Genomic DNA, 71,305 nt, shown 5'->3' with positions numbered 1-71,305 from the left:
CCCTTTGGCCTTGGGAATTGCCCCTTCCTTCCTTCCTTCCTTCCTTCCTTCCTTCCTTCCTTCCTTTCCTTCCTTTCCTTCTTTCCTTTCCTCCTCGTCCTCGTCCTCGTCCTCCTCGTCCTCGTCCTCGTCCTCATCCTCCTCCTCCTCCTCCTCCTCCTCCTCCTCCTCCTCCTCCTCCTCCTCCTCCTCCTCTTTGCTTGCTTGTTTGCAGGACACTCTCAGCACTGCCTGGCCAAGAGCAGTCAGCATGGCTTCCCCAGAGCTCACACTGTCCAGGTGCCTACTCAAAACTGGAGGTTGAGCTGTTCCTCCAGGATCCCCCTTTCACTCTCTGTGGCCTTAGATAACAGGGCGATACTCTCTCCTAGAAATACAATGTTACAGGACGTGTTCTTTTCCTTGTTTCTTGCTTTTTCTGCGAGAAAGACTTCAAACGGAAAGCACAAATAGGGAAGCATAGAGGTTTATTAAGAGCAGTTGGAGTGAGAAGACCACCGTAGTGAGAAAGGGGTCACATTTCAGAGAAAGAGTCAAGGTTACACTCCAGAAAAAAAGCATCTGGAATGGGTCACTTTCCAGAGTGGAAAACGGCATGGAACAGAGGGGTTATGCTCCACAAAGGGTCTGGAGCAGTCTGTTTCCAGAAGTGGGAAATGGCGCAAGTTGAATCTTCCATGTGTCAATCTTCATTCAGTCTAGAAACTTCTCCCCACCCTGCCCCCAACCCACCTGTACATTTGGGGAGGTCGCTGTTTCTTTCCCCCACTGCAGCTTAGTGCATCTGGGCTGTTTTTTTTTTTTTTTTTTTTTTTTTTTTTTTTTTTTTGCGGGTCTGGGGATGGAACCCAGTGGCATTTGACCTCTGAGCTACACCCCCAGCCCTATTTTTTATTCTTTATTTTGAAACCGGGTCTCACTGAGTTGCAGAGGGCCTCACTAAGTAGCTGAGGCTGTCCGTGAACCGCGATCCTCCGGTCTCAGCCTCCGGAATGGTGAGATTACAAATGTGTGCCATCACAACCGGCTTGGGCTGTTCTTGCAGGAGTGGGAACTTTTCATCAGTGCCTAAGTGAAGCCCTGGGAGGGGTCATGCATGCAGCAAGGTTAACCTCCTGCTGTCTCTGTGCTTCTCTAACCACAGCTGGGTAGGGGCATTTCCATCCACAAAGGCCTGCTTGACTTCCCCTCAGGTCCATCCCAATCTTGCCCTGACCTGCTTATTTCTACCTAGCTGCCTAGCAGTCAGACCCACAGCATGGTAAAATCTGGCTCCTCCGCCTTCAGAAATGCACCAGCCAGGCCCGCCCCGCCCCGCCGCAGCCCTTGAGCACAGTTCTGGCAGCTCACGTTGCTCAGCAGTGGGGCAGGGAGCCGTTGCTGCACTGAACTCACCAGTTTGGAGTGGAGGCTTGGAGTTGCTTCCGCCCATGCTGTCTTCCGCTGAGAATAAGAAAGGTGCCTCTTGGCTTGAAAAGAAGAGGCAGCTGTCTGACAATGATGGAGAGCCTGAGCCGTCGGTGGGTCTCAGGCGCTTCACTGGACACACACTTTACCCGGTGTGATTACGTCAGCTCCGCTGCCCTGTAGATCGAAAAACCTGATCTTACCAGGGCACTGCAGAATTGACTGGTTACTCTAGAACTGATAAACTGGAAGGGCATGCGGGACATGTCGATGTAAACAGCACATTCTATGAGAACACATTGAAATCAATTTTGCTTGGTAAGTATTGAAGTGAGAGCAGAGAAAAGGATGGTGTGTTTTTTTTTTTTTTTTTTTTTTTTTTTTGCGGGTCTGGGGATGGAACCCAGAGGCATTTGACCTCCGAGCTACACCCTCCACCCAATTTTTTATTCTTAATTTTGAAACAGGGTCTCACTGAGTTGCAGAGGGCATCACTAAGTAGTTGAGGCTGTCCACGAACCGCGATCCTCCGGTCTCAGCCTCCCAAATGCTGGGATTACAAGCGTGCGCCACCACGCCCGGCTGAAAAGGATGATTTTAATACTGAAGTGTCATCCAGGACTCATGTGCCCACCTCACCTTTCCCTGGCTGTGCTCGGTAAACTTAGATTAACTTGCTCTTGGAGTTCCTTCCTCTGGGAACCAACAGACCCTCCCTTCCTTCCTTCCTTCCTTTCTTCCTTCCTTCCTCTCTCCCTTCCCTCTTTCTGTCCCTCCTTCCCTCCCTCTCCTTCCTCCCTCTCTCTCTCTCTCTCTCTCTCTCTCTCTCTCTCTCTCTCTCTCTCTCCTTCCCTTCCTTCCTTTCTCCTTTTCTTTTGTACTGGGATTGAACCCAGGATCATTCTACCTCCAAGCCAGCCCTTTAAAGATTTATTTTCTTCTCTTCATTTCTCTTTTCTCTCTCTCTCTCTCTCTCTCTCTCTCTCTCTCTCTCTCTCTCTCCTCTCACTCTCTCTCTCCTTCTCTCTCTCTCTCACTCTCTCTCTCTCCTTCTCTCTCTCTCTCTCTCTCTCTCTCTCTCTCTCTCTCCCTCCCTCCCTCTCTCTCTCCTTTCCTTTTTTTTTTTTTGTGTGTGTACTGAGGATTGAGTCCAAGGGCATTCAGCCTCCAAGCTACACCCCAGCCCTTTTCATTTTTATTATGAAACAGGATTTCACTAAGTTGCTAGAGAGCTTGCCAAGTTGCTGAGGCTGGCCCCAAACCTGCAGCCCTCCTATCTTAGTGCGCTACTGCTCCTGGCTTGTTTTTTATTTCAGACCACGGTCTTGCTAAGTTGCTGAGGCTGGCATTGAGCCTGTTATCCTCCTGTCTCTGCTTCTCAAGTACTAGGATCAGAGGTTTGCACTACCATGTCGGGCACGTGTTGTCTTTTCAAGAATGTCAATATCCTTGTCTAGACTAGAGTTCCACTTATTATGTTAAAAAAAATTGTACTAGGGATTGAATCCAGAGCCATTCTACCTTCGAGCTACACCCCCATCCTGATTTTATTTCTTATTTGGAACAGGGTCTCACTAAGTTGATGCGAGTCTCACTACTTGCTGAAGCTGTCCTCGAACCTATGATTCTCCTGTCTCAGCCTCCCAAGTACAGGGATTACAGGCGTGCACCACCATGCCCAGCAAACTTTGTTTTTTTAAACCAGAAAATATAAAAATATCTAATGGTTGAAAAATAAAATAAATTGCAACTACCCATTGTTAGTATTTGGGTATCTTTCCATTTAGTCATGCTCTATACATCCTATTTTTTGTTTGGTTTGTTTTACCTCTGAGCTACATCCCCAGTCCTATTTTTTTAGTCTTTTTTTTATTTTTTTGAAACAGGGTCTCACTGAGTTGCGAAGGGGCCTTGCTAAGTAGTGGAGGCTGTCAGCGAACCGTGATCCTCCTGTCTCTGCCTCCCGAATGCTGGGATTACAAGCGTGCACCACCACGCCCGGCCTTTCACATATTCTATTAAAGCTGCTTGAGAAGCCAGGCGTGGTGGCGCAGGCTTGTAATTAATCCCAGTACTTGGGAGGCTGAGACAGGAGGACCACAGGTTCCAAGCCAGGTTCAATTTAGTGAGGCTCTCAGCAACCTAGTGAGACCCTGTTTACAAATAAGAAATAAGCTGGGCATGGTGGCGCACGCTTTTAATCCCCGCGCTTGGGAGGCGGAGACAGGAGAATCGCGCGGGTAGGAAGCCAGCCTGTGCGCTGGGTTAGGAGACCCTGTTTCCAAATAAAAATATAAAATAGGTCTGGGAGTGTAGCCCGAGGTAGAAGGGTTTCCAGGAACCCCAGTACCACAAAAAAAAAAAAAAAGAAAGAAAGAAAGAAATATCGGACTAAGGATATAGCCTGGAAGTACAATGCCTCTGGATTCAATCCCCAGTACCGAAAGAAAATAAAACAAAAATGCTGCTTGAAATACTTTTTTTTTTTTTTTTTGTACGTGGTATTGGGAATCCAGGGGCATTTTACTACTGAGCTACACTCCAAGTCCTATTTCATTAATTTTTTAGTCTGAAACAGAGTCTTGCTAAATTACCGAGGATCTTGCTAAGTTGTTGAGGCTGGGCAATTTGTGATTCTCCTGTCTCAGTCTCTCAAGTACTGGGATTACAAGTGGGCACCACCATGCCCAGCTAATTCAACATTTTAACATAAGCATTCTCCCATGCTACTAAAAACTGGGTAGCATTTTTAGTGGTGACAGGCCTTTCTGTTATGGTTGCCTTCCACCCCCATCACTATGTAGGATGCATTCCAAGATGCTCTGCAGATGCCTGAGACTAAGGATAGCAGCAAATCCTATATAGTAGATATTATATTTTTCCTTTACATGTATGCCTATGATAAAATTAAAAAGTTAAAATAGGCAAATCAAGAGATTAATAATAACTAATAATAAAACAGAATAATTATAACAATATGTTGTACCAACAGCGACTTAAAATGTATGGTTGTTTATTTTCAGAATTTTTCATGTAATGTTTTCAGACCACAGTTGGCCAGAAGTAACTGTAAATGTGACAAGCTAAACCACAGATAAGGGAGAAAGACTATATATAACTTGCTTCTGGTTCCTCATTTTTATCTAAATTCTTTTCAATTCATTTAAGTAAAAGAAACTCATTTTCATGTATAAAATTTTATGTTCCTGATTATTTTTTAGGTGGCTATAATTTTACTTTATATCTGGTTGAATCCATAATAAAAGGCTTTAGCTTTACTATTTCTGCTGAATTTTAAGGTAATTTACTTAGACAATGAGTGCCATCAGTAATTTGTGTATTACTATCAATCTTTTGTGTGTGGCCCTGGGGATTAAAGCCAGGGGCACTTTACCTCTTAGTGAGACTCTGTTTCAAAATAAAATAGAACTATTTTATTTTGTATTTTTATTATTATAATATTTTATAATATATTTGTATAATATATTGTATAATATAATTGTATAATTATATTGTATTATAAATAAAATAAAATAAAATAGAACTATTTTATTTTGAAACAGAGTCTAAGTTGTGGAGGGCCTCACTAAGCTGCTGAGGCTGGCCATGAACCTGTGATCCTCCTGTTTCAGCCTCCCAAGAACTGGGATTATAGGCATGCATCACCACTTTTGGCTTCATTTTTGTGTTTTAATTGTATCCCCCAAATTAATTTTCAAGTCCTTGGACATGGAGGAAGACTGGAAAAGAGTACCTCACTCCATGGTCAGTCAGAACAGTCAGAACAGTCAGAACAAGGACATTATCAAGTACCTCGTAATTCACCAAACATTTTTAGATCTTGTTTAAGAAAGGTAGCAGTAGGAAAATTTGATGAGACATTTGATCCATGAGATTCATGGCTTGTAAAGCACCATAAAGTAGTGACATAATATATGTAAACACATATATCTACAACATAATATCTTATTAAATATTATATGTTATACAAAATATATTTAAAGGATATTGAGATACTTTTTTGGTACAAAAGATACTATGAACTTACTCTAGACCATTAGGAATGTGGAAAAGGAGAGGAGGGTAGATTTTTATAAAGTCCTGACATTCACATCAATAATTCTGAATTGTACAACCAACACCAAAGAGATTTATCACCTAGCCTTGGGGATATGGTGGCACATGCCTATAATCCCAGTACTTGCAGGTTCAAAGCCAGCCCCAGCAATTTAGTGAGACTCTCAGCAATTTAAAGAGACCCTGTTTCAAATAAAAAGAAATGTTACTACATAAAACAGGCCAACCCACCCTGAAAGACAAAGCCATCACTCAATGCCACGGGAAAGTAGTTACTTACAATCCAGGCCAGGAAAGCAGGAAACATATTTTCTTTGAAAGCAGTAATCCAAACGTTTGACAGAGACAAAGAGTTAAAATAGAAACAGTACTGCTGTACATACTGTTTTATCCATCACTGGAGAATCTTACTCACTGAAATAAAATCCATCAACCAAATCCAGCCATTAGATATACAGCTTCCCCCACCAAATACATGGAGGGAAATGACAGAAACAGCTAACAAGAAGAGGACATTGTCTTTTGGTGAGCCATTATTTCACCTAGAATAAATTAAAGTATGTGGCAAATGCATTTGCCTTTCAAGAAAAACTCCAGTCACAGGATGTTTGTCTAAGATTGAATTTTCTACTTGCTCCCGTTACCAGCCCTATATTTCAGAAATGACAAAATAAAGGTTACCACCGTCACTGTGACCATCGAGCTGTATGTCGCAAAGACCTCAGTACCTACACTTCTGCTTTGAGGCTAGTGCTACACTTTTAAAAGTCCTACAAGCAGCAAGAGCTGCTTTTGTGTTGTTTGGCATGCAAACTGCAGGCAGGAAATAAGGGGATAAGACAAGTTCACTGCTAATTAAATGTTAACACCTGCCAGATAACTACCCTATCAAATATCCTGCAGGTCCCGACAGGATGCCATTTATCTCTCTCACCAAGGATCTTATCATTGCATCCATTTTCACCAGGGAGATGAAGCTGATAAAAAAAAGTGAACAGTTTTATGGGTCAAGTATTAGCTGTGCAGATGTCCAGCGCATCCAGAGGGCTGCATACCTTCAGAGGGATGGTACCTCGTATATTTACAAAACAATACTCTTCATACAATAATAGTAAGAAGTATAATAAGATAATAAGGCATGCATCATAGAGTGCACTTACCCAGTAATATTAATAAGCATGGGCCATTCAGTGGGCTACTTACTGCGGAGTTTTCAGACAGCAAGGCAGAAAGGTTCCGTGCCTTGTGGATCCTGCTGTCTAATTGAAAAGAAGAATGGAAAACCTCTTGGCGACAGATGAATGGCACTTGCGTTAAGAGCCAGGAAGAGTGCTAGCCAGAGAGGAAGTCATGGGACAGTGTGTTAAGTAAGGTGGCTGGAAGGGGAAGGCCTTTCTCAGGAGTGGCATTCGTACTGAGAACTGAAAATATTTACTTGAGAACAAACTAGGCAGGCAGAGAGCCTGGGGAAGAGGGTTTCCGCTAGAGGAAAGAGCCAGTCCTGAACTAGATGTGGGAAAGAGCCACAGAACTGGAGACATCGGGCAAGGCTGCATGCTGGTGGACCACGAGCTGGGGGCTGAGGCTGGAATAGGAACGGGGTTTGGATGCAGGAGAAAAAGACTGTGGTGCCAAGTGTGGTGGTGCACTCCTGTAATCCTGAGGCTGAGACAGCAGGATTGCAGGTTTGAGGCCATCCCAACCAACCTAGTGAGACCCTGTTTCAAAGCAAAAAATAAAAAATAAAAAGGGTTGGGGCATAGCTCAGAAGAAGAATGTCCCTGGGTTCAATCATCAGTACCACAAAGAAAAAAGAAAAAGAAGGAAGGAAGGTAGGAAGGTAGGTACTGTGGGAGGGATGGCCTGGCCCAGTTAAATAGATAGATTAGAGCCAGATGGTGGGGTTAAGTCCAAGAAAAATGTTTACAGTCATGCATCATCATACCCTGTTGTTAACAGGGCTACGTTCTTTGAAATACATTCTTAGGGTATTTCATTGTTGTGTGAACATCATAGAGTGCACAGGTCAATCACTAGATGTGGCCTGTTGATGAAGATAAGAGATACAATAAACACAAGATGCGTGGCATCATCATCTCTTCTGCTAAAGCGGCTTGGGGTTGGGTAGAGGTGGGAATCTCAGGGTCTTTGCACAGGCTGCTCCTTCTCTTTGGTGATTGCCCATCCTTCAGATGCTGAGTTACTTAGCTTCTCATTTTTTCATATTTTTCAGCACACAGTCAGACTGTGCTTGATGCCCCCTCGCCACCCGCCGCTTCTCCTTACCCCCTCCCCACAATGAGCGTCCAGGTTGACTATGTTACATTCATACTTTTACACATATTTGGATGTAGCTCCCCCACTAATCAAACTCAACCTCCATCAACAGATGAATGGTATCAGAATACCTGATAAAAATATCTTAAAGGAGAAAAAAATATTTTGGCTCACAGGTTCAGTCCATTTTTGGTTGCCTCCATTTCTTTGGGGCAGAAGAGTGAGGTCAAAGAAAGCTGACGGCATTTGAGAAGCAGAGAGGAAGGGGCCAGAGAAGATAAACACTTCCAGGCACAGCCCCAGTTACCAACTTCCTCCAACCAGGTCCCACCTCCCAGTAGTGCATTCAGCCAGCAGTGGGTTAATCCAATGGCAAGGCCAGAGCCTCACTGCCTAATTTCCATCATCCCTCACAAGCCCACCTCTGTTAGTCAACCTCATCCTCTTTCCTCTCCTATCCTTCCATTTTAGCTCTGCTGAGGCTTCCCCTCCATTATCCGGAGCCCTCTGGTATTCCTAATACTCCCTAGTTAGGGCATATTAGAGAAGACTGAAGTCCCTTCTCTTTCTGTCCTTGGCTGATCTCACTTAACATAATGTTCTCCAGGTCTTTCCATCTTCTTGTGAATGACATGATTTTGTTTTCTTTATAGCTGGGTAGAATTCCATTGTGTGTATTTCCCATAATTTTGCAATCCATTCATCTGTTGATGGAGGTTGAGTTTGATTAATGGAGGAGCTACAAGCACAGTCTGAATGTATGCCATTTTCATTATGTTCTACATAAAAATAAAAAAGTAAATTAAAAAAAAAGCCCACCTCTGAACCTCACTGCACTGGGGATCATGCTTTCAACCTGAGCTTCTGAGGGTCATTCCAGATTCAAGCCCTAACAGATGCCAATTTAAACATAATTTGTTCCTTTCCTGACCACCTATACTAGACTGATTTCCCATCTATGTGTCTGTCACTCCATAGTTTTCACACTAGTAACACTTCTATTGTTCAATGTTATGATTGCTGGGCTGTAAACTGTGTGGATACTATATGGCTTTACCATGGTTTCTAGCAGTGCCTCACCCATGGTGTGCTTTATATAAATGATCATTGATTGAGTTTCCTGTTCTCTCATTAAAAAAATTCTTTCAAGGTGCATCCTTATCTTCTCACTGCAATAGGAGTTCCCCTTTGTAGACCGGGCTAATTTCTCTATGTTTTATATTAGTGTAGTTTCCCCACTTAGGAACTTTCCTACCTCTATCATCTTTCTCTGTTTCTCTTCATTCTTTCTTCCTCCTTGCTTTTTTTCATTCAAGCTTCCCTTATTTTATTTTATTTTATTTTATTTTATTTTATTTTATTTTATGGTGGTACTGGGGTTCCTGGAAACCCTTCTACCTCCGGTCTACACTCCCAAACCTATTTTATACTTTTATTTGGAAACAGGGTCTCTTAAACTAGCAAGGCTGGCTTTGAACCTACGTGATCCACCTGTCTCCACCTCCCAAGCACGGGGATTACAAATGTGCGCCACCACGCCCGGCTGCTTCCCTTATTTTAAAACATTACCATAAGCCCAGATGTGGTGACACATGCCTGTAATCCTATTTCTTGGGAGGCTGAGACACGAGGATCACAGGTTTGAAGACAGCCTTAGCAGTATAGTGAGACTCTCAGCAGCCTATCAAGACCCTGTTTCAAAACCAAACATAAAGCCAGGCGTGATGGTGTGCACTTGTAATCCCAGTACTTGAGAGGCTGAGACAGGAGGGTCAAAGGTCTGCGGCCAGCCTCATCTACTTAGTGAGGCCCTCTGCAACTTAGTGAGACCCAGTTTCAAAACAAAGGATAAAAAATAAGGCTGAGATGTAGCTTGGAGCTTGAATGCTCCTGGATTCAATCCCCAGTAGTAAAAATAAATAAATAAATAAATTAATTAATTAAAAATTAAAAAAAGGACTGGGGGTGTAGCTTGGAGGTAATGTCCCTGGGGTTCAATCCCCAGCACCAAAATAAATAAACAAATAAGCAAGCAAGCAAACAAACAAAACATTCCCTTGAACCAATATTTGGCTCCCTCTAGTAACTGAGGCAAATAGTGTTCTTGAAATTGTTCCATGTAGGCCTATTTCCTTGTTGTCTTTCAATCTTTTGGCCCCACTGTTATCTATCTACTGTCTCTTCAAAACTGCTCTAAGGAGGGCCAAGACCTCCGCACTATTAAATCTAATGGGCACTTCCAGTCCTTTTTTTCTCCTTGAAACACTGAGTAATTTTGACTCTTCTTACTGAAACGCTCCGCTCTGTTTTACAACTCTCTCCTGGTTCTCCTCCAATGACGGGCTAGTTCTCTTTTGCAGAATCCTTTTTTTCTGCTGTTCCTCAAGCACGGATGTTCTTTTATGGCTTTATATTTATTCTCTCTGGAAACAGCTTTTCTCCTGTATTAAAAATCAGAATTAGTGCCTCCCCTTTCTATCTCTCAGGCGAGAGATTCAATCAACCATAATGCTTCTCTTCGTCCCTATTCTCCCCAGACGAGCCCTTCGAATGTTGCCTTTAGTATTTTTTTTTTAATCAATTCCTCCTTCCCCTCTGTGCTGTCAAGATTTTTGGTCAACATCTTCAATAATTATTTAGCTAGAATTATTCAATAGTCTTACCTCTTTCCAAACTGTCCTCTGTATTTACTAGCAATTTTTTTGAAATCAAAATCAAGTCATTATTCTTTCTTTGCTTAAAACCATTTGGTGGCTTTCCTCTGTCATCATGACAAAATGAGACTTGTAAGCACAGCATACATGGACCCTGACATAAATTCCTTTGACTTATATTTCACTTCTTTGTGTGTGTTACTGGAGATTGAACCCAGGAGCATTCTACTTCCAAGCTACACTCCAGCCCTTTATTTATCTATCTATCTATTTATTTATTTATTTATTTATTTAATATTTGAGGTACTGGGAATTGAACGCAGGGGCCTCCCACCTCCAAGTTATACACCCAGCCCTATTTTATTTTTTATTTTGAAACAGGGTCTAAGTTGCAAAGGTCTACATAGCAAGGTAGGCTTTGAACCTGGGATCCTCCTGTGGATTGCAAGTGTGTACCACCACGCCCAGCTCCTTTTTATTTTTTGAGACAAAGCCTAAGCTGCTGAGAGGCTCGCTACTTTGCTAAGACTATCCTCGAATCTGTGATCGTCCTGTCTCAGCCTCTAAATTATTGAGATTATAGGTGTGTGCTACCACACCAGCTTATATTGTATTTTGAGACAGGATCTCACTAAATTGTTGAGGTTGGTCTAGAACTTGTCTCAGCCCAAGACAGCTGGGATTACAGGTGTTACACTAGGCCTGGCCACTCTGGATTTTTTTTTTTTAGCTATTTTAATGATGCCCAATATATTTTAATAGAAATTTTTTTATTGGTGCATTGACTTCATACATCTTAATGGTATAAAAAGCTTGTGTAGATGTGCATGCACACATCACCCTGTTAAATCCTTCCCCGTTCCCATCCCATTCCCCCTCCCTCCCTCGCTCCCTCCATGCTTGGCTTAGTGATTGACATCAATGTGTGTGTGGTTTTTTATGTACATCATGTGTTTTAGAGTTTCCTTCTTCTCTCTTCCCATCCCCATAGTTAGGTTGCCTTGTTTGCTCCTCTATAGGATCTCCTTTTTCACCTGGAGTTCCTCCTATGACCCATTTCACCTTAGCTTTCACATATTAGGGAAAGCATCTATTTTCTTACTTTTTGTGCCTAACCTTGCTTAGCATAATGTCCTCCAGTTCCACCCATTTCCCTGAAAATTATATAATTTTTTTATGGCTGAGTAAAATTCTATTGTGTATATATCCCATAGTTTTGCAATCCATTCATCTGTTGATGGACATCTTGGCTGTTTCCATAGTTTGGATATGGTGATTTTTTGGACAAGAAGGTATTAGAGACAGAACCCAGGGGCATTCTATGTCTGAGCTACAACACCAGCCCTCTTTACTTCCTATTTTGAAATAGGGTCTTGTTAAATTGCTGAGGCTGAGCCGGGGCATGGTGGCGCACACTTGTAATCCCCATGCTTGGGAGGCTGAGACAGGAGGATCGCACAGGTTCAAAGCCAGCCTCAACTACTTAGTGAGGCTCTCAGCAATTTAGTGAGGCCCTGTTTCCAAATAAAGTATAAGATAGGTCTGGGAGTATAGCCTGGAGGTAGAAAAGCCCCTGGTCACCCCTAGTACCATCAAAAATAAATAAATAAATAAATAAATAAATAAATAAATAAATAAATAAATAAATTGCTGCGGCTGGCCTCAAACCTGCAATCTTTTTGTCTTGGCCTCCCAAGTGCTGGAATTACAGTTGCTACTGTGCCCAGCTTAAAATTCTTGAAAGCATTTAAATATCCCACTCTTAATCTTCTCTATAACTGAAAATGCTGCAGTATCTTCCTGCACTCTAATCCTCTAGACACTCTTGCCTATCTTCCTCTTCCAAATGTGAACTCAGATACCATTTTCTCTTTCACCCGTCAGTTTTCCGCTCTGTCCATGTTTTATTGGATATTGCCATCGTCTCCCTGTGACTAGAATTTCTAAATGTTAATTCAGATTAACATTTGATAGGATAATTGGTACTGATGATTGATAGGATATTGTGGTGTTATGTGCTAACTTGGTCAGGCAGAACTCCATTTTCCAGAATTCTCCTCCCTGAATGCCTGGGTTAAGGTGAACCAGAAGAGTTCTGAGCAAGGATGGAGGGTGGATGTGAATCTCACTGTGTTGGCTCACAAGCTGGGCAACTTACCATCCTCAACCTCGACCATTCTTGTTTCCATAACCTTTGGGTTGAGTGTTAATGAAAATGGACAATCACACCAAGATCAGAGACAACAGAAACTGAAATGGGTTCCAGTGTGTGTTGTAGGAACAACCTTCCTATCTTTGCTTGCGCCTACTGCCTTTCACTTGACATCCATCTTCCCCTAATGGCTTGGCTGGTTGACTCCAGCATTAGAAAGCCTGACAGAAGACTAACACAGCTCCCACAGTAGTTGTGAACTAAATCCCATGTATTCTAGTAGTTCTGCTTCTCCAAACCCTGACCTAATTAAAAGTCCGGAGCCTGGTAAGACAACATCAAGTGTCTGCCACACCCTAAGGATCCTGTGCTAAACTATCACATCATAGTCTTATTGTTTCCCTAGATTTTAAACTCGAGATGGGCTCTTTTATCTCTGTATGACCAGGAAAGCATGCTGCTTAGCAAAAACTGGTGTTTTATAGTTCTTTTACGTGGTGGTACTGGGGATTGAACCTCTGGGTGTTCTACCTACAAGTTACATCACTAGCCCAATTTTTGAATTTTGAAACAGGGTCTCATTTAGTTGCTGAGAGTGTAAATTGCTGAGGCTGGTCTTGTACCTGTGACTCTCCTGTCTTAGCCTCCTAATACTGGGATTACAGGTATGTACCACCATGCCTGGCTATTTTATAATTCTTTAATAAATGAATAATTTTTAAGAATATTTCTGATGACTTAAAATCACAATAAAAGATGTAAAACTGATTTCTAAATTGGAATGGTACATTAGTCATCAATATTGACACAAATGACTGATACATAATTACCCAAGTGAGTAAATGAAAATAGCAATTCCCTATATGATTGGCATTTTCAAATATTTCCCATTAAGATGGGAGAATATCTTCATAAACTCATATTGTAAAAATGAAAACTCTGACTTGGCCTGAGAGCCGGTTCTTGGAAGTTGTGTGCGGCGTGACATAGACGCAGTAGCTGCAGCCCCAGCCATCACTGGGTGATAAGCCAGGATCTATTATACCTATTGAATAACTATGGAGGACTATACTAAAAAAGAGAAAATTGGAGATGGTACTTATGGAGTTGTGTATAAGGGTAGACACAAAACTACCGGTCAAGTGGTAGCCATGAAGAAATTCAGACTAGAAAGTGAAGAGGAAGGGGTTCCTAGTACTGCAATTCAGGAAATTTCTCTATTAAAAGAACTTCATCATCCAAATATAGTCAGTCTTCAGGATGTACTTATGCAGGATTCCAGGTTATATCTCATCTTTGAATTCCTTTCCATGGATCTCAAGAAATACTTGGAATCTTTCCCTCCTGGTCAATTCATGGATTCTTCACTTGTTAAGAGTTATTTGTACTGGACTTCTGGGAAGATGGCGACGGAGAAAAGCGGGGCTTACGAGCCCCGCTAACAACCAATCTCTATTACCACAAAATGAACGCCTTTCATAGCCAGAAAACACCATCAGCAGAGAAACAAAAAAGGTAAATACAAGGGACAGAGAAAAAGAGGGCTGGAAAAACGAGACACCAGAAAGAAACCGGACCACAGTGCTACAGCCAGAGCCGCGGCGCGGAGCCGTGCGGACGCCATCTTTCCTTCCAGCACCAGGCTCCAGAGAGGAGGGGAACTCAGAATGGAGCTCAGAGCCAGAAAGGAGATACGCCGGCCTCACGGCCGAGGAAGCAGCAGCAGTGCCATACTGCCGACGGCAGCGGCGAGTTCACCAGACGGCACCAGACCAACGAACTCAACAGCCCACCAGGCTCCAGAAAGGAGCGGCGGACAGCGAGCCAAGGTGAGCCACTGTGGATCAGCTGGGCGGGATTTGGCAGATTTTTTGGCGCAGGGAGCATCTAAAGCTCCCAGGGGCTGGGTTCAACACACCCTGCAGGGACTCAGAGCAGAGCTCAAAAACAGAGAAGAAATATGCCAGCCTCATGGCCGAGGGCGTGGCAGCGGCGCCATATTGTCACTGGGGCGGCAGCAGCGAATTCACCAAGTCCACTACAGCTCCATTGGCACACTCAACAACAGTGAGTCAAATTGCGGCCCCTAGAGGAGTAATCCCAGTACTGACTCCCAGGGACTTGACCCAGTGGGGGAGTGGCAGTGGCAGAGATATCACACTATAGTTACAACTCCATGCAGGAGAATGCCCAGCCTGGCACCCACTATGGTCTAAAGCAGCCTCAATTGACTCCCTGGGTCTGAGACTTTGTGATACAACCCAGTAAAGGAGTAGTGGTGACTGAGATACCACAGACTCGAGATCCAGAGCACCTTAAGTGAAGTCGTAGTGACCCAGGGAAGAACCCAGAGAAGGCACAAACTTCCGAAATCATGGGAAAGAGAAATAACAATGGAGCAGTGAATGCCCCATACCCCACAACATCAGAACCTGATAAAACAGAAATTCAGAGATTTCTAGAAGATCAAATCAGGAAAATACCTGCAGAAATAATAGAGGTGTTTCTAAAAGAAATCAGAGAGAGCAAAAAAGAGATAATGGATGTAATCATTGAAGTAAAGGCCTCAATTCAAAGTATAAACAACTGATTAGACCACATGGAGAATAGAATCTCGCTCCTAGAAGATGATCACTCCAAAAATGAACACATAGTTTCTAATTTAGAAAAAAAACATCTGACAGCAGGAATCTGACAATGAAGAAATATGGGCCCATTTTAAGAGAGCTAACCTAAGAATAATTGGAATAGAGGAGGGAATAGAAGGTGAAACCAAAGGGATCAACAATATCTTTAGCTCCATACTCCACTCCAGTTAACATTTGGAGGATAGGCACCATATTTGCAAAATTGGCAACTAAGAAACCACTCTTCCATGGGGATTCAGAAATTGATAAACTCTTCAGGATTTTCAGAGCATTGGGCACTCCCAATAATGAAGTGTGTCCAAAAGTGGAATCTGTAGCTGGGCGCGGTGGCGCATGCTTGTAATCCCAGCATTTGGGAGGCTGAGACCAGAGGATCGTGGTTCATGGATAGCCTCAGCTACTTAGTGAGGCCCTGCACAACTTAGTGAGACCCTTAGAATAAAAAATAAATAAATAAATAGGGCAGGGGATGTAGCCGTGCGGTCAAATGCCCCTGGGTTCCATCCCCAGATCCGCAAAAAAAAAAAAAAAAAAAAAAAAAAAAAAGAAAAAACAAAGAAATCTGTACAGGACTGGAATCTGTACAGGACTATAATAATATATTTCCCAAGTGGAAACCAGGAAGCCTGGCATCTCATGTTAAAAACTTGGATGAAAATGGCTTAGGTTTGCTCTTGAAAATGTTAGTCTATGATCCTGTCAAACGAACTTCTGACAAAATGGCACTGAATCAGTCTTATTTTGATGATTTGGAGAGTCAGATTAAGAAGATGTAGTTTTGTTTTTTTTTTTTTTACACATGTCTTGATTATATACATTATCGATTTTATAAATATAATTTAAAATTTACATTTTTTTCTTTTTAAAAAAATTTTTATTGAACATAAATGGTATACATTTAAACTATACTTGATGCCCGCTTCCCCCTCCCACCCTGTTTTCCCTTCCCCCTTCCCAACAATGCTTGTCCTGGGTAACCATGCCATATTCATAATTTTACACATATTCGGATGTGGACCCTCGTTAATCAAGTTCAGCCTTCCTCCTCCTCTATCTTTCCATTCTAGCTTTGCTGGTATTTCCCCTCCATTATCTGGAGTAGCACTGGTATCCTCTAGGTTCCCTAGTTTGGGCATATTAGAGGAAACATATGTACCTTCTCCTGTGCTTGGCTGGTCTCACTTAACATAATATAATGCTCTCCAGGACTTTCCATCTTCTTGCAAATGGTATGATTTTGTTCTTCTTTATGGCTGAGTAGAATTCCATTGTGTGTATTTCCCAGAGTTTTGCAATCCATTCATCTGTTGATGGGGACCTGGGTTGGTTCCATATTTTAGCTATTACAAATTGTGCTGCTATGAACATAGGTATGCATATGTTGCTATAGTTCTCTGAATTCAACCCTTTTGGAAAAATACCCAGGAGTGGTAGAGCTGGATCGTATGGTGGATCTATTCCTAGCTTTCTTAGGAATCTCCACACAGATCTCCATAGTGGCTGAACTAGTTTGCACTACCACCAACAGTGTAAAAGAGTTCTTTTTCCCCCACATCCTCGCCAGCATTCGTTATTTGATTTCTTTATGCTTGCCACTCTGACTGGGGTTAGATGGAATCTCAGTGTAGTTTTGATTTGCATCTCCCTGATGGCCAATGATGTAGAACATTTTTTCATGTATCTATTGGCCCTTTGTATCTCTTCTTTTGTGAAGTGTCTATTTAGTTCATTTGCCCATTTCTTGATTGGGTTGTTTTGCTAGTGTAGAGTCTTTTGAGCTCTTTGTATATTCTGGATATTAGTCCCCTATCAGAGTGGTGGCTGGTAAAGATCTTTTCCCATTCTGTAGGCTTCCTCTTTAAGTTATTGATGGTTTCCTTTGATGAGAAGAAACTTTTAAGTTTGATGCTATCCCACTTGTTAATTCTTGCTTTAATTTCCTGAGCTTTGGAGGTTTTGTTGAGAAAGTTACTGCCTGTGCCAATATGTTGTAGTGTTGAACCTATGCTCTCCTCTACTAGCTTCACAGTCTCAGGTCTAATTTCTAAGTCTTTGATCCATCTTGAGTTGATTCCTGTGTTTGGTGAGATATAGGGGTTTAAGATTCATCTTTTTACAAATGGATAGCCAGTTCTCCCAGCACCATTTGTTGAAAAGGCTGTCTTTTCTCCAGCATATGAGTTTGGCCCCTTTGCCAAAGATTAATTGACTAAAGATGTGTGGGTTTGTTTCTGTATCTTCTATTCTAATCCACTGGTCAGTATAATGAAGATGTAGTTTTCTGACAAAAAGTTTCCACATATCAAGAATGATAGTTGCTTTTTACTGTTGACTTTTTTTTCTTCTCATTGTTGAAAAACTTCAGCTGTACTTCATCTTCTACTTTCAAAAGTTAACTTAAAATTGTAAATATTGTTTTTTATGATTTTAAATTCTGTATATGAAAAAAATAATGAAAACTCTGTACCACCAAACTTCCTGGCAACCACCATTCTATTCTGTCTGATTTTAACTTGAAGTACTTCACGCAAACAAAATCATACAGTATTTGTCTTTTTTTGTGACTGGCTTATTTCATAATGTTCTTAAGGTTGATCCATGATGTAGCAAGTGTCACAACTTCCTTCCTTCAAAGGCTAAATATTCTGTTGGATGGCTATACCATGATAAATGTTTTGCTTAGTCATTTATCTGCTGATGAATATGGGCTATTTCCATATTTTTGCTATTATAAATAATGCCACTATGACTGTGGTGTACAAGAATCAAGACCCTCTTTTTTCCTTTCTTTTAGACTGAGCCTTGCTTTGTTGCCTAGGCTGGCCTGCATCCAGGATATTTTCCAATTGTTTTGTTATATACCCAGAAATGAATTCACTGGATCATAGTGTTTCTATTTTTAACTTTCTAAGGAACTGCCACATTTTGCAACACTGATTATACCATTTCACATTTCTACCAACAGTGTAGAAGAGTTTCAATTTTCCCACAACCACAGATACTTTATTTTCTGTAGGTTTTTTTGGAGGGGGGAATAAGGTAAATACCACCACTAGGGGTAGAATTAATTTTTGCAGTACTGGAAATCAAATCCAGGGTCTCACACATTATACAAGCACTCTGAGTTATATCTCCAGCCCTTTTATGTGTTTCTGATAATATTGATTTTATTAAATATATACATATTTATATATTTTGTATAATACTAGAGATTGAACCCAAGAGTGTTCTATAAGCTACACCCCCAACCATTTCATTTTCTACTTTGAGACAGTCTTGCCAAGTTGCCGAGGCCAGCCTTGAACTGGGGATCCTATCTTTGTCATCCCAAGTACTGGGATACAAGTGTGTACCATTGCCCTCAGCTGCTGCTGCTTTTTTTTTTTTTTTTGGTGGGTCTGGGGATAGAACCCAGGGGCATTCAACCTCCAAGCTACACCCCCTGCCCTATTTTTATTCTTTTATTTTGAAACAGGGTCTCACTAAGTTGCAGAGGACCTCACTGTAGCTGAGGCTGGGCGCTGGGTGTGGTGGCACAAGCTTGTAATCCCTGTGCTTGGGAGGCAGAGACAGGAGGATAAACTATGCAGCTTTGAAGCCAGCCTTGTTGGCTTAAGAGACCCTGCTTCCAAATAAATATGTAAAAAAATAGGTGTCTGGGCATGTAGCTTGGAGGTAGAAGGGTTTCCAGGAACCCCAGTACCACCAAAAAAAAAAAAAAAAAGTAGCTGAGGCTGTCTGCGAATCATGATCCTCTAGCCTCAGGTTCCGGAATGCTAGAATTACAAGTATGCACCACCATGCCTGGGCCCTCAGCTTCTTAAGTGATTTAAAGACATACTGAGTCTATGTTTTCCATAGTACTAAAATTATAACGAAGTAAATAAATAGTTCCTTTAGTTTTTTTTTTTTTTTTTTTGTGGTACTGGGGACGGAACCCAGGGTCTTTCTACCTCCGGGCTACACCCGCATTCCTATTTTTTATATTATTTAGAAACAAGGTCTCTTTAAGTTGCTGATAGACTAAGTAGCTGAGGCTGGCTTTGAATCTATGTGATCCTCCTGTCTCAGCCTCCCAAGTACTGGGATTACAAGTGTGTGCCACCATGCCCGGCTCCATTACTTATTTTAAAAATGGGTAAAAGCTTAACATTTCTCATAATCTACCAAAAGCTAAAAATAACTAGATTAACTAGTTCAATGACAGCTTTAATTTTTACTCATATATATTGAAATGGTATTTCAGAGAATTATAAAACTTGAAAAACCTTATTTTAATAATCACTTTATTGTAAGATGATGAAATTACTGTGAATTTATAATATGGTAATCTTTAGTCAGACAACAAGTGTTTAATAAGAGACAACTGCATATTCAAGTTGGACAACCCCAAATGCAGAATAAGATCAAGAAATATATGACTGGCCAATAGATTTAGCTCTCTCACTAAATGAAACTCAAACTTCTTTTTTAGGAAAGTAAACTGTAATTTCAGAAGACAGTAGTACATAAAGATTTCGTCATGAGTTTTCATTGAGCCAACTGTCTTTAGTTGTATCAACTGGGATAAACACATTTACATAACCGGCTGCGCTTGAGCCTTCTTTGCCAGCAGCTTTAGATCTGAGATGCACTTGGCAATTGACTCCTTTTCCTGTGATAAGGAAAGAGAAACTGAGTGAGACCTTTCTTAAACATGGAAGGTATAAATACCATAATTCTAAAGGACACCTCCTACCAGACCAGAACCTCAGGATGAATATGGTAACACTGTAAGTTTAAAAGTAAATTTACTTAACATAGGGGAGATCCAATTTATTTTAAAGGCAAATCCAGGGAATTAAAATTCCCTGGCTCACAGCTTTCGAGTGAAACTATAATTTGAGGACAGATACTTCCCTTTAATCATCTGCCCATGATGTTGATGTGTATAGTTAACAGATCCTTGAAAGAGATCAACCTAACAGGTATCAGTGATATAGAAATGTTAAGAATAAAAATAATGAGCCAGGAGTGATGGCACACGCTTTTAATCCCAGCATTTGAGAGGCTGAGACCAGAAGATCATGGTTCAAGGACAGCCTCAGCTACTTAGCGAGGTCCTTTGTAACTCAGTGAGACTGTGTTTCAAAATAAAGAATTAAAAAAAAAAAAAAAAAGGGCTGGGGGTGTAGCTTGGAGGTAGATGCCCCTGGGTTCCATCCCCAGTACTGGGGGGGGGGGGGGGAGAAGAAATCTCCTTCTATACATTTAAACTTGGTATTAACCAAGTTCCTTAAATAAGTGTGTATATTATTTTTATGTAGACAGATAAAAAAAATAGCCCATCAAATTTTCATAGACTTTTTCTACTACTGCATAGGTTATGTAGAAAAAGACCAGAAATGCCTAAATATGCCGTTATTTAAGAAAGAAGTCAATGAGAGCTGGGCCTGGTGGTGCACGCTTGTAATTAGCATTTGGGAGGCTGAGACAGGAGGATCACAGTTGAGGATAGAATCCGCTACTTAGTGAGGCCCTTTGCAACTCAGTAAGACCCTGTTTCGAAATAAAGACGAAAAAATACAGATGGGGGTATAGCTCGGAGGTAGAATGCCCCTGGGTTCCACCCCACCCCGTTCTGAAAAAAACAAACAAACAAACAAAAAAACCGGGGAGTATAAATAAAAAGAAAAATATAGTTTAAGTAAATAGAAAACATCTTTTTCCTTCTCAAGACAGACAAGTTAGTTGAAAACAGGATATAAATGAAAACCATGGGATTTGGAAATGGAAGGGGTTTTGTTTATGTTACATTTTACAGAGAAATGGAATTATGTTGGCTAATGATACACAAATGATAGAACATGAACATAGGACTACCACAAACAGTTCACTGTGACTGTTGAGTAACTTTGAGAAAAGAGGAAAAGCCTTCATGGCATTTATACAGTATTTTTTATTTTTATTTTATTTTTTTTTTTTGTGGTACTGGGGATGGAACTCAGGGGCATTTTACCTCTGAGCTACACTCCTGGCCCAATTTTTTATTCTTTATTTTGAAACAGAATCTCACTGAACTGCAAAGGGCTTAAGTAGCTGAGGCTGTCTGCGAACCGCAATCCTCCTGTTTCAGCCTCCCAAATGCTGGGACTACAAGCCTGCGCTACCACGCCTGGCTTTATACAGTATTTTCTAGATTACCATCATCCAAAAAAAATAAACCAGGGCCATCTTGCTGTTTCAAGACTCCTTGGCCAGCTATTACTACCTCTACAAAACATTAGCAGATGCTTGCGAGAGACATGAGTACAACTCCAGAAGCTATGAAACATTACGCACCTGCTGTGCAGAGATGCTCTGCATCACATGCTTTTCTACCCAGTTTATCATGTGCTCTTGTTCCTTTCGATGCATCATGTTCTGCACAGAGATGTGATAGTCCAGGCGATTCTTTACCTCCTTATACACTCTATTTAGCCGTTCCCGGTAAGTAACTTCCAAGGCCATGGCAATGTTATTCTGCAGCAAAATTAAGAAATGATGAATATCCTTTGCATACTTGCAGAAATATTGTTCTGAGAATACTGCCAATTAGAATGTCCCACTTCCCTCTTGTATTTTATATGAAATTCTTTTATTAGATATGTTACATGTTTATGGTTAAATAACAGCATGTGGTAAAATATATTTACAAGTATAGGCAGCTACAAGTGTAGCCCCCACACAGGCTACTATTTTCCTATATTTTCTTGTATTCTCTCAGAAATATTTAATACTGGCATATGTATATTTCACTTTTATGAATTACGTATGCAAGCTCAGAATTAAGTTACACTGGATTTCACTATATTGGTGTTTTATAATTCATGTAACCAAGCTCTATTAATAGATTTGGTTACTTCTAATTTTTTTTTTACTACAAATAAAAGTATATATTATACGCCTGTCTTTGCACTTATGTGCAAATGTTTGCTCAAATGATAGCTAAAATTTACTGGGTACATACTATGTTCTAAACACTTTGTGTGTCAATTCAATGAAATCTTAAAACCACCCATGGGACTGTAACTATTATGATTTTACAGAGAGGAAACTGAGGCAGAAATTAAGGAATTTGCCTAAGGTTACAGAGCTAATAAACTGTAAAGCCAAAATCTGAAAACAGGCAGCCATGCTATAATAAAACCAATATTCTTAAAGATCTCTACTTGGCTACCTTCTTCCTTGTTACCTTGTATTTTTTTCCCCTCCCTCCCAACCCACTTTAGTTATGTTGGTCTCCTCACTTTCTCCTTGATTATACCAAGAAGACTCTCCAAGTTTAAGGCCCTTATACTTGTTTTCTTGTCTGCTTAGAACAACTATTTCCCCAGAAATAAAGTTTTCACACTTCTTTCAGGTGGCTGTTACATCAGAGGCCTTTCCTGACCACCATAAAAATAACAACTTCCTCATCCTGTAATCTCATTTGCTTAACACTAGTTTACTGTCATTCCTAGCACTTATTACCCATCAACATTTACTTCTACTCAACTATTTATTTTCTCTGTTTCTCCCAAAGCTTGGTTTGAATGTAAACTCCATGAAGCCATAAATTTTCTTTCACTGCTTTATTTTCAGCACCCTGGTTTAAACATAGTAGTCACATAGAGCCAACAAATATCTACTAAATGACTATCATTTTACTTATAAAAAAAGTTGTATGTCCTAGTTTAGTTTTAAAAGGAGTTTACATATTCATATATGTGTAAATAACTATGTGTACAGTACACATAAGACAGAAAGTATTCTCTTAAGCCATAACCTCAATATGCATGGAAAGAGGCTTTAACATATTCTAAGATTTTTAAACATTTATGTGCTTTAGGGCTCCTGTTTAAAAGCATGTAGATCCTTAAGAGAGGTTCTGATTCCACAGCTCTTGGAATATGTCTTAAAACATACACCAACTTATGTATGTGTTAATGAGACCACACTAAAATAGTGGCTCAGATTCTTAATATTTCAGATAGTTATTCTTAGTATCATATATCTCATTTTATAGGTGATTCTAATGTAAATTTTCAATGTGAGAGCGTCTTATTTTTTTTTTATTTTTTATTTTTTGGTGGTACTGGGGTTCCTGGAAGCCCTTCTACCTCTGGGCTACACTCCCAGACCTATTTTATATTTTTTATTTAGAAACAGGGTCTCCTAAGCCAGCCGCGCGCGGCTGGCTTCGAACCTGCGCGATCCTCCTGTCTCCGCCTCCCAAGCGCAGGGATTACAAGCGTGCGCCACCACGCCCGGCGAGAGCATCTTATTTTTAAATATTAGGCATAAGCCAGGCATGGTGGTACACACTTGTAATCCCAGTACTTGGGAGGCTGAGACAGGGATTGGGGATCAGATTGTAGGTTTGTATGATACTTAGTGAGGCCCGCTGCAACTTAGAAAGACCTTGTTTCAAAATAAAGATTAAGCCAGGCGTGGTGGCACACACTTATAATCCCGAGGTGGAGATAGGAGGATCGTGCAGGTTCGAAGCCGAGACCCTGTTTCCAAATAAAAGTATAAAATAGGTCTGGGAGTATAGCCCGGAGGTAGAAGGTAGAAGGGTTCCATCCCCAGTATCACACACACACACAAAAAAAGGCATAAAATACTGAGCTCAAGCCAGGCATGGTGGTGCACACCTGTAATTCTAGTACTTGGGAGGTTGAGACAGGAGGACTGCAGTTTCGTGGCCAGCCTCAGCTACTTAGTGAGTCCCTTGTTTCAAAATAAAGAACTAAAAATAGGGCTGGGGGTATAATTTGGAGGTAGAATGTCCCTGGGTTCAATCCCTAGTACCACCAAAAAACAAAAGCAAAAACAAAAAAAAAACCAAACAAACAAACAAAAAAAAAACTGGGTTCAAAGAAAATGACAAAATACTTGAACATGTTTCTGATTTTGTAAAAAAAAAAACTTTAAAATTTATTCTTTGAACATGATAAAAAAGCTCTACTGCTATTGAATTTGCTTTGTAAATGTGAAGCAAGGCATTAGAATTTCTAAGAACAAATATGTTAAGGTTTTATTATGGCAAGTATGTATGAAATGCATAGTACATATTTTCTCTTTGGCCTTTCTTAGTGCATGACATTTTTAAATCAGCTTTAACTCCATGACTGTTTTCCTTTTGCATGGATCTAAAATGTGTTCTTTTACCTGTTTCTAATTTTAGTATTATCCTAATTATTCTTCCACTTGACAATCATTAAATGTCTAAATAGCTGTGTCAACTGCTGCCCAATCTTCTTTTTTCTAAATAAAATGTCTTATCTAATTATTTCTCATAAGAGATTCTGATCTTTCTTCCTCCCTTCTCTTTCCTTCATTGGGGATTAAATACAGGGCCTTGAGCATTCTGGGCAAGTGTACTACTGAGCTACATCCCCAGGCCCCCCACACCCCCCACCTTTTAAAATGCACACAAATGAGTAATTTCATTCTCCTTAGAAACTACTGAAGCCTACCCTCTGAACATCAAAAAGGTAGTGGCGCTTCTGAACCAGGGCCTGCTGTGACTTCTCCATTTCAATTGCATCCTGGATTTGTTTGATGGATGCCTGCTTCACCTCTTCTAGTTGGGCAATTTTTTCCTGTAATTATGACATTAACAAATCAGTGAAAGCACCAAGGATAATAAAAAGATTCATTTTATGTTCCACAAAGTTGCATTCTCTAAATTTGTGAAAATACCCAGAAAGAAACACATGCATATTGGAAGAAATGCTTAAGTCTTAAATTATCCATATGAATTACATAAATATCTTGTTGAATGACTAAAGCTATAAAAAAAAAGTTGGAGTTTGGGAGACTTAAAAAGTATTATCTCTGCCAGGCATGGCAGTGCACACTTGTAATCCCAGCGCTTGGGAGGCTGACACAGGAGGATCACACAGGTCTGAAGCCAGCCTCAGCTACTTAGTGAGGCTCTCAGCAACTTAATGAGACCCTGCTTCCAAATAAATTATAAAATAGGTCTGGGAGTATAGCCCGGAGGTAGAAAGCCCCTGGGTTTCACCCCTCAGTACCACACAAAAAAAGTATTATCTAAAATAAATAACTAAAATTAACACAATTAGATTTATTTTGTTTTCTAATAATCTTATCAAAATATTAGTAGACAACTTCAATGTTTCTGTTAATAGTTTAAAATGGTCTTTAATTCTTACCTCATTGAGCTTATCAATGAATTCTCCAATAGAGGCACCATATTTTTTAATTACATAAATAATTAACCCTACTACTGATATGGTCGAGAAGGTCTCTGGAGTAATCACATATATTTCTTTAGACAGAAAATACAAGAAAAGCCCAGTTCCAAGCATGTAGGGTCCTAAAAGAAAAAAAGAGTTATTTTTTGATGATATACCTAAAATGGGGAAATATAAAGACACTTCTACATTTGATTAAATGAAGACAAAGTTAATAATGATTTAAAATAATTGGATTCAAAGATAAAATACCAGATTGAGAAGCAAGATGGCAGAACTGAATTAACAAAGACCTGGACTTAAGAAAACCTGTATCCTGAGTACAATTTATAAGCAGCAGCAATCTAAGTAATCTCTTAATATAGTTTCCTCAAATCACAACTGTACCTTCTTCACAGGATTGATGAAACCGAGAAAGAGCTGGGCATGGTGGTGCATGTTTGTAATCCCAGTACTTGGGAGGCTGAGACAGGAGGATCGCAGGTTTGAAGCCAGCCTCCACCACTTAGCGAGGCCTCCACAACTTAGTGAGACCCTCTTTCCAAATAAGAAATAAAATCGGACTGAGGGTTTAGCACAGAGATAACATGTCCCTAGGTTCAGTACCCAGCGCCCCCCTCCACACAAAACAAAAACAAACCCAAGAAATAATGTATATAAAGTACTTAGCACAGCAAACAGAAACTACTGTACAAAGATAGCAGGTTTCATTTTGAAGTAACCTATATACTTTCATTGAATGGGAACATTGCACAGGACAGAATTTTTCCATCCTTGTTTATTTTTACTGAAGAATGAAATGACATAGAAAACATGTAAAAACAACTTTAAAGGTATATGTAAGATAAATTAAATATCAGAATTTTCAACTGCTTAACTTCTATAGCATCTAATTATAATACTTCAAATATAGCTAATTTTTTTTAAACCAGGATATAAGCTCTGAAAGGACACAAATCATGTTTAGGACATAAAAGATTTCTTTGGGATTTTCCTCTGCCTCAGGAGCAAGCCTTTAGGGAAGCATTTTAGTGTTTCTGAGCAGCCCTAGTAACAATGTTACATATTATGAAAGTAAAGGGTCTACAAGTCTCAAATATATATTAACTTAGACCTCCTATACAAAGTTTCATCAGGTTTTTAAAAATTGCCTTTAGTGTATGTTTTGTGTGGTGCTGGGGATTGAACCTCAGAGCTATACTCCCAACACATTTTTTTATTCTTTATTTTGGACAGGGACTTAGTTGCAGAGGGCCTCACTAAGTAGCTGAGGCCAGCCGCAAACCCAGATCCTCCTGTCTCAGCCTCCCAAGTACCTGGCAATATACAAATTTTAAATTTGAATTTGCAAGAAGGGCATAGCATATGCAACATTTTTTTTTTTTTTTTCCAGTACTGGGGATAGAACCAGGGGCATTCTACCTCTGAGTGACACTCTCAGCCCTATTTTTATTCTGTATTTTGAAACAGGGTTTCACTGAGTTGCAAGGGCCTAAGTAGCTAAGGCTGTCCGCAAACTGCAATCCTCCTGTCTCAGCCTTCCAAATACTGGGATTACAAGCTTGTGCCACTTATCATCATCTATGGAGATGTGAGGACACTAATTTTCTTGTACCCGAGGGTTAAAAAAAAAATGGCTTCCAATGTTCCATAGTAATAACAGTATTTGAATACAGCATGAAAGGCAAATAAATATATTAAGAGAAAGTCCTAAAATAAATCATGCATAACAAGGCACTGTGCAGTGAGCGCTAATGTAATCATGAGACCTAGGTTCAACCAGTTTACTTACCAGCAAGATAATATACCTCAGCAAATCATGTTTTCTACTCTTTCCGGTAATAAAAATATATTCATGCTGGGTGTGGCGGCACATGCTTGTAATCCCTGCGCTTGGGCGGCGGAGAAAGGAGGATCGCACTGGTTTGAAGCCAGCCTCACTGGCTTAAGAGACCCTGTTTCCAAATAAAATAGGTCTGGGAGTGTAGGCCAGAGGTAGAAGGGTTTCCAGGAACCCCAGCACCACACACACACACAAAAAAAAATCATAGGAATGAAATAAAGATTAAGCAATATAAGTGAAACCATATTCATATAATAATGCAAGGTTGAAAGTCTGTAGCTTTTTCTAATCGGAACAAATGATGATAGTAGAATTTGTTTTCATGTGTGTATACCATTTAATGGCCTCTCTTGCTTTATTTTTATCCATAGTTCTTTTTATGATCTGACAGTATATTATATAGTTACTCATTTATTATTTTTCCAACAATAGAATGTATGTTTGGCAATGGCAGGCACTTAGCTTAATCCAAGTCTCTGCCAAGAACAGTGCCAAGCATTGAGCAAGCATTCAAAAAAATTGTATTATCAATGAATGGAAAAATGCTATAAAATTAAGGTAAAATTCCAAAGACAAGTCAGAACCAAATGTTATACCAAATTACTTCCATTATTTGCTTTTCAAAAATAGTTGACCTGATTTTAGTAGTACCACTCAAATATATGGGCAAATGCTCACCTGTTACACCAGTTTTAGGATAAAGAAACTGGAAGAATTCCTCAGGGATCAGCCCATGACGAACTTTCCCTCCATATTCAGGAAGAGGTGGTACAGGGGCAAATTTTGGTTGCCCTGTGTGAATGATCCGTGTTGCCTGCAATACCCTACAGGTAGCAATGGTACAAATTTAAAATCTATTATTTAAAGAAAACACAATGTATGAACAATTAGCAGAAATATGAATGGAGATGAAAACTCAAGACAATTTTCCAGTTAATAATGGGAAGAGATTAGACTAGGAATAGGAAGATTAGGTGCGACAAGGGCAATGACTTGACTTAATCACACAAAGCCATATCTTCTACACATTAATGGAACTCATCCTCCCTCTTTCTTTCCTTCCTTCCTTCTTTCTTGCAGTACTAGGAATGGAACCAAAGGCATTCTACCTCCGAGTTACACACTCAGACCTATTTTTATTCTTTTTTTTTTCTCTTTTCTTTCTTTCAGTACCGAGGGATGGAACCCAGGGGCATTCTACCTCTGCGCTACACCCCCAGCCTTTTTTAATTCTTTATTTTGAAACAGGGTCTCACTGAGTCGCAAAGGGCCTCACTAAGTAGCTGAGGCTGTCCAAGAACCACAATCCTCCTGTTTCAGCTTCCCGAATGCTGGGATTACAAGCAAATGCTGGAATTACAAGCGTGTGCCACACCAGCTATTCTTTATTTTGAAACAGAGTCTCACCAAGTTGTGGAAGGCCTCACTAAGTAGCTGAGGCTGGCTGTGAACCTGCAATACTCCTGTCTTAGCCTCCTAAGTACTAGGACTACAAGAATGTGCCACCACATCCAGCCTGGAATCTTTCTATAAGTCTCAAAGGTCACCTCTCTACCACTTTGCTATGTCTATTATTAGCACTGAAATACATTAAGAACATAGACGTTATCACCAGACTTTCTGAATTAAAATCCTAGATCTGCCACTTGATTTTGAGCACACAACTTAAACTTTTGTAATCTCAGATTTCTCTATGGATAAGAATAAAGCTTATTACCTGGTAGGGTTGTTGTGAGGACTGAGTTAATATATGTAACATGCTTAGAATGATGTTTGGCATATGATAAAGTTCTCTGTAAGAAGAAAGACCTGTGATGTTCCAAGTTCCTTGATCCTTTGGTCAAGAACTGTGACCTTTCTGAATATTCCCTTTAATGGACTGCTGTTACATGAAATAGGACTTTTCATTGTTGGATAGCTCTAATTACCTTCATTTTTTTTTTCTTTTTCTGCTACTAAGGATGGAATCCAGGGGCATTCTACCTCTGAGCTACATCTCCAGTTCTATTCACCCTTTTATTTTAAAACAGGATCTCACTAAGTTGCAGAGGGCCTAAATTGCTGAAGCTGGCCGAAAGACTGCAATCTTCCTGTCTTAGCTTCCCAAGTACTGGGATTATAAGTATGCACCACCACGCCCGCCTACATTCATTCTTTAATTGAATTGCTATAGACATCCCTGGAATCTCAATGCACTGGTTTTAATTTTCCTTGTTAATGTAAGACAACAATCATATATCTTGGTTAAATAACTCAGTTTCCTCACAATTCTGACAGCTAAAGAGATCTCTGGTTTTGTTTTTGAAAAATGAACATAGTATTTTAAATATAACCTGATCAAACCATTTATTTGATCTTATTTATTTTGAACTTGCAATTGCCATATTAGGTTTGAACCATTATGCTTTTCTATATCCTATCTGTATCCCCTTGTACTTAAGAGGCTGTATTACTTCATTGATTTTGGTTCATGTTTATTAATCTTTTTTTTTTTTGGCAGTCCTGAGGATTGAACCAAGGGCCTCATACATGCTAGACAAGTGCTTTACCACTGACCTATTATGCCCCCTGGAGAGCACAACAGTCCTATACTAAAAACTGCTCATTTAAATCATAGTACTAGAGAACTTGCTTTAGGCTTGCACAATTCAACTGGCTACTTTGTTTTAGTTGAAGCCTTCATTATCTTTCTTAAAGCATATTAACAATCCAAAACCTGATCACTCTGCTTCTTGTTAGATGTTCCTTAACTCTAGCCTCTTTACAGTACTGCCAATATATCTTTCTTTTTATTTTTTCCCCCAGTATTAGGGATTGAACCCAGGGGCATTCTCCCGCTGAGCTACACCCACAGCCCTATTTTATTTTTTCTTTCATTTCTTTTTAAACAGGGTCTCATTAGAGTTTGGAGGGCCTCACAAGTTGATAAGGCTGGCCACAAACCTGTGATCCTCCTGTCTCAGCCTCTCAAGTACTGGGATTACAAGTGTGTGCCACCAAGCTTGGTAAGTATTGTTACTATTTCTAAATGCAAATTTACTTGAAAATTCTTTAACAGGCTCTCTTCCACCTATAGAAAACAAACTACTTAATATACCACACATGATGTCAAAAATTTAACCCCATTTTCCTTCATTCTCCTGCCCCATCCATAGGGAGCTATTCATCTTTCAAAAACAAACACTTGCCTTATGCTGCCTCTTCTGCCTAACATGCCTTCCATTTAATGACTGCCAACTCCCACCAGTCTCTGCAACACTTCAAGCACATACTTTATAAAGGCCTCCCAATCTTGGGCTAATATTCATTTACTTAATAAGCAAAACATGTACTGATTTTCTAATTATGGCAGGCACTAGAAACATATAGGCAGCAAGGGAGGCTTTTTGGAAGGTCAGAAGACATTTGAGCCAATGATCTAAGGAAGAGACGCCAAGTACAAAGAACCCAAGGCAAAAATGAATTTGGCAGTATTCAGAGGAGCAGTAAGGCTAATAGGAAAACGACTCCAAAAAACAAAAACAAAAAGCAGATGAAATCAGGAAGTAGGATGTGATTGATTCATGTTGGGCTCTCTAGGTTATGCTAAGTTTGGGTTTTAAGTAGTGGGAGCTCTAAAGGTTTTAGGTGGGGGATTGACATAATCCTTGTAGCTACTATAACAATGAGCTTTACTGGGATAAAAATATGGGCACAAGACTAGTAAAGAGACTAGTGAAATAGACCAGGTGAAAGCTGACAGTGGTTCACAGTAGAGTAGTAGTGGTAATATAGAAGAGTCAAAGTATAATTTGGAGGAAGAGCCTTGCTGAAGTATTAGAAATAGGGTGCTGATTTCTTATTACCTATATGGGGATTGAGTCTGCACTGACTGCTAATAAGAACAGTATTACTTGCTAATAAGAACAAGCTTTCATTCTTACTTAGGCAGAAAAATAAAATCCTTTTCTCTGTCTCTAATATTTCAGCCAAAAGCTGCAGCCAAGGTTGACCATGGTCAGCTAAGTTGGCTTATTAGCCCAGTTGAATACTGAATGTTAAAACACAGACATCTACATTTAGAAAAAGAATTATATAGACTCTCACAAGAGTTTAGACTAAAGTTCAAAGAAAAGAAGCAAGCTATATTAACCCTATATTAATTACTAACAACACAAAACAGTTACAGCTCTCAACACCTCCATATAAAAAGACTATTTTCCTAAGTCTTTCTTTTTGCGGTACTGGGGATGGAACCCAGGGGCATTCTACCGCGGAGCTACACCACCAGCCCTATTTTTTATTCTTTATTTTAAAACAGGGTCTCATTGAGTTGCAAAAGGCCTCACTAAGTAGCTGAGGCTGTCCTTGAACCGTGATCCTCCTGTCTCAGCCTCCCATGGTTTTCTTTTTTTAAAAAAACAAGTTTTCAACATATTAACTTCTAGCAGACAGAGATTAAGAAGCTGAGAACTCATCAAAGACACAGGTGGACAATATATGGTTTAAGAATAAAAATAACCAGCCAGGCCTGGTGGCACGTGCTTATAATCCCAACATTCGGGAGGCTGAGACTGGAGGATCGCAGTTTGCGGACAGCCTCAGCTACTTAGTGAGGCCCTCCGCAACTCAATGAGACCATATTTCAGAAAAGGCTTACCAGCAGAGATAATTGATGGTCCTACACCTGCTTTTGGTGGGACTAGAGAACTACTGGCTAAGCAGGATGGGAGAAAGGAGATAATAAATTCTTTTTTTTTTTTTTTTTTGGTGGTACTGGGGTTCCTGGAAGCCCTTCTACCTCCGGGATACACTCCCACGGGCTACACTCCCAGACCTATTTTATATTTTTTATTTGGAAACAGGGTCTCTTACGCCAGCGCGGCTGGCTCCGAACCAGCGCGATCCTCCTGTCTCCGCCTCCCAAGCGCGGGGATTACAAGCGTGCGCCACCACGCCCGGCAATAATAAATTCTTATATAAAATGGTACGTGTTCAGAGGCCTCAGTGTCTTACTTTCAAGGCACTCCAAGTGTCCCTCTAATGTAATATTTTGATTGTTCTGTCCCTTTTATCTTTGTAATAGCAAAACTTTGCTTAAGCTCACAGCAGTGCCGTTCTGGCTATTTTTTCTAAACTACCCAAGAACAAGAACCCACTGTGACATCCCAAGCTGTTAAATGTATCACAATTACTTTTTAATATGTGTATAGAGTTCTTTTTCTGATAAATTGGAAGCAGTCAATTATAAACTTGCTTTATTGCATACACAAGACAATTACTTCAGGACCATGTATGAGAATAAAAGACAAAACTGTAAAATAAACCTGACTTCTTTCTGGTGGTGCAGCTGGTGATCCAACCCAGGGCTTGCATAAGCATATGCTAGGCAAGAGTTTTACCATTGAGATAGATGCATTCCCAGAACCAGACATGTTTTATGAAGTAATTCTAACAGTAACTGCTGCAAACGTTTAGTAAGCATACATTATGTACCTAGAATTGTTTAAAGAGTTTCACAAGAATTAAGTCTCTTAATTCTCATAATCCACAACGTCCTATTATCTCTATTTTGCAGATGAGGAAGGTGAGGTCCCCAAACCAGTAAGCAGAGGAGCCAGGAGTCCCATGTTCTATCTTTGGAGCCCTCAATCTAAAGTATTGTGCCTAGATTTTCTATGAGCTCCACGAAGGCAGGCATTCAACCTTACTCACTATTGCGCCCCTGGTTATTGTGTGTTTATATAAACATTTACTGAAGTCGATGAATGACTTCTCTGACTCTTACGACCCACCAGTAAGAAGCAGGAATCTGCGAGGTACTAAAAACAACAGGCTAACAAAATTTGTTCTTGAGCATTTAATCTTGAAACCGATTCGGGCTGGGGCAGCTCTGTGCAGCTGAAGGTCACAAGGGAGAGGGGCGGGGCTTGGAGGGAAAAAAAGTTTCTGGTTTAGCAGAACACTTATCCTCCTAAGTATGTCTAGGTGACATGATGATGGCCCAGACAGATACCAGGACAGGTGTTTGGATGAGGCTTTAAGCGCCCCACAATTATGAAGAAAGGCATTTCTGGCCAAAAGCTAAACGAGAAATGAGACGAGGCGATAAGGGCGAAGCGGAGCCATACACTCCTCACACTTACCCCGGGGCCAGGAGGGCTGAGCTCTTCAGACAGGGGGCTGCAGATACACAAGGCACAGGTCAGCAAAGCCGGGGGATCCCGGGCGCCCCAGCTCGGCCTCCGACCCGACCCCGCGCTGCGCCCTCCCGCTCAGGCCTCGGCGCCCGCGCTCACTTCCCCCACCCTGTGGCCCCCGCTTCTTCCAATCACCCCGATAACCCAGGCCAGGGTCTACACCACTCACCCGCTGCAGCGGCAGCAGAAAGTACCACCCGGGACAGCATGGCCAGCAAAGGTCCAGGCGGCGGTCTCCGCGTCCCGGTGACCCCGAGCAGAGACTCTGTCAGCGGCGGGAGCAAGATGGCCGCTCGCAACTCTCGCGAGAAGAGAACGCAGCCTCCCCCCCCCCACCCCGTCAACTCTCGTCGGGAGATTTTCTTCCTCTCGCGATAGTAGGCACGGCGCTCCGAGAACCTGTTGCCAAGCGGGACGGAAACCCAGAGGCAATTCTCGCGAGAAGTAGAGTTGCGGCGGCCTACCCGGGGGCGGAGGCCCGGAGGTGCACCACGTGGGGGGCTGCCGCCGGAGCCGAGCCGGGTCGGCGTCCAGTGTGGGTCCAGGTTGGGTTTGGAGCCGTGGAGATGCGGAAGGAAACCCCACCCCCGCCAGTGCCCCCGGCGGCCCGGGAGTGGAACCTCCCCCCGAATGCGCCCGCCTGCATGGAGCGGCAGTTGGAGGCTGCGCGGTACCGGTCTGGTGAGCCGAGAGCCCGGGCCCCGAGTCCCTCGCCCCGACCCCGGCGCCCTCCCCGCGTGCCACCCCGACCCTGCCTCGCGTCGCCGCCCCGCCCCGGCCCCACATTCCTGAGCTCAGATCCAGACCCAGCCCGCGAGCTTTTGGGTGCGGTCGCCATGGAGACGAGCCCTTCCATCCCTGCTGCGCTGACAGCTTGTACCCTCCGTAGATGGGTCGCTTCTGCTAGGAGCCTCCAGTCTGAGTGGCCGCTGCTGGGTTGGCTCTCTCTGGCTTTTCAAGGACCCGTGTGCCGCCCCCAACGAAGGCTTCTGCTCCGCCGGAGTCCAGACAGAGGCCGGAGTGGCTGACCTCACTTGGGTGGGGGACAGAGGCATCCTAGTGGCTTCTGATTCCGGTGAGTCTCCTTCCCCTGCCCCTCCGCCACCGGGTGGGATAGAGGTTTAGGGTACATATTTGGCCGAGCTAAACCTTTGTCTTCATACCCAGTGCTGGGAGGAGTTGAGTGTTTGCTCCAAACGTGAATTCTAGGTGGAAAGTATCTTTGCCAAGATTCTAAATTGTCTGGTGGAATTCCTAGGAAAAAAGTCTGTAATAAAGTTAAGAGATAGATCATCTTCCCCTTGACCCCTACAGCTCAGACCATGTATAATCTTGCTTCTCAAAGATGATGCTGAAGTCAGTTTGTGCTATTTTTTTCTTGAACATCTTCATTCCACTTTTTAAATTTGAATGTCAGGCTCACCAATGGAGACTTTGGCATTAAAGAAATCAGAATTTAGAAGTTGCAGGCATTGATTGCACGGGAGTTGAAAAGTAGGATAGTAATGACTGACCCTCTGGCAGGTAAGCGTGAGCACTAAGACTCTGCAAGACATTTATTCAAGTAATTCAACAAATATTAGTGCTTGAATAATCGGGAAGGGTCAACATCACTTGACTGTGTGCTCAGACAGTTGTGTAGACTTTATTCTTGTGCTTTGAAAGCCCGTGTTTTCTCACTGCAAGCAGAATAAGGAATTTTTATGGGCCATTTCATCTTTCCCTGCCCATTTCTAGTAACTTACCCACATAGTTTACTTGCTGTTATTAGGAAAACAGTAAGGCGGCATAAAACCAAATGGCCTAGAAGTTTAGCTAAACCCTCTAATTGCAAGTTTTGTTTTATAGGAGTAATTTTGTGAGTTTAGTGACAATGGCTGCTTACTATGTTGGTATAATCCAAGCTCGTGTTTCCCTCATCCCCTTACCTCACTTCATCTCCAACAGGTGCTGTTGAATTGTGGGAGCTGGATGAGAATGAGACACTTATTGTCAGCAAGTTCTGCAAGTATGAGCATGATGACATTGTGTCTACAGTCAGTGTCCTGAGCTCTGGCACACAAGCTGTCAGTGGGAGCAAAGACTTCTGGTGGGTTCCTGTTTTTATTTATTTATTTTTCTGATAGTACTGGGGCTGTCTACCTCTGGCCTATACTCCCAGACCTCTTTTATACTTTATTTGGAAACAGGGTCTCATTAAGTTGCTGAGAGCCTCATTCAGCAGCTGAGGCTGGCTTCGAACCTGTGCGATCCTCCTGTCTCAGCCTCCCAAGCGCTGGGGTTACAAGCATGCGCCACCACGCCTGGCTGGGTTCCTGTTTTCATTTTCAGGTGTCCTTACTATCCTCTTAATCTCATCAAGTAACATTCAGGCTCATTACAAGAACTTAGTGACTAATTACAGTAGTGTGTTTGTAAGTTTTCCTTAAAGATTTGGCAATTTGTTGGAAATAGACCATAAAGGGAGTTCAGGAGGCACCAACATGGGACATGTTGGTTAAAGCAAATTTTTACTGAACACTTTTGATCAAGATTAAGTGTTTTTTCTTTCTTTTTGCTGCTTAGCATCAAGATTTGGGACCTTGCTCAGCAGATGGTATTGAACTCATATCGAGGTGAGTTTTATTTCCTTTTCAGTCCTGGCCTTCACCGTCTTTTTACCCTTCCCTTTGGGCTCTTTGAATTTTGTTCGGTTATTAGGATATTCCATGTAATCCTCTCTGGTCATTTTTTCCTAAAACTATAGGCAGTTTCCACTATCTACCCCTTGCTCTTTTCCCATTTTCCCTATTTTGATCACCTCACACCTTCTGGGCTCCATAAGCTTCACACTCAGTCCTTTCACTCTTCTGCTTCTCATTATTAGTGGAATGATAACCACGGTATTTTGAATCTTTTCTCAGTTACTTTTCTGTCTTTTTTTTTTTTCTTCTTCTTTTCTTTCCTGGCACTGGGGATTGAACCCCAGGAGCATTCTATCTCCAAGCTACACTCCTAGCTTTATTTTATTTCTTATTTTGAAATGGGCTCTCCCTAAGTTGCTGAGGCTAGCCTTGAACCTGTGATCCTCCTGTCCATTTTTTATGACCCATTTACTTTTAGGCTTTACCTCCCACAGTTGGTAACACTCATCTCTCCATCTGAGACTGTTGGCTCTTTTGGTCCTTTATTGGTTTCTTGTGGCCTGCAGATTAAAATCCCATTTTCTTATTTTGGCATTTAAGCCTTTTTGGTGTCATTTCTCCTTCAGAGTACTGCATTAGTTTAACTCAGGTAGAGTAAACCCTTGACCCTCTCACAAGATAAGCCAAGGCTTTTGAGTCTTGAATTTTTGAATGTTTGCCTCCATGAAATGTCTATTTTTCTGGAGTGTATCATCACTTAATGTTTCTCTTTCTGCTTACCTTCATTAACAGTATTAGCGGTGTACTTTTTTTTGGCAGCTATTCTTTGTGAAGATACTGGCTAGAGCTTTAATGTGTGTGGCTGTGAAACTTAGATGCTGGGTGATTACTCACTGACTAAATGACTTTCCATTTCAAAGTGCAAGATTCAGTTTGTGCCGAAGTAAAATCACAAACTCATACATATCCTGGGCTTTCAAGTTGAGTCCCTTGCAGATAGTCAAACAATATCAAAATGTCAGTGCCCAATATCTTTACTTGCCTTTTATTTCTTGAACATAGGATATCCTTTTCCTGGTTAGTAATAAGTCTTTTTCAGCATTTCCCCCTGTTGAGCCTTCTTTATCAGTTCTTTGTGTTTGTGCCCCCTCACTGAATTTCAAATCATTTGAGGTAGAGGATCCATGTATTCAACTGCTCTGGTGCCTTTTCCAGAGATCCTTAAGTCAGGGCCACATTTACACTACCTTGGAAAGTCTAGTTACATGACTTCAGAAATAGTATTTTCTATAGCCTTTAATTAACATGTAACAGTAATCTTCAAAAATATTTTGCATGTAGACCTAAAAGAAGTTTAAAGCTATTCTCCCTTACTCTCTTGTATATTTTTAAATTCATATTTAGAAGATTTTTTATTTGTTTTATTACTTATTTGTGATACTAGAAATTGAACCCATGGGCATTCTACCTCTGAGTCACACACTCAACCCTATTTTATTTTAATTATTTAATTTATTAATTTATTTATTTTTTGGTGGTACTGGGGTTCCTGGAAGCCCTTCTACCTCCGGACTACAATCCCAGACCTATTTTTTATATTTTTATTTGGAAACAGGGTCTCTTAAGCCAGTGCAGCTGGCTTCGAACCTGCACAATCCTTCTGTCTCCGCCTCCCAGGTGCGGGGATTACAAGCGCGTGCAACCATGCCCAGCTTATTATTTTTTGTTTTGAAATAGGGTCTTGTTAAGTTGTTGAGACTGGCTACGAACCTGCAGTGCTCCTTTCTCGGCCTCCCAAGTACTGGGATTACAGGCATGTGTGTGCCTCTGTACCTGGCTGAAGATTTTAAATAGTTGTAGACAATGTGATTTATGGCATATCATTTATTGTAAACTTATTCCAATCATATGTGTCTGTCAAAAATTTGGATTTATAAAGTAAGCCCGATGGCAGGAAATAGTATATTACTAAGCCAGTTGGCCAAGAAAAAGTCTGACTTCATTTATAAGTTTAGAGAAACTTATTGATGTGTCCTGTGACAACCATCTGCCCTGTGTTTCAGTTCTCATTATTAGAAATAGGTAATTCACAGCCACACTTGTTTTTGGTGTGACTGAAGCATTGCCAGTCCCTTTTACTGAATTTCACCCAGATATGCTTTGACTCTTGGGGAAAAGCTTCTTTTGTCCCTTATTTTAGGGGGCTTGGATTGTTATGCTCCTGAGCATTGTGCCATGGGAATATTCAGGCAAGATGAAAGTTATTGTTCCTGCTGTAAAGTGGAAGAAGAGTGATTGAGAAAGAAGAGGCAGTTCAGTTTTAGGAAACAGAATATTGAAAAAATTGATTTGCTTAAAACTTCTAGTGTCTGTAACTCCCTTGAAAGATTTTGTATATAACTTGGTGGTGTGTACACTCCAGATGAAAATTATTTACCCTTACATCGATTGAACCCAGGGGCATTCTACCTCTAAGCTACACCCCAACCCTGTTTTTTATTCTTCATTTTGAAGCCGGCCCTCACTAAATAGCTGAGTCTGTTGCAAACCCAGATCCTCCTGTCTCAGCCTCCCGAGTACTGGGATTACAAACGTGCACCCGCATGCCTGGCACATCCAAGCTACCTTAACTGCTAATTTCTTCCCTATTCTTGCTCAGCCTTTAATCTCTCTTTCATTGTCTTACTAATTTATTTTCTTCCCAAGCCCGTTTAGGTTTATAACTCCATTAACCTTTTTTCTTAGATTGTCTAATCCATAACCTCTCAGAAAATTTGTTAAATTGGTTCCTGAGGCCTTTTCCTCCCGCCTTCCCTCTGCTACTTGGTTTTCCCTAGGCCAGCCATGTAATGTCCTCAGCCTCTTTGCCTTGTCTCTCGCTTTCTGTCCTTTACAGCTCACGCAGGGCAGGTTACCTGTGTTGCTGCTTCGCCCCACAAGGACTCCATATTTCTTTCCTGCAGTGAGGTAAGATACAGCCTCTTCCCCTCCAGCTATACCCTGGCCCTCTTACAGCCCCAAATCCATGATGTGGAGGCCTGATCAGCAGCTGTTTCTTTGGATTGTAAAGCCCATTTTCTGTTTCTCCTCCTAGGACAATAGAATTTTACTCTGGGATACCCGATGTCCCAAGCCAGCAACACAGCTGGGTGAGTCTGAGAGCCAATGGTGGAAGGGTAGTACTAGGAACCCACCTGGAAGAGGCTTTCATTAGCCAGAGTCAAAGCAGAGTTGCCAGATGCCCACAACCATGACACAAGGGGCATCTTTCCCACCGAGGCTCTGCCAACTGCCTTCTGTGTAATGAGTCCAAGAAGAAAGGCCGTTTCCTGAGTGGGCAAATAGTTCTATAAAGAGCTGAAATTGTTATTTTCATGCTTAAAACTTGCCTGTGACTCATGCCCACACAGAGCAGGGGGCTGATGTAGCTTAGGAGGCTCAAGCGTGAGGACGTGACTGCCTTAGGGTTTCAGCAGCTGAGCTAAAGGTATTCTGGGATTTAGTGTGACTTTGAGAAACTGCTTCTCAAAGCACAACCGAGTTGTGTCTTGTTCCAAACCTACCTTTTCTCTTTTGCAGGCTGCAATGCTTCTGGCTACCTTCCTACCTCCCTGGCTTGGCATCCTCAGCAAAGTGAAGTCTTTGTCTTTGGTAAGATAGCCTGTCAGATTGCATGTTGACTCTGGGAGGGGGGGCGATGAGAGCGTGAGTGAGCTTACTCACAGAGCACAGGCTCTTGCTGCTTGGTGTCATCAGCACACTTGGGCAGTGGATGAATTATGCTAGATTTAGTTAAGCTTTGGAGAACATGTTGATTTTACCTCAGTGGATTTAATTCCTGATTGTTTTAGCTCCCTTATTTTAGCTCCCTTATTCTAGGCATGGTTGGGGTCAGGAAGCCACAAGCAAATAGTTTGCTCTACGTGGGGTTTTGTTCTACTGTGGGTAGATGTATTACGGTAAAAAGGCTGCGTGTGAGCAGCAGTTAGTGATTAAAATCATACCTGCACCATCCATTAATTTATTTTTCAGGGTCACCCAGTGACTACTCTTTTTCTACTTTGCAAAAGAGTGAACTGATGCTCAGAGCGATTAACTTGTTCAACCTTAAGAAACAAGGACTCAAATCCAGGTCTGGCTGGCACAAAAAACTATGCCCTTAATCACTGTGATGTCATACTTTCTTTTCTACAGGTGATGAGAGTGGAACTGTCTCCCTTGTGGACACCAAGAGTGCAAGCTGTGCCCTCAGCTCCGCGGTGCACACCCAGTGTGTTACTAGGCTGGTGTTTTCCCCACACAGGTACTGTTCTTTGTCCTCAGGGGCGTGGTGGGTGTGAATGGGGGCTGTGCATGTTGGCACAGGTATAGCTGATTGTTTCTCAGAATAGGCTATGCTCTAGCTGAAATTTTTAAGCATCAAAGATCTCTTTAAACTATAGTCCTTATTTGGGTGTTTCAGTCGGCATTCTCAATACAGTAATCTAAAACACTTGACCACAACTTAGAGAAAGGAGGTTTATTTGTTCACAGTCCTAAAGATTTCAAGGGTTCCGTCCATATTAGGCTAGGTAAAGTCTGTAGAGCTCAGGGTATGGCAGTGGGCGGCAGAGAGAGAGAGAGCACAAGGGCTCTGCTCTCACATCATGGGGGCCTGGAAGCAAGGGAACTAGCCAGAGGAGGAGAGACCATATATAACCCCCAAAGCCATACCCCTAGGGACCCTTTCTTAGCAGCCAAGCCTTGCCTTCTCTTCTAGGAGACGACCCACATCTAAACCATAACAGTGAGTTGTACAGTCTGCCCCAAAATGGATGAAGTGTGGGTTTCTAGGACTGTGTGTGGAAGAGCCTGGTTCCTGGGTTCTTGGTGGAATAGTAGAGAGGGACCAGATGGTGTGATTCATTGTCAGGATGATTATGTAACCTGGCCATGCTCTAGTTCCATTATCTTTTCTTGAAACCTGGTAGCCAGACCTTAACCAAAAGTGGGGCTCAGACTGCCATCTCCTCTGCCTCAGTTTATGGTGGGTGGGGCCTGCCCATTGAGGGTTTTGTCAGAATTGTGCACTTTACGTCCATCTCTCTGCCCTCTTTAGTGTCCCCTTTCTGGCCTCTCTCAGTGAAGACTGCTCACTTGCTGTCCTGGACTCGAGCCTTTCTGAGGTGTAAGTATGCAGTGGAGTACTGTGATCAGGAATCAGGGATGGGAGCAGCAGGCAAGCAAGTCTTTCCTTTTTAGAAAAGTGTATTGCCTCTTGAGAGGGGGAATTCTCCATCTGTATCTGAGGACACTGGGTCCTGGAAGCTGGTCTACTGTAGACCACCTGCCTATAGAGGAGCTCTGTAGCATTTCAGTCCCCTTCCACAAGGGGACAGTCTACCTTTCACATTGGAGAACCACATGATGAACTGCGTCCTGCGCTGTGAGGAGGGTAGGCCACTGGATGGCTAATCTGAGTTGTACTTCCCTCTTTCCTGTGGATTGCTGCTTAGCTCTGGTCCACATCACTACCTCTGCCCACTGTTTCTTCATCTGTGAAAGACTGAATTGGATGATTGATGCCATCCACCATGGTTAGCTACTTTGTTGTCCTGGTGATGAGAATATACAGATGTTAAAATTAGTGTGACGCTGGGCGTGGTGGCACACGCTTGTAATCCCCGTGCTTGGGAGGCTGAGACAGGAGGATCGCACAGATTCGAAGCCAGCCTCAGCTACTTAGTGAGGCTCTCAGCAACTTAGTGAGACCCTGTTTCCAAATAAAGTATAAAATATGTCTGGGAGTATAGCCTGGAGGTAGAAAGCCCCTGGGTTCCATCCCCAGTATCACCAAAAAACTAAATAAAATTAGTGTGACACATCCAGAAAAAATAATGTAGATATCTTGGGTTCTCCTTTGCTTTTTCCTTCCTGAAACTTTTTTTCCTATTGTAGGTTTAGAAGCCAAGCCCACAGAGACTTTGTGAGAGATGCTACTTGGTCTCCGCTCAATCACGCCCTGCTTACCACAGTGGGCTGGGACCATCGGGTCATCCACCACATCGTGCCTACAGATCCTCTCCCAAGCCGTGGACCTGAGAGTGCTGCCGAGTAATTTGGATTTAAGGAAAAAAGCACCCCCCCAGGAGAATAATCCACTCCTGTGCCCCTGGCTTCTCGGTTTGTGAGACAGCACAGGAGCCTTGTGCAGTGTGTTGATACACTAGGTCTGTGCAGTTAATAGGCACTGTTTCTCAGCCTAAGGGACGCTGGGTTTGTGGATCCTGTTGTCACAGGCAGGAAAAACTTTCTTGAAAATGGATATGTATTTGTGCCTGAGTTGTACATAGAGCTATAGTTTTTGGTGCTGAGGGGAATTTTTAAAATTCATCCTCCATTCTCCCCAAGCACCCCACACCAAAAAAAAGAAAAAAAATTGATAAAAGGGACTTAACGTTTCATGTCTGGCTGGAGTATGGGATGTGGACATGTCTGGGTTCTTAGAAGCAGCTCTCATGCTACTCATAAAATATAGGAACAACATATATTTTATTTTTTTTTATAGAGTTTAATTTCCCATTATGGGAAATGCTTCCATTCACAAAACCCAGCCCGGCTACTTTGAAGAATAGGTGGGATACATCACAATTTTGCACGACGCCTTGCCATTGAACTGAGTCAGAAATCCATTTTCTGGCTGAATAAAACATTTGGCCAGTGCCTGTGTAAAGCCTCTCTCCTCCCCTTACCCTGCCTTTTGCTTTTATATGTAAGGGTGAGTACTTTTCTGTCACAGATTTTACAGAGGAGAGAAGACGAAGAACTTAAAGGCATTTCTGTGAATTTAGAAAACTGACACAGACTCTTACAGAGAAATCTTTGTCACCTCTTCTGCCTAAAAGCAGCCTGGAGCTTACCCTCCTGCCTCTGGGCCCTTTCAATAGGCATACAAATTCTGAATGCTGTATTTGTGGACTCCTAAGATTTTGAAATCCAGGGATAGAATCTGAAATAACTGGTTGGTTAAATAAAGAATTTAGGCATTGTTGGGGCTGTTTTGTGAAGCCTTTGTGTTATGTGCAGTTGGACATATTTCACTATATGAGGTTGTCATGTGGGAATGCAACCTTCCATTGTTCATATCCAACTTTTGGGAAGGAGTAGGAATTGTAAGTGGAACCACTTAGTTCTGCTTTTAAAGAGGTAAAAGCTTAAATTTTGTGACCATTAGGGAAAGTAAGGAGGGCCTTAAGAGGGGGAGGGGGTGTCACTATTAAGTTTGTATGGTTCTTTTCTCCTTAGGAGAAAAAACTCAAGAGATGAGACTCCAGGGAAACGTGTTATGTGTTATGGTGATTTATAAAAAGACTAAAAAGAAAAAAAAATAGAGCCAGGCGTGGTGGCTCACGCTTGTAATCCCAGCATTTGGGGGAGTCTGGGACAGTAGGATCGCTGTTCGAGGACAGCCTCAGCTATTACCTAGGCCCTTTGCAACTCAGTGAGACCCTGTTTTAAAATAAAGAATAAAAAATAGGGTTGGGCTGTAGCTTAGAGGTAGAATGCCTCTGGGTTCTATCCTCAGTACCGCAAAAAAAAAAAAAAAAAAAAAAAAAGACCAAAAAAGAAAAGCACATTTTAAAATGTATTTTGTAAAGAAAGTTTGTTGTCAGATAACAGGAATTAAGCTGGGCATGGTGGCGCACACTGTAATCCCAGCATTTGGGAGGCTGAGACAGGATCACAGTTCGAGGACAGCCTCAGCTACGTAGGCTCTGTAACTCAGTGAGACCCTGTTTCAAAATAATAAAAAAATATAAATAGGGCTAGGTGTGTAGCTCGAAGGTAGAATGCCCCTGGGTTCCATCCCCAGTACCACACGCACGCAAAAAAAAGAAATTATTATCTGCTGATAATAGAAATTCACATCTATCAATGATTACTATAAGACATGTAGTGCAGAGTCACAGTAGGAATGACCAGCACAATTTCAGGTGAATGTATATTACACTGAGCAAGGAGGATAGTTAAATAGGAGGTGACCTTAAAATAGGAATATGACAACACGTGGGACGATTCACTAAGAATAGTTCCACTAGAGTGAGTGTGGACCTTACTGAGGATGGAGTGAGGAGATCATTTTGTTTGATTAAAAACACATTTCTCTTGCATTTAATTTCACTGGTTCAAATTTCTGACTATGGGAGTAAGTGAAGTCCATTAGCGTATTGTACTGCCGATCTCTGGCACACCATAATCTAAAAGGCTTGATAACTGCTTGGAAACACTGGAGAAAGTTCACTTAGTTTCAGGTGGCATCAGACTTTGGGCTGATTCTGCCTCAAAGAACAGCTGGAATGAAGTTCTTTAGTAAGAGCCATGCAACCATTACTGCCTCAGAAACACCCAAGCAGCACTAAATGCTTTGAGCCTACAGTCCATGTTTCCTTTAGACAGTGTTAGGACAGAAGATGAGTGGGGGAAAGTCACCACCTTATTTTTTAAATCGGATTCAAATTCAGAGGGCTTAAAAAATGTTTTTGTCACACACCCAGAACTAAGAACAAAACGCTTTTTGTTTTGTATTGGAGGTTGAGCACAGGGGCATTCTTACTTCTGAACTATACCTCCAGCCCTTTTTTTGTTGTTTTGAAATGAGGTCTCACTAGGTTGCTGACAGCCTCTTTATGCCTCAGAGGCTGTCCTTGAACCTGTGGTCCTCCTATCCCCCAAGTACTGGAGATATATATATATGTGAGTTTTTAATTATATATATTATAGATGTGAGCAATCTCTAGTCTCAGGTTTGAACTACTTAAAATTTTTCTTAAGTACATCTATAGCCCTTTTTTGGAAAAGTAAACAAGATAACTAGACCACTGTAACGCCCAAACACATTTTCTCATTCTCCCTGAAAAAAAATGGACAGTTATGGAGTGTTTTGTCTTCACTTACATGGGCACATGACTAGTAGAATTTAGAGAGCCTGAAGGAGTGAGAATCTGGAAAAGAGGGACTAGCTCTACTTTTAAGTTGTAGAGACACTTAACAATCCATGATTCTAGTCTTGTCATCCAGTGCCTCCTTTTGTGGAAACTCCTTGTCTTGGAATTGGTGTACTGCAACGTGAGTGCATAAGGAGAGAATCATCAAAGTCAAATGCTCAAATAAATGAAGAATTTAACCCAAACATCTGAACTTTCATGTTGTGGTGGAAGCCCAGCCAGTGTCATTGGTTGTCAGTTTCTTCTGTTTATGATGTGAGATTATAACACACCAATAAAAGTATAAAGAACATTTCTTCAGGCCGGGCATAGTGGTACATGCTTGTAATCCCAGCATTTGGGAGGATGAGTCAGGGGGATTACAGGTTTGCCGCCAACCTCAGCAATTTGTGAGGCTTTCTGCAACTTAGACACTGTTTCAAAATAAAGAAAAAACCAGGCTAGGGGTATATCTTGTAGGTAGAATGCCCCTGGGTTCAATCCCCAGCACCACATGCACATGCGCGCGTGCGCGCGCGCGCACACACACACACACACACACACACACAATAGGACTGGGGATGTAGCTCAGAGTTAGAATGTGCCTGGGTTCAAAAAAATTTTTTTCTTCAATGAATGTAGATATATTCCACATGTTTCATGTCGTGCCAGATTCCTTTGGGAGGTATCAAGTTATAAGCATTAGTAATTTCAGTTTCATATTTATGCTTTGGTTGCAATTCTGATCTGGGCACAGCTAAGTAATGAAGACTGTATCTTCAGAAAGTGCTTTTTAGGTGTATTGTACATGACTTGCCCATCATGGACACTCCAACGCTGCCTGCGTGCCTGCTGCTGCTTCCCTAGTGCTTTTCCTTAGCGTGAACATCCAAAGGCCGACCCTGGATCCAGAGGCTCTGGGGCTGCAGAGTGAACCAGTCATTGTCCTTCACTGAAAGCGCTCACTGTAGTGAGGCAGCTTCTTTTTTTCCTTTTTAAATTTTTGTTTATTTATTTATTTATTTTGCAGAATTGAGGGTGGAACCCAGGGGCATTCTACTTTCGAGCTACACTCTCAGCCTATTTTTTATTCTTTATTTTGAAACAGGGTCTCACTAAATAGCTGAGGCATCTGCAAACCGCAATCCTGTCCCAGTCTCCTGAATGCTGGGATTACAAGTGTGCGCTACCACGCCTGGTTTTTCCCCCCTTTTTTATGATTGTATTGGTGCATTGTAATTACACATCAGAAGTGATACATTTGTCTCTGCACATATCACTTGGTGTGTTTCCCTCCAGGTCCCACCCTGCTTCTGACCTCCCCTCCCAGTACAGTGAAGATTCAGTGATATCTTCATTTATGAATATGACTATTTGATCTGTTTGCTTCTTCAGGTCTCCTTTTTCTCCTTTCCTTCCCACCATCCTCTTCCATTATTCTACTGGTCTCTCCTTTTTTTTTTTTTTTTTTTTTTTTTTTTTTTTTTTTTAATCTGGTGTCCCTTTCTCCCCCAATTTTCTCTCTAGTTTCCACAGATGAGAGAAAATCTGCCCCTGATTTTCTGAGATTGGCTGATCTCACTTAGCATAATTTTCTCAAGTCCCACCTATTTTCCTAAAAATGATATAATTTTGTTCTTTATGGCTGAAAATTAGCTTCTTTAACTTTTTTGATTTAATGATATAAAAGTTTAAGTAGGCATGTTCTCTAACTTGTGTCAGAATGAAAAGGATAAAGAAAACACGATCTATAAAAGCATGACTATATGAAAATATACATTTTCTAGTATACAGCAAAAATATTAAATAACTAAAAATTTAAAAGCCCTTCATCCACAACCCCAAATCATTTTTTGTACCAAATGTTGGTACATTTGGCTCTTTAAAGATGTGCTAATTGACTAGAAAGGCACTTTCAAGTTTACCCTGACCTGTAGTTGACACTGTTTAGATTCTATTCAACCAATTGATTTTATTCAGTCATACCTCTTCAATTCGTTCACATGAGTTATCATGAAAGATTTGGTCAAACGCTTTGGTTTTTTACATTCACCTAGGAGAGTCTTGTAAAGTAAGAGAGGGGGTCACACTGTCTGAGGAATTTCTTCAGTTCCCAAGTGAAAGACATTTTAAAATGCCTTCTCTACTTTATGAGAACAGGCTAAACACCAAGGAGGGATGTTTTCTTAGTATCCAGGTGGGTGTGTAATAGTAATCATCTCACCAATTTTTCTTTCTGACAGCAGGAACTCAAGGAAAGGGATTGTGAGCACACAGAACGACATGACACACTGATTTTCAACAAAACCCCGTTCATCATTTCAGTATTCATCATCTGCTATCCATGGAGTCATAATTGCCAACTGATTAGGATGGGTCGCTTGTGAATAAAGCAGAGGCATTTCTGGGCACCTGTTGTTACATCGTGGCCTCAGCAGCATCACTTTTGCAGACACGTGGAGGCTAAGTCTGAGATCTGGCAATGAGCACTTAGGACTCAGGTGCAGATGAACGAGGTTCATATTGGCTGCCAAATTTGGCTTCTGTGATGGATAGGGCATGAACAGCTGCCCCTAGCAGTGGTGTGAGCAGAAGGGAACAAGCCTGGTGGACATCCCAGTCATGTGAAATATTGGAAGGCAGGGACTACAGCATGAGCACAGGGAAGCAGACAGAGGGGCAGGCATTCCACATTCCAGAGGCCTGGAGGTGGAGAGAGGAAGTCTGGAGTGGGGCCTCAGGCCCCAGGAACCAACTGTGAGCCAGGAGTTTGCAGAACAGGAAAGGAAGTCAAGGTACAGACTCAAAAACAGTAGGACTCTTGGGTAGGAATTAGGAAATAAGTAAGATCATGGCTATTAGAATTAACACACCAGGAATCATCTCACCAATGGTGCAAATTGTTGCCAAACCCATTCCGGTTTTGGTCTTAAGAAACTTAATTATCTCTTGGTTCAAGTTAAGAGTAGCTTGTGGAATGGAAGGTATGGTCAGGACTCAATGATAATATGTTGCAGGAAAGGAATATCAAATTATTTTCCACACTGTACCCACCATTCTACTTCTCCAAAAAAGAGACACACACTATCTCCGGGGACATGATCAACCTATTGACTGACCACAAGGTCCTTGAAAGGAGAAACTGAGTTCCCAGAGGGGACTAGCATGTGCCCAATAAATATTTGTTGAAATATTAATGAATACATAAAAGAAAAGATGGATAAACAAATGGAGAAAATATCCGTGTTGAGTACAGTATTTCATTAGGATTTCCCAGAGTTTCAGTGAAATATTCCTGCCCAAGCATTCCTTAACATTTATTGTCCTTATTCTGTTAGCCAAGCAACCTAATGATTTAGAAACAGTGACTTTCCTAGTTTCTTCATACTAGAAATGATGAATAGATGCTATGTACATTCAGCCACTAGTCACTGTTACTTCCCTGTGTCATGTATTATATTGACATCTGCTAAGTACTCATGTTAATGTATGTGGGTTACCAGCATCAAGACGACTGGCATATGGCACGAGACCTTCCATAGCAGAGAAAGGAAACTGATGGGCCATACAAGCATCTGCTTTAGAGATTATTTTATATTAACATACTGTCACCGTTTTATTTTTTCATATTATAAATGGAAACATTTTTTTTTTTTTTGGTGGTACTGGGGATGGAACCCAGGGGCCTTCTACCTCTGGGCTACACTCCCAGACAGACTTATTTTATATTTTATTTGGAAACAGGGTCTCACTAAGTTGCTGAGAGCCTCACTAAATAGCTGAGGTTGTCTTCGAACCTGTGCGATCCATCCTCCTGTCTCAGCCTCCCAAGTATTGGGATTATAAGCGTGCTCCACTTCATCTGGCATAAATGAACTTTTTGATGTTTGGAATTGTTATTTTTTTAAAAATATACTTTTGTTGAAGGTGGGCATGATGGTGCAGGCCTGAGATCCCAGTACTTGGGAGGCTGAAATAGGATCACAGGTTCGAGGACAGCCTCAGCAAGAAGGGAGACTCTCATTGTCCTAGTGAGACCTTGTTTCAAAAAAAAAAAAAAAAAAAAACATGGCATGAGGGTGTAGCTTGGAGGTAGAATGCCTCTGGGTTCAATCCCCGGTGCCAAAAAATAAATAAGTAAACTTTGTTGAGCTGGGAGTGGTGGTACGTGCTTGTAATCCTTGTACTTGGAAGGCTGAGACCGGAGTATCCCAGGTTCATGGCCAGCCTCAGCAATTTGATGAGGCCCTCAAAACTTAGTGAGACCCTGTTTCAAAAAAAAAAATAGCTGGGCATGGTGGCGCACACTTGTAATCCCAGAATTTGGGAGGCTGAGAAAGGGGGATCGTAGTTCGCAGACAGCCTCAGCTACTTAGTGAGGCTCTCTGCAACTTAGTGAGACCCTGTTTCAAAATAAAGAATACAAAATAGGGCAGGGGGTGTAGCTCAGAGGTTGAATGCCCCTGGGTTCCATCCCCAGACCTGCAATAAGTAAATAAACAAGCAAACAAAAAATAAAATAGTGCTGGGGATAGAATACCCCTGGGTTCCATCTACAGTACTACACACACATGCGCACACACACACACACACACACACACACACACACACTTTTGATGTTGCATTGTAGTCACATCATACTATAGTTCAGAGTGATAGGGCTTTGATATATATATATATATATATATATATATATATATATATATATACATATTTTTTAACTGGCCTTCAGATGACCAGAATCATTTGCATTGTACTGCTGGGTCCATAACACATTCTCACCATTGGCTCATATTTATTGGCTTAAACATTGCTGAAGCTTTTATCTTCTCTGGAGAAATCAAAGTATCTATCAACACCAGCTCTATTTCCTGTGGTGCAACCATTTTGTGGAGCTGTTCAGAGTGCTGCCCCTGGTCACATCTGTGTCTGTTGCCTCCTGACCAACAGACTTCATGTCAGTTGATGTATGTCACTTGGCTCGAACTGCTATTCTTCTAATAATGGAGAAAGTGCACTATTTTATTGTGCATGACCTTCCTGGAGAGTATCAGAATTTGAGTTTGATGAGTGTCAGAATTTGAATTTGAGAATCTTTTTTACTTCCCTAATTACAGCTACTAATTATTATACCAGGGCTACCTTATTATAGCAGAGCATAAGTTATTTTGTTAATCCAAAAGATTCTATGGAGGTAGATATGAGCTGTTACCTTCACTTCATAAGCGAAGGCTCGCAGAGTTGAAGTAACTTGTCCAAAATTATAAAACTTCTAAATGGTAAAATTTCAGGCCCTGGATTCAAAGCCTGAGTGAAAGCTGAGATTTTTAAACTATATTATACGGCTGCTCAACCAGTAATCCAGTAACAATAGCTTTACCACTAGCATGCAGTGTTCCTCCCTGTACTCAGTCCATGTAGGAAGTGGGGCTGGGGACCAGGACGTGGGGCTGGGGACCAGGCAGGGCTCAGGAATGCTGCCCTTTCATTGCCTTGGCTATCCTGAATACTCCCTGCCAGCGTCAGCCCAGGGTGGTGGCTTTGTGGGCTCTGAGAGCTACAGAGAGGGAGAATAGGAGGTTCTGGGGTCACTGCGACTCTCAAAAATCATTGGCACTGGCATTGGTGTGTGTGTGTGTGTGTGTGTGTGTGTGTGTGTGTGTGTGTGTGTGTGTGTAGCTAGGCTATCCCAGTGATATAAGCAGCTCCTATAAAGCGGCTCAAGCTTTGAGCTCTGAGATGAGGAGGCTGTTGCTATGGGGTGGTGAGTGTGGCAGGTCCTGGCAATGTTCAGGAGGTACCAGGCTTCATGAGTTTGTCATTTCTCTAGTGTTCAACAGGGCAGCCTGGGACTTCGGGGGTCCTGGAGTAGTGGAGGGTCACAGGTACCTGGGCAGGAAGGAACCAAGCAGTGGTTCTCCAGCCTGGTTGCACTTAGACATTTTTGTGCCTGGGTTCTGCCTTGGGCCAATTAAATCAGAATCTTTGGGAGAAGCGTCAGGATACTGGTACTTTTTAGTTCAGAGCCAGGAATGAGAACCATGGGCATGGTGTGTTTGCTGGGACTGTCACTGTCCTTGTGCAAAGCATGTGCAGATACATGTGATGTTTATTATAGAGAAAAGGAACTTGGATGTTGATTCACTGTCTCAACCTCAAAGGAGAGGAAATGTGTGAATGGCGGTGTGTTCCCACGTGTGACTGTTTCTGGGCATGGTGCCGAGTTGGTGGGAGTACTTACTAGCTTCAGGGTATGCGGGTGCATGCCAGTCTGTGTGTGAATTCTTTTTTCTTTACACTGCTGCTTTCTTTTTTACAGTGCTGCTTCTTGTGCTGAAACACCACCATGGGAAGGAAGTTGCTCTCCTCTTCCTTCCTCCGAGTACCTGTTGGAGAGATTGGTAGTGCTATCTTCTAATCACTGTCCACAGGCTAGCCCAGAATTGTGTCAAGTTCAACTCCAGTAAGTTAGAATTTCTCCCAAAGTGTCTTCATGATGAAAGAGAAAACAAACTAAAATAGAAAAAAGAAAATCAAATAAGGCTGAGACAGAAGGATCGCGGTTTATGGACAGCCTCAGCTACTTAGTGAGGCCCTCTGCAACTCAGTAAGAGCCTGTTTCAAAATAAAGAATAAAAATAGGGCTGGGGGTGTCGCTCAGAGGTAGAATGCCTCTGAGTTTCATCTCCAGTACTGCAAATGAACAGAAGAGCCCAGGGTCAGGAACTCCTTCAGAGCACTGGCCTCTCATGCCAATGTCTGCAGCTCAGACTCAGGTTAGTTCATATATCCTTCTTGAAGGTCCTTGGCTTATGTCCCTGCCTGAATCCAGTCAAGAAGAAATGCCAGTGTCAGGACAGGTGGTGGGCACTGAGCTGTTAGGATGAGGACGCAGGGGAGAGGAGAGAGCCTCGTAGGCAGGCCGGGGAGCTGGGAGGGGGCGTGGAAGGCAGCCCCGCTCTGTGCACGGCGGCGCTGTCTCCTGCTCTCTCCCCAGGTTCACCACAATGCTGGCCACAGTGGCCAACTGGGAAAAGTTCAGATTCTGCTATATCCCTCCTGAGAATGCATGGCTTTGATGGCCTTGACCTTTTCTTGTATCCTGGACTAAGAGGCAGCCCTCTTTGTGACTGGTGGAATTGAAGTAAGGCCAGTCTCGAGGCTCCGGACTCTGGAAATGGCCATGGGCCAGGGACAGGGCTTGGGGGTGGGGGGAATAAACAGAATATTATTTTCCTGCTGCTGCTCTGGAGGCATTGGGCCAGATTGCTGCTGAGCAAGTGCCCTGTGGTTGCCCTTTTCTCTGTCTGCAGCTGGGGCTTGCTCCAGTGCTCGACTGAGTGCTGATACCTTCTCTGCAGCTTCCTGGACTCCCGTGGGCAGCATCAGTCAGGGTTCTGTGCCTCTCCTCTGTTAAATCACCTATCAAGCTGGCCGCATCTGCCTTTTTGAAGCCAACAGGCAAGGCCTGTGCCCGACTCACCTTCTTGTCCCCAGACTCTGCTTGAGAGGCTCAGTAAATGTTTCCTGGGTGATGTCTTTTTTTCTCCTTGCCTAATCTGTTTTGTTTCTGTGTCTCTCTTCCTAGGATCTCCTATTTGCCTTCCAGAAGGAGGTGCTACTCACCGAGTGCCCCGGGCTGCTGGTCTCAGCGGCTGTCTCTGGGGTTCCATACATCATCTGAACATCTTATGATGTACCTGCTCATCCACTTGAGTGGATGTTGCCTCAGCAGGGCAGGGCAAGGAAGGAAAGGAGATCTCTTGGGCTCAGAACCTCAGAACTCAGAACTATGCAAGTACTGTCTCTGAGTTGTGTAGGATATGGCCAGGAATAGCACCATTAAGATCGGAAGGTCTAGGTGTGCAGTGAGGACTGAGCCCAAACTTGAGTACCCGGTGTCTGCCCTGTGGCAGTGAGTTTTGGGGTGGGCTGAGGAGCATGGATAGGGACAGGAGTCAGCTCCATTAAACATATGCTTTCTTACTTTAGAAGGGCTTTCTTTAAAAGGTGACAGGGAACTGGGCATGGTGGTGCACACCTATAATTCCAATACTTGGGATGCTGAGACAGGAGGATTGTAGGTTTGAGGCCAGTGCCAGCAATTTAGTGAGACCCTCAGCAACTTAGCAAGGCCCTATTTCAAAACAAAAAAATATAGAGCCGGGCCTGGTGGTATGCACTTGTAATCCCAGCATTTGGGAGGCTGAGACCAGAGGATCGTGGTTCATGGACAGCCTCAAGTACTTAGTGAGGCCCTTTGCAACTCAGTGAGACCTTGTTTCAAAATAAAGAATAAAAAATAGGGCTGGGGGTGTAGCTCAGAGGTAGAATGCCCCTGGGTTCCATCCCCAGTACTGCAAAAACAAAAACAAAAACAAAAACTATTATGGGGCTGGGGGTGTGGCTCAGGGGTTGAATGCCCCTAAATTAAATCCCCAGTAAGCCCCTAACAAAGAAGATTATAAGGATGTTGTGTATTTCTGGCCCACAACATTACCATGGGTAGAGTCTTATGCACGGCCCATTGCTGGATCTTTTTTTTTTTAATTGAAAATAAGTGGTATACATTTAAACTGTGCTTGGTGTCCTCTCCCATTGCTGGATCTTTTGAGGAGAGAATGCCTGGGGCCTGGCCTCCTTCCTGGAGAATAGCTAAAATATATATACTATGCAGCAGATGCTGGCCACAGAGGGCAGATGAGTTAACAACCATCGGCACAAAACCAAATACAGGAATGCCCAGTCACACCTAATTTTCAGAGCAGGTCTCCCCTGCAAAGTTAGAAAAGTAGACAAGAACAATACATAAATCTTTCTGGACATGTTGGCTTGGGCCTAATTTTCTCAAATCTCAGCAATTATTTATTTACAAATGGGGAAACTAAAGCAGATGCAGACCAAAAAGTGTGGTGTTTTTGTGTGTGATTATACCGGGTAGAGCTGATCCCTTGTGGGAGGAGAGGTGGGAGCCCTGGTGAGATGGGGTTTATTGGGCTAAATTTCATAGCCAAGCAGGGTAGGGAGAGCCCTGCCTTCACCCTACTGGACAATGTTAAGACAAATGAGTTGACCCGAGTTTCAAATTCTTCCTCTTTAACATGGAGAGAGCTGGGCCGGGCGTGGAGGTGCACACTTGTAATCCCAGCATTTGAGAGGCTGAGACAGGAGGATCCCGGGTCGCAGACAGCCTCAGCTACTTAGTGAGGCCCTCTGCAACTCAGTGAGACCCGGTTTCAAAATAAAGAATAAAAAATAGGGCTGGGGGTGTAGCTCAGAGGTAGGATGCCCCTGGGTTCAATCCCTAGTACCGCAAAATAAATAAATAAATAAATAAATAAATAAATAAATAAAGTTGCAGTACTTGGGATATTGGCCAGATTAAATTAAAGTAGGAAGCTGGAGGATCGTAGTTCTCGGACAGCCTTAGCTACTTAGTGAGGCCCTCTGCAACTCAGTAAGACCCTGTTTTAAAATAAAAAATCAGGCTAAGGGTGTAGCTTTGAGGTAGAATGCCCCTGGGTTTCACCCCCAGTACTGCAAGAAAAAAAAATGAAATTAAAGTAGGAAATCAGTGTAAAGCCTTACACCTCTGACCTGGGACGTACTGGTCATTATAAAAGTGTTCTGGAGGGGTGGCTCCTTGAGTGGCAGGACAGGAGCTCTTTTACTGTGATGGGGCAGCACTGCTTTTACCATGGCAGCTTCTGCAGGCCTGTTAGTACCTTCCCTGGCCTGCATGTTTTGTTTTCTTGTGTGATTCCTGCCTACCTCCACAGATGCTCTGAGGATGCCGGACACTTTGTTTCATGTCCCGGTGGCTGAACCCACAGGCAAAGAGTGCAAGGAGGCCCAGGTGACCAGCACACAGCTACTTAGTTATCCCTGTGATGATCTTACTGGAAGATCTCGCTGGCCCGATTTTCCTGTCTCCTCCTCTGTTCCTTGCAGACTCTTGGATTTCATCAGTTATCTTGTCTTACGATTTACACGGGAGCTGGGAAAGGTTCACATACACAATAGTCCCTTGTTCTCTCTTTCTGAAGATCCCAAATCTTCAGTAAAACAAACAAACAAACAAACAAACAAACGGGGACAGCCTCAGGTGGACCAGATGTTTGTTCCTGAGCCCAGGCCACTGGCTCTTAGTAACAGAGAGGGGTCCTGTTTTTACTAGCTGCAGGTCGATGCTTTGAATTACTGGTGAAAGCTTAAGGTACCACCAGAGAAGCTCATGATGGGGTTCCCCACCTATGGGCGCACCTTTCAGTTCCCCGAAACCTCTAAGAATAGGTTGCAGGCTGTGGCGATGGGACCAGCGTCTGCAGAGAATTACACAAAGCAGGTGGCTTCTTGGCTTATTAAGAGGTGACAGGATTAGGGACCTCTGCCCAACAGATAGGAGAGGCTAGGATAAGAGTCAAGGGCGGGGTGGGAGTGAAGGACAGGGCAAGGAGGTAGCTTATTGGGACAAAGGGAATGCAGTATCTGGGACATTTTCTTTTTCTTTGGGTAAAGTTGAGTCCTTTGTAAGGAATGAGAGCTCAGGGAAATCAGAATAGAAGGGGACAGATATTTCACCACTTAACAGGACCTTAAATAGTACACAGGCAAATCTTGACTTACAAGATGTCCTAAAGAAAACTCAGGGTTTCTCCTTTGCAATATAAATAAATTTGAGCACATGAAAAGTCAAAGAATAGTTTAGTTCCCTGCCCCCCACACCTGTCACCCAGCTTCAAACATTAATCCACAGCCAATCTGTTTCATTTCTGCTCTCTGCCTCTCTGCCTCCTTAGTACTAGGTGATTTTGAAGTAGTTCCAAGGCATCCCCTACTACAGCTTCCTTCTCTTCTACCCCAAAACCACCCCTTAACTCTGTCTTAACAAAGCTTGCTATAAATGGAGTAAACAGCCAGGGAAGGTAAGTCATGAGGAGTGTTTGGCCATAGGGATCTGATGAAGACTGTGGAGCTGGTGGACTCTGAGCTGACTTTGCAGCACAGGAGACCATGATGGGCAGGTCCAGGAAGCAGCTAAAAAGGCACAAGATGTGTGTGGCACCATGTGGAGAGCTGTGGCCTTGCGCAGACAGTGGTGGGGGCTGAGCATTCCTCTGAGCTCTGCTCTGGGCTGGCTGGAGGTGTTTTTCTGTAAGCCCAGTGAAGTTCAGTCATGAGTGATGGCTGAGTTGAAATGGTGTTTTTAAAGGGCATCGTACATCAAATAGATTTTAACAGATAGGACCTTTAAAGCACCAAATGATCTAGACATTAGCCCCAGGCTGTCCTTGAATCTGTGACCCTCTTTTCTCAGTCTCCCAAGTACTGGGATTATAGGCATATGCCACCATTCGTGGCTTCAAATTTTATTTTTATACACAGCATAAATTCAAATATATTTTACCACATGCAACCAAATATTTGAATTCATTGCTACTCAAACCATTATAATCATTAATATACAAATGCAAATTTGAGATATTTTTATAAATATCTCCTTTCTAAGTGATCTATTTTGTCAATGGGACCATATTTTTTATGACTTTTGAATTTAACCCTTGCACTTTACTATTATTTTAAAAATTAAAAACAGATGCCTCATAGTCTGGATGTGGTGGCACATCCCCCAAATCCTAGTACTTGGGAGGCTGAGGAAGGAGGATTTCAGGTTCAAAACCAACTCTTATCAACCTGGCATACTCTTTTCCAAGACAAAACAAAACAAAACAAAACTGCAGGGGTATAGCTCGAGGAAGGGTTCAGTCCCCAGACTACAAACACATACACACATACACACACACACACACACACACACACACACACACACACACCACCACTACCATCACCACCACCACCACCCCACATACACATATACACAATAGTGGGATTTACTATTGCATATTTGTACGTGCACATAACATAATTTGGTCAGTTTCACTCCCCAACCTCCCCTCTCCCTCTCCTCCCCCTTCTCCTTGTCCCTGTCCTCTACCCTACTGGTCTCCCTTCTATTTTCGTGAGACACTCCCCCCCCTCCCCCCGCCACACACATACACTTGCTTTATCCTTTTTTCTCTTTACCTTCCACATATGAGAGAAAACATATGATCTTTGGCTTTTTGAGTCTGGCTTATTTTGCTTAATATATTCTTAAGTTCCATTCATTTTCCTAAAATAAAAATATTAGTTTCTATTACATTTGATGAGTCAAGGATGCTTATTGATTAGGTTCTTATTCCACTGAGGATGGGCACATATATTTCATTTTATCTCTTCCACCAAAGACAGCCACATGTTTTGGACAGAATGCATGAAATAGCTGAGAACTCTGAAGAAAGAAGACAGATTGAGAAAGGAGAACAGAACTTGAGGTTCAACTGAACTGGTAAATTTACCATTATTCTCCTTTGACTTAGACTCAAAGGCAGCCTGGATATGGTGCTGAATACCAACCAAAAGAGGTCCAAGAGAACCCCACATTTTTTATTTGAGGAGTGGGAAAGGAGGCCCCCACAGCTAAAAAGAGGTGTAGAAATTCTATTTATTAAATTTTCTTCTTTATTCTCCCAGTCTCCCAGACAGTACTGCAGGAGAGGCTGCATGATGACACGACTGTCATGCAGGCAACACCTGAGCTCCGAGGGAAGGGAGCCCCTCACTCTGACCAGAGCACCTATTGTCCTGAGAATTTGGGGTGACTCTCCTTAGTTTCTATGTTTGTCAGCTCACCACTTGACTCTAGACACAAATGCAGTCATGGGAAGTGCTCTACAGATCAGGGAAATGAAACCCCCAACTCTGGCTAGAAGACTGTCAGGAAGGGCCAAGGGAACTGAGAAGTATCAGGAAGATCAAGAAAGAGAGTGGAGGGACATCCCATGAGGTCATGTGTGCACTCCCAGGCCCATCTAGCTGTCATGGAGATCTGATCCAGGCACTGAGAACTGACCTATGCCAAACTCAGCAATCAGATTCCAGATTATCCACTGGGTTGCACACAGACTCTGAGGCAAATAGCAAGCAAACATTCTGACCTCAGAATCACAATCCACAGGAGATGAAACGAAACTTAGTCTATGACTAATTTGGTTAAATGCCTAACTAGCAACAGCAAGAAGAGCAAATCATCATTGTCCTTAGGGTTTAAACAAAACTGAGCTTCATAACAGAATTCAAATTGTCCAGAATACAATTAAAATGATCTTGGCATATGATGAACGAGGAAAATCTGAACTCACAAAGGAAAAGATAACCAACATATGCCAACCCTGAGATGACAACAGATGTTGAAATGATCAGTCATCATAGCATCTATTACAACTGTGTTTCAAGAAGTACAGGCAAACCCTTTTGAAACAACCAGATGAAAAATTTGCTAAGCAAAGAAGAAATAAAACCAAACAGAAAACTTAGAACTGAAATATACAATAATGAAACAAACAAATAAACAAATCTGGATTGGCTTAGTAGCAGAATGGAGATAACAGAAGAAAGTGTAAGAGAACCTAAAGATAAGTCTACAAATGTTATCTAATTAAAATTAACAGAGCCTCAGAGACCTGTAGGGTGGTGCAAACATACTTTAAAAGTTGTCTCATCAGAGTTCTAGAAGGAGAGAAGAAAGGGCTTTAGTGCCGAATAAGATATATTAGTTTCATTTTTCTACAACTGGATAACCAGTTTTCCCAACACTATTTTGGGATAGCAAAACACTCCCATAGCTCAGGAAATTAAAACAACAACAACAATTAGTAATAATAATAATAATAATAATAATAATAATAATAATTAGTGGAATGGCATTAAACTAAAAAGTTTCTGCTCATCAAAGGAAACCATCAAGAGTTTAAAGAGAAAGCTTAAAAATGGGAGATATTGCCAGGCATGGAGGCGCATGCTTGCAATCCCTGCGCTTGGGAGGCTGAGACAGGAGGATCGCACGGGTTCGAAGCCAGCCTCAGCTACTGAGTGAGGCTCTCAGCAACTTAGTGAGACCCTGTTTCCAAATAAAAATATAAAATAGGTCTGGGAGTATAGCCTGGAGGTAGAAAGCCCCTGGGTTCCACTCCTAGTACCACCAAAAAAAAAAAAAGGGAGATATTTGCCAGCTATCCCTCTGATATATGACTAATATCTAGATTATACAAAGAACTTTAAAAGACTTTACATTAAAAAAACAATAAAAATGGGCAATTGAATAAACACTTTACAAAAGAAGAGATACAAATAGCCAATAAATACATAAAAACTTTCAACATCATTAGCAATCGAGAGATGCAAATCAAAACTACACTTAGATTTCATCTAAATAATAGAATGACAGTAATATATGCATACCCACGTTCATAGCAGCATGATTCACAATAGCCAAATTATGGAACCAACCTGGATGTCCATCAACAGATGAATGGATTACAAAATTATGGGATATCAACATGATGCAATTCTACTCAGCAGCAAAGAAGAACACAATTTTGTCATTTGCAAGAAAATGGAAAGACCTGGAGAACATTATGTTAAGTGAGATTTTCCAGTCACAGCAAGTGAAAGGTCATGTGTTTTCTCTAATATCCTGAAGCTAGGGAGTGATTGAGATATCAGAGGGGACTCCAGATAATGGAGGAGAAGCCTCAGTGGAGCCAGGGAGGTGTCTAGGGGAAGGGAAGGGGGATGAGTGAGGATCATTGAAGGAATTATTACCATAGGCTATGTGTACATTTGTGACAATATCAATATCAGTCTCAGAGAATATCAGAATCAGGGAACAGAGAATAGAGAGAAATCCAGGGACCCATCAAGGATTGTGTGCATGTATGTTACTGTCAACATGATTTACATTATGATGTGAGACTATAATGTACCAATGAAAGCATATAAGAAAAATACTTGTTTTTGTAAGTTAGAAATATAACCACCAGGTGGCAGCAGGATCCAAGGTTACATTTAAAAAAATGTAGGCAAAAAAGGAGGAGAGTCTGAAAAAAAGTGATTAGAAACATTTCCAGAGAGAAACACACCAAGTGCTGTATGCATGTACGGGATATCAACTCAATGCAATTCTACTTAACAACAAAGAAGAAGAAAATTATGTCACGATCACTCTGAATGTCATTAAGATGTATAATTACAATGCACTAACAAAATATATTAAAGATAATACTTTACTGCAAAAATCAAATATAAATCTTTTTCATTATTATTTTTTTTCATATTTATTTTTAATTGGTGCACTGTATTCATACATCATAGTGGGATACATACTTTTGTAGACATATATGCACACATTGCCCAGTCAGCCCCCACCCAATCCCCACCCCGTTCTCTCCCTATCCCCCCCTCCTATGCTTGGCTTAGTAGTTGACTTCTAGTATTAAAGCAATTTATCCAAAATTAAAAATGATAATCTCACATAACAGTTTCATTTGTCTGATACCAAGCTTTTGATGACTTAAAGATAACATTTCAATATTTCTTTTTGCTTTCTTTCTTACCAGAGAATCTATTTTTTTCTATTTTTTAGGTGAAACTATCATATATTTATATATTTATTTTTCAGAAAAAAAATCTATCCTAATATGGAATATGGACTCTAGGTACCCACATTGATCTTGAAAAAGAACAAAGCTAGAAGATTTTCTGATTCCAAACCATATAAAGCTACAATAATTGAAACAGTGTAGTACTATTCTAAAGGCAGATATATAAACCATTGGAGTTAAATAAAAGCCTAGACCTAAATTCTTCCCTATATTGTCGTTATTTTTGACAAGGTTTCCATGAACATTTGGTGGTAGAAATAATAATCTTTTAACTAAATATTGTTGAAACATAATAATTACATGGAAAAGAATAAAATTGGACCCTTACCTAATCCCATATACAAATATTAACTCAAAATAGATAAAAGACCCAAATATAAATTTTAAGACTATAAACTTTTAGGAGAAAATCTGGGTCATAAAAGCTCACAACACTGAAATTGGCAGTGATTTCTTGGTTATGATTTCAATGGCACAGGCAACAGAAGAGTATACAAACTCCCTAAAAAATAAAAAAAATATTGTATATCCAAAGACAATGTAAACAGAGTTAACAGTTACTAATAGAATGGGATAAAATATTTCCAAATGCTATATCTGAAGGTATATTAATATTCCAACTAGAAATCCTAAAAATTAACAACAATAAAGGCAAACAATACCCTTTAGAGATAGATAAAAGACTAACATAAGTAATGAATCTCCACAGATAACCAATCTTAGTTGTCTGTTGGATGGAAAATCTTGTTTCTCTAGTTCTGATGTGTGTTACCTATTTCTTCTTTGTAGTTAATCTCTTTGAGTATTTTCTCAAGTGCTGGTTTTGAAGACATAAATTCCTTCAGTTTCTGTTTGTCATGGAAGCTTCTTATTTCTCCATCTAATTTGATAGAAAGTTTTGCTGGGTAGGAAATTTTTGGCTGGAAGTTATTTTCTTTCAAAATTGGGAATATGTTACTCCAAGCCCTTCTGGCTCTCATGACTTGGTTTGGGAAGTCTGGAGTGATTCTAATTGGTTTGCCTCTGAATGTCACTTGGCCCTTTGCTTTTGTTGCCTTTAAGATTCTCTGCTTGGCTTCCACATTGGTCATTTTGACAATTATGTGGCGTGGAGATCCTCTTCTCTGATCCTGTCTAAAGGGAGTTCTATAAGTTTCCTGGACCTGCGTATCGACCTCTTGCTCTATGTCTGGAAAATTTTCTGCTATTACTTCCTTGAAGAGATTGTTGATCCCTTTGGTTTCACTCTCTTTTCCCTCCTCTATTCCAATTATTCTTAGGTTAGCTCTCTTAAAATGGGCCCATATTTCTTCAATATCAGATTCCTGCTGTCGGATATTTTTTCCTAGATTAGAAACTATGCGTTCATTTTTGGAATGATCATCTTCTAAGAGCGAGATTCTGTTCTCCATGTGTTCTAGTCGGTTGTTTGTGCTTTGAATTGAGGCCTTTACTTCATTAATTGCATCCTTTATCTCTTTTTGGCTCTCTCTGAGTTCTTTTCGAAGCACCTCTATTATTTCTACAGTTATTTTCCTGATTTGATCTTCTAGAAATCTCTGATTTTCTGTTTTATCGGGTTCTGATGTTGTGGGGTTGTGAGCATTCATTGCTCCAGTATTATTCCTCTTTCCCATGATTTCGGAAGTTTGTGCCTTCTCTGGGTTCTTCCCTTGGGTCACTATGACTTCACTTAAGGTGCTCTGGATCTCGAGTCAGTAGTATCTCAGACCCCACTACTCCTTTACTGGGTTGTATCACAGAGTCTCCAACCCAGAGAGTCGATAGAGGCTGCTTTAGACTGTGGGGGGGTGCCAGGTTGCACGTTCTCCTATGGTGTGATATCACTGCCACCGCCCCTCTCCCACTGGGTCAAGTCCCAGTGAGTACAGTACTGGGATTTCTCCTCTGTGGCCCGCAATTTGACTCACTGTTCTTGAGTACACAGATGTAGCTGTAGTGAATTCGTTGCTGCTGCCGCCGGTGGCAACATGGCGCCGCTGCTACGCCCTCGGCTGTTGGGCTGGCGTTTTTTTTTTTCTTGGTTTTGATTTCCACTCTGAATCCCTGCAGCGTGTGCTGAGCTCACACACTGGGAGCTTTAGATGTCCTCTGCGCCGAGAAATCCCGCCTGGCTGTTCTGCAGTGGCTCCCCTCGGCTTGCTGTGGCCGTCCCGTGAATTCGCCAGCAGTATGGCGCTGCTGCCGTGTCTGCCGCGTCCTCGGGTGTGAGGATCTCCTCTGTGGCTCTGTTCTCAGTCCACTTTCTCTCTGGAGCCTGGTGATTTTTTTGTTTCTCTGGTGATGTTGTTTTCTGGCTTTGAAAGGCGCTGATTTTGTGGTAATGGATATTTGTTGTTAGCGGGGCTCTTAAGCCCCGCTTTTCTCGGTCGCCATCTTCCCGGAAGTCAATCTTTTTCATTATTATTGAAATGGATACCTTCATGTACAGTAAAGTTAAGACATATTTGAGAAGCTGAGGAGTATTTCAGGTTCAAGAGCATCCTCAGCAACTTAGCGAGACTCTAAGCAATCTAGTAAGACCCTATTTGAAAAATAAAATTAAAAAGGGCTGCAGCTCAGAGATATATCCCAAGTAACACACACACACACACACACACACACACACACACACACACACACGCAAAGATGGTTTGAGAACACTAGCTTAAGGGAGGCTTTTTTTTTTCTTTTTTTTTTTTTTTTTTTGGTGGTACGGGGTTCCTGGAAGCCCTTCTACTGCCCGGGCTACACTCCCAGACCTATTTTACATTTTTTAAAATTTGAAAACAGGGTCTCTTAAGCCAGCAAGGCTGGCTCCAAACCAGTGCAATCATCCTGTCTCTGCCTCCCAAGAGTGGGGATTACAAGCGTGTGCCACCACGCCCGGCAGAAGGAGGCTGTGTTTTGATAGAAGTTCTGAGTTCAGACAAACTGGACTTGAAATCCCAATTCTACCTTTTATTACCTGTGTGATCTTGCAGAAGTTAAGCTCTCAGAAGGGTGTTGCCATGGGCAAATGAAATAGGTGCCTGGAACAAATTTGGTGTTTAGTAAGTAAAATTTGTGAATTCCTGTGGATCAATTTCCTCTCCATCCTTAACACCAGGATTGGTTGCTCTTTATAAAGGTGATGTGCCTTTCTTTGCAGTTTCTCTATTTCAATGAAGCCTTCAGCTTACGCCACTTAAAAATATCCTGTTCCTCTTTGACATGGGCTCCCCCAACTTGTGGGTGCCCTCTTCCTATTGCCACATCCCGACCTGCTGTGAATATACCACCATCCCTCCATGCCCAAGGATGGGACCAGAGAAAGTGCAGAGCCAAAATTTGAGTGCAGGCTTAAAATTCGAAGCCCAGAGTTCTTCACGCATACCCCCACCGCATCCCCCTCTTATCAGGGACAGCTAGAAATCTTGCTCTCAGTCTTTCAGGAGGCACATCAGCACTCCACATGACAAGAGTTGCCTGTTCTGCAGACAGCAGATATAGGCTAAGGTTTCCATTCCCTTCACTGTTTCTTCCTCTCAGCTCGGTGGCTCTGAATTCCTGACACCTCTGAGAAAACCTGTCCCTCAGGGAATAGTGGATTGGAAGGAAGATGGGCAATGTCTTTCATCGAAGGAGACAGACTTTTCTGGTGCTATCACCATTTGTCTATACTACAAAGGATCTGAGAGTGATACCCTAGGCTTTGTCTCTTACTGACTTTTCTCCAGTTGTCACTTGGGCCTTAGGGTCCTAGTGGGCTGGAGCTTTTTTGTACCACTGGTAGCTTCTCACTCATTGGTACCCAAACCCATGCACACCTGCCATCTGTTTTTACTAAAAGACCTAAGAGGGTGCTAAAGTACCTTCCCAGTAAAAGATAAGGTAGACCACACTTAGTGCCAGCCCTGAATGAACTACACTTGAGTTATTTTAATTAATGTTGGAAAGAAAGGAGCCTGCCTTCCAGACTAAAGTATCTAGATATGTATTTTAGATGTGGATGCTGTGGGTTCTGACCTTTATACTCCCAGGCTAGCTGTAAGGCTTCAGGGGTCATTCAGACAGGAACAGGCCCAATCCACTAGCTACCCTGGGGAAATTGCAAGCTTGGGCCAAGCTCAAGGCACTAGAAGATGAGTTCATGTTAATTCCCATTATATTCCCCCAGTACCTGCAACTGACTGGCACAGAGTAGAAGCCCAATATGTATGCTGACTGACAGATTAAACAGACGATGTAATGGAAAGGGGCCATTTATGTGTGCTTTATGTTAGCTGGGGAAAGGCAACCAAAATAGGGCCTTTCTACTCTGTGCCAGGGAACTTAAACAACAGAAGGATGATCCTAAAACATAAATGTTTTAGCCTGCCTTTAAGCATCCTCTGTATCTAGCAAGCCCAAATCCCATCCAGTGCTTGACACGTATAGGCTAACAGCCACCTATTACCAGGCTAGGGTAGGACATATAGAATTGGTGTCTGGAAATTAGGATAGAGGGAGGGATCCACAAGTACTTCACTAAAATGGAACCACCTAACTGAACACCCAGTAAGAGTGCACCCCTCCCCAGACCACAAACCAGTACATGAAGACAGAACACTTGAAACCAGTCTTTATACTAATATATACTAGTTACGGGCCCCTTGCCCCTCCCCGGGCCCTGGGTGGTGGGCAAGAGGGCCATAGTAATGCATAAGGAAAGCGGCTCTGTCCTCGATCCTGGAGATCCTGTGGGCAGGAGGAGCATGTGAAGGAAGTGACCACTTCTCAATTGTAATAGAGGCTCAAGTAGACCACACGGTTCCGATGCTTTCTGAACTCTTTGTCTGTGGACAACTGCAATGGAAGAACATTGTCTGACTTAATATTCTAATGAGAAGCCTTTGTGTCTCATCTTCCTGGATCTGCAAAATAAAACTGCACATTACAGCCTTGTGGCCCTAACTGAACCCCAACCCCATAGAAATCTACGCTTAGTAATCCTCTCAGCATGTGTGTGCACATCTATTCCTTATCATCTTACTGTGGCATAGTATAGTATACTGTGGCATAGGAATCACTTGCTACTTGGTAAATGTTTTAGTAATTGGTAGGCTTCTTGAAGACAAGGATTATATGTTTAAATCTTGAATGTTACCTATAGGGCCTAGCACAATGATACTAATACATTAGGCATTTGATAAATATTTGTGAACTAATCCTAAATTCCACTAGGAAAAAATATACCTCTAGAATTATGATAGTTAACATGGATGGAGCATATACCATCAGGTACTGTGTTAAATGATTTTCCACATAATCACAATTATTAATCTTTACAGCCATATCAGATCAATTCTATTACTATATTCATTTTAAAGACAAAAAAACTGATGTGTTCATAGATATGGTGGCATGTACCTGTAGTTCCAGTACTTAGGAGGCCGAGACAGGAGCATTGCAGGTTTGAGAATGGCCTCAGCAACTTAGTGAGACCCTCAACAACTTAGTGAGATTCTGTTTCAAAATAAAATTTAAAAAAGGGCTGGGGGTGTAGCTTGAAGATATAGTGCTCTTGAGTTCAATCCCTAGTATAAGAAGAGAGAGAAAAGATAAGAAAAGAAAAACCAAAATTTAGATAGGTTAAAAGATTGGCCTAAGATAACACAGTAAGTCTATAGTGGAGCTAGTATTTGAACCCAGGTAGTACTGTCCCCAGAGTCCACACTTTTAACCAGAACGCTCGACAACACTCTGATAACACCGAAGTGGGGAGCCAGAAGGAGCACTGCATTAGGAGTCATGAGGTCTGGATTACAGTGACACGACCTGCACAGATCATTTCCTCCTTCTGAGCCTCAGCATCCGCCTCTGTCTTAGAGGTATATTTTTACTGTATCTACCCTAAATGATTATTTGAGGATCAAATAAGAAAATGTGACTTTTGGTCAGTTATATACGCCTTTAAAAAGCCAGTGACGGGACAATGGGTGGAACTGGAGAGCATCGTGCCAAGTGAGATCAGCCAGACTCAGAAAGTCGAGGGTCACGTGTTTCCTTTCATATGTGGAAGGCAGAGAGGAAAGGGGAAAAAAGAGACCTCATGAAAACAGAGATCAGTAGAGTGTTGCATGGGGACTGAGAGGGAAGAGGGGAAGAAAGGGGGGGTGGGAGAAGGGGACAGACCAAACGTTGCTCCGTGTGTGTTTGAGTGGGTCACTATGGCTCTATTACGTACTTATAATAGAACAAAAATAGTTAAGACAATCTAATGAAATTGTGTAATTCTCCAAAAAGATCCTCATAATCATTTACATATAATATTGTGCATATAAATCCAGGGGACCATGAATTTTCTTTTTTCTTTTTTTTTTTTTTTGGTGGTACTGGGGTTCCTGGAAACCCTTCTACCTCTGGGCTACACTCCCAGACCCATTTTATTTTATTTTTTATTTGGAAACAAGGTCTCTTACACCAGCGAGGCTGGCTTCGAACCTGTGCGATCCTCCTGTTTCTGCCTCCTAAGCGCGGGGATTACAAGCGTGCGCCACCACGCCCGGCAGGACCATGAATTTTCTGATGTCCATTTACAGGCTCCTGGTTAAGAGCCCTATTACATGTGAAAGTCCTAGGTGGAGTGGTCCACGGAAGTTCAACCTCATTACCTCAGCTTTTAGGGTTCTTTTCTGTAAGCATGGAATCTGAGCCCAGTCTGGAGATCCAAATTTCATTGGCCAAGTGACTTTCGGGGGTGGCTTCCTCTCTGGATTGTATGTACCAGGACTAGAAAAACAAACAACAAACAAACACCATGTCTAGTGAGTTAGTGACAACATGAAATCTACCAGTAGCATGACCATCCCTAAGCAAGGCCTAACCTTTTGGGAAAAGGCCCCTTTTACCACGTATTCACTCCCGGAAGCCTCACAGTTTGACTCAAAATTAAATGGTTACTCTCCCTACTTATGCCAATATTTTCTTGTATATTTGCTCCACATTCATCTGGACTCTAGGATTAAGCTCTAAGAAGCCAGAAGCCTTATATAAGTGATGGATTTATTGCAAGGCCTTTGGGACCTACAAAACTACCACATTGGACACACAAAACTACAAAACTGGCACATTAATAAATATTTATTAAATGAAGAACTGTGATTCTGTAAGTATACAGTGTCAGAGACCTGGGACACAAGAGATTACCTATTTAAAAAAATAGGTGGCTTTAGCCGGGCGTGGTGGCGCATGCTTGTAATCCCCGCACTGAGGAGGCTGAGACAGGAGGGTCGCATAGGTTCGAAGCCAGCCTCAGCTACTTAGTGAACCTCTCGGCAACTTAGTGAGCCTCTGTTTCTAATAAAATATAAAATAGGTCTGGGAGTATAGCCCGGAGGTAGAAATAGAAAGCCTCTGGGTTCCACCCCCTGTGCCACCAAAAAAAAATAAAATAAAATAAAATAAAAAATAGGTGGCTTCTTATTTAGTCAGGATGATTTGGATGAGATTCCTGCCTTGTCTAGTTCTTTTCCTATTGATTTTTTATTGAATAGCACTAGAAAAGAGAGCACATACCCAGGGTAAGAAGTTTTCTTCGCATAATCCCTAAATCGAGGCATGGAAACATTAAAGGGAACAAAACTTTTTTTTTGGTTTTCCTCCCAAGTCTTTATTTTCTGGTACATTCCTGGATAAAGTGTAATATCCTGTTACCAAGAAAAAAGTTAATGTGTTAGAGGGTTGATATTAATATTCATAAAGCTTTCCGGATTAAAACACACACACACACACACACACACACACACACACACACACACACACCAAAATCATCCTCTTTCCTCTTCCTAAATCAGCTAGGGTTCAGCTCCTTCAAGATACAGACATAGTGGGAGGCTGAGACAGGAGGATCATTGCTCACAGAAGACAGCCTCAGCTATTTATAGAGGCTCTTTGCAACTCAGTGAGACCCTGTTTCAAAATAAAGAATAAAAATTCAGGCTAGGGGTATAGCTCAGAGGTAGAATGCCCCTGGGTTCCATCCCCAGTACTGAAAAAAAAAAAAAAAAAAAAGACACAGACATAGGCCTATGTGGGTAGAAAACCATGATGCAGGTGTGAATCAGCCACCTAGTGAGTAGCTTGTAGAAATGAACCCAGGATGTGTAGAGAACCAAGGCAACAGGGTACAGGCTGTATGCCCATTGCTCCATTGAGAGTTCTTAGAGCCAGGAGCCTTGGTTCTTGAGCTTATGTGTAAAGAAGCATTTAACAACAGATTAGGATCCTTGGATTGGGGGATGTAGCTCAGTGGTAGAGTGCTTGCCTACTATGTGCAATCCTGGGTTCCATCCCCAACTACCCCAGTAAAAAGAAAGAGAAAGACTGATTGATTAGGATTGGATTTCAAGTTAATCACATAAAAGGATTAAAAGTTGCCGGGTGTCGTGGCACACACTTGTAATCCCCGCGCTTGGGAGGCTGAGACAGGAGGATCACGCAGGTTCGAAGCCAGCCTCAGCTACTTAGTGAGGCTCTCAGCAACTTAGTGAGACCCTGTTTCCAAATAAAATATAAAATGGGTCTGGGAGTATAGCCCAGGGTAGAAAGCCTCTGGGTTCCACCCCTAGTACCACACACAACACACAAAAAAAGGATTAAAGGTTGGAATTTGTTTTTTAACTGACAAGACAATAAAATGTACAGGAACACAGTTTTTAGTATTTTAACACTCAGGGATCTCAGTACCAAAGCCCTGTGTTGGGAGTGTTTCTTCAGCTAACTGTTCTCTGTTGTCCCCAGGACAACCATTCATACATTTGCAGTGCTAATACCCAAGTTCATGAAGCAACACAGATCATTCTAAAATCCCAGCGTATTACCTTGGTAATTGGCTTAAATCTTACAGCTGTTCTGGCTCCAATAGCATATCCCTTTGTGCTGGTTGGAACCTTAGACAGGTTGTATGCCAAGCCATACCACTTCGAGGGGTAAATAAGGTATGAGAGGAGAGAGAGAAGACAAACATCAATAACACAGCCAGACAACAGCTCTCAAAATTAAAACCTTCTCGGTAACAGATGGCTAGCTCTTTCTTGTCTTGACTCCTTCAAAGTCAAAACCATATAAACAATGACAAAAAAATGACACGTGTAACTCTGAAAAGGGATATGGTTGGATCAGTAGAATACATTTCTTTCCATTCCAATGAGTCCCGACTTCTGAATCCCACAAGGGCTGAACTTGCTCCCAGGAGCAGAACTCAGCCTCAGGATGAAACTAAGGGATGGAAAAGGGCATTGGTACAGAGGCCTGTGAGGTGGGGATGGAATGGGACGACATGTGCCTAGATCGGGGGAGTTCGGTCTTGCATTTAGCAGGAACCTGAAGGGAGGAGCCATCGTCCTTTAATCTGTTTTGGATGGGAAAATGGTGGCTTCCCGGGGGAACTCTCATATGGGGTGACCCAGAAATCAAAAATTTTTTTCCAGTTTTTCTTCCAGGAGAAAATTGGGTATCCTCCTATAGCCAGGAAACGGATACCTACTTAAGGGGACGTAGATACTTACATCTTCTGCTATGTAACACCCAGGCCCTCGGTGGGGTGCTCCCCTTACAGGGAGGAACTTGTTTCCCAACCGGTCTTGAGGAAAGTGGTGAGGAAAAAGCTTCCTCCCTTGACATGATCCAAAGGAGTAGTTATGCACCTTCCCTAAAGATCAAGAAAGAGGACAAACTCCAGGTGAGAGAAAGCACTGTCCAGCGAGAGTCGTGGGGGAGAGTGAGGACGGGCCCCAGAAGCTCCTGCAAAACCCAGACCGAAGCCCCCCCGAGGGCCGGAGGGCACGTGCTCGCCCTTCAGCTCGCCCAGCCCGGCCCCCTTCCCGCGCCCTGTGTCCTGACGGCTCCGCAGCCTCCTCACCAACTCTGCCGAAGCACATCGCGCGCAGCTGAGGCTCGCACTTGTGTACTGCGTTGCCAAGGGAACGGCCCTGCGGCGGAGCTCTGGGCGCCGAGCGTCCCAGGCGCAGGCGCAGCCAGCGAGGCCGCCGGCCAGGAGGGCGGCGGGATCCCCAACTCAGCCCCTGGGTTCCGGGAGGAGGCGCTGCTGAGCCCAAAGCAGGAGGGGCTGTGTGGGTGCGGGGTGCAAAGGGCGTGGGAATGGGCCACAGAGAGGTGCTGTAGGGGTGGGGACTGTGGGGTTCAGAAAACTCCCAAGTCAGGACTACACGGATCTGGAAGGTAGGAGATGGTGTGGGAGGGCGAGCGCCAGGGGAGTGCAGGCGGCCGCAGCTGGAAGCCAGTTGGGCATTAGGGACCTTATAGACCCATTTTTCTTTTTCTGGAGGCCTTCCAATCAGGTTGCCCCTTTCATCGTGGGGTGGGGGCGTGGGGCAGGGACAGGCACGGGGCATTAAGAAGACCCTGGCTTTGAGTAAGTGTAGTGGAATCCCAGAAATGCTTAATAGTTTTTGAAAATCTTGGGCAGACCTTTAATTTCGAGGCTCCATTTTCCCTGTAACCAAATTGGGACTAATTGTTCCTCTTTATTGGATTTCTGAGAGGATTAAGGTAATAGAGTCAGAGCAGTGCACTGCAAGGGACTTGGTAGTTGATTTGCAAGAGGATTGTTGATGATAATAATCAATTTATGAGCATGCCCATCCACCCAATCCCAAGAAAACACACCATGGTGCGCATCGTTGACTTCTTTACTTTGTCCTGGGTGTTAATGTTAACTTGTTTTCACTA

At 42.1% G+C, this 71,305-nt stretch overlaps 5 protein-coding genes and 1 pseudogene across 6 annotated transcripts in view; 3 read left to right on the top strand and 3 right to left on the bottom strand.

The window, feature by feature from the left end:
• LOC308260187 (transmembrane protein C1orf162 homolog) overlaps nucleotides 1–1,432 on the bottom strand; it is a gene marked incomplete at both ends in the record, with an annotated part of 3,568 nt that extends 2,136 nt beyond the window's left edge. The window contains one exon of the mRNA XM_080691500.1: nucleotides 1,396–1,432. Coding sequence (XP_080547626.1) covers nucleotides 1,396–1,432 — 37 coding nt within the window. The remainder of the gene's footprint in view (nucleotides 1–1,395) is intronic.
• A 12,193-nt stretch (nucleotides 1,433–13,625) lies between these two features.
• LOC308260186 (cyclin-dependent kinase 1-like) lies at nucleotides 13,626–16,092 on the top strand (the record flags this gene model as incomplete). Its single annotated transcript, XM_080691499.1, has 3 exons — nucleotides 13,626–13,970; nucleotides 15,331–15,528; nucleotides 15,803–16,092. 3 exons carry the CDS (start codon nucleotides 13,626–13,628, stop codon nucleotides 15,989–15,991), a joined length of 732 nt encoding a protein of 243 aa, XP_080547625.1. The 3' UTR covers nucleotides 15,992–16,092.
• A 3,699-nt stretch (nucleotides 16,093–19,791) lies between these two features.
• On the bottom strand, nucleotides 19,792–33,697 carry ATP5PB (ATP synthase peripheral stalk-membrane subunit b; the record flags this gene model as incomplete). Its single annotated transcript, XM_080692971.1, has 7 exons — nucleotides 33,633–33,697; nucleotides 33,410–33,446; nucleotides 27,963–28,108; nucleotides 25,400–25,563; nucleotides 24,698–24,823; nucleotides 21,537–21,716; nucleotides 19,792–19,869 (listed from the first exon to the last, which is right to left on the bottom strand). The coding sequence occupies exons 1-7, from the start codon at nucleotides 33,670–33,672 to the stop codon at nucleotides 19,792–19,794; spliced, it is 771 nt and encodes a 256-aa protein (XP_080549097.1). The 5' UTR covers nucleotides 33,673–33,697.
• Nucleotides 33,698–34,029: 332 nt separating this feature from the next.
• WDR77 (WD repeat domain 77) lies at nucleotides 34,030–42,184 on the top strand (the record flags this gene model as incomplete). The annotated part of the gene is made up of 10 exons (XM_080693316.1): nucleotides 34,030–34,144; nucleotides 34,353–34,538; nucleotides 35,411–35,552; nucleotides 36,029–36,078; nucleotides 38,984–39,054; nucleotides 39,182–39,236; nucleotides 39,667–39,738; nucleotides 40,282–40,390; nucleotides 41,186–41,254; nucleotides 42,025–42,184. The coding sequence occupies 10 exons, from the start codon at nucleotides 34,030–34,032 to the stop codon at nucleotides 42,182–42,184; spliced, it is 1,029 nt and encodes a 342-aa protein (XP_080549442.1).
• Nucleotides 42,185–51,805: 9,621 nt separating this feature from the next.
• Nucleotides 51,806–55,415, top strand: LOC308260185 (oviduct-specific glycoprotein-like; annotated as a pseudogene). Its single transcript has 6 exons — nucleotides 51,806–51,927; nucleotides 52,048–52,176; nucleotides 52,364–52,449; nucleotides 52,639–52,766; nucleotides 55,002–55,110; nucleotides 55,234–55,415. The product of its transcript is annotated as an oviduct-specific glycoprotein-like (transcript).
• A 9,935-nt stretch (nucleotides 55,416–65,350) lies between these two features.
• CIMAP3 (ciliary microtubule associated protein 3) lies at nucleotides 65,351–70,968 on the bottom strand (the record flags this gene model as incomplete). Its single annotated transcript, XM_080691498.1, has 6 exons — nucleotides 65,351–65,419; nucleotides 67,228–67,345; nucleotides 68,132–68,262; nucleotides 69,436–69,534; nucleotides 70,123–70,265; nucleotides 70,401–70,968. The coding sequence occupies 6 exons, from the start codon at nucleotides 70,966–70,968 to the stop codon at nucleotides 65,351–65,353; spliced, it is 1,128 nt and encodes a 375-aa protein (XP_080547624.1).
• Nucleotides 70,969–71,305: the final 337 nt, after the last annotated feature.

This window comes from Muscardinus avellanarius, assembly GCF_963383645.1.
Source record: "Muscardinus avellanarius genome assembly, chromosome: 3".
In the NCBI taxonomy this organism is placed as follows: domain Eukaryota; kingdom Metazoa; phylum Chordata; class Mammalia; order Rodentia; family Gliridae; genus Muscardinus; species Muscardinus avellanarius.
This window is presented reverse-complemented; position numbering and strand designations above follow the sequence as displayed.